The 67648-nt window shown below is 44.3% G+C and overlaps 4 protein-coding genes across 16 annotated transcripts; 3 read left to right on the top strand and 1 right to left on the bottom strand.

The window, feature by feature from the left end:
• Positions 1 to 5185: 5185 nt before the first annotated feature.
• Positions 5186 to 8474, top strand: LOC139559345 (phosphatidylinositol 4-phosphate 5-kinase type-1 gamma-like). The gene is made up of 4 exons (XM_071375272.1): positions 5186 to 5280; positions 7016 to 7201; positions 7886 to 8019; positions 8193 to 8474. Exons 2-4 carry the CDS (start codon positions 7039 to 7041, stop codon positions 8241 to 8243), a joined length of 348 nt encoding a protein of 115 aa, XP_071231373.1. The 5' UTR covers positions 5186 to 5280; positions 7016 to 7038; the 3' UTR covers positions 8244 to 8474.
• A 12651-nt stretch (positions 8475 to 21125) lies between these two features.
• Positions 21126 to 36268, top strand: LOC139558827 (26S proteasome non-ATPase regulatory subunit 4-like). 10 transcript variants are annotated; one of them, XM_071374313.1, is made up of 10 exons: positions 21126 to 21273; positions 22456 to 22598; positions 22830 to 22954; positions 23088 to 23174; positions 23431 to 23499; positions 34230 to 34439; positions 34600 to 34738; positions 34871 to 35005; positions 35310 to 35344; positions 35644 to 36268. In XM_071374313.1, exons 1-10 carry the CDS (start codon positions 21248 to 21250, stop codon positions 35815 to 35817), a joined length of 1143 nt encoding a protein of 380 aa, XP_071230414.1. In that variant the 5' UTR covers positions 21126 to 21247; the 3' UTR covers positions 35818 to 36268. The 10 variants fall into 10 exon arrangements, with proteins under 10 accessions (XP_071230414.1, XP_071230424.1, XP_071230422.1 ...); XM_071374321.1 differs by having other exon boundaries at positions 21127 to 21273; positions 22456 to 22596; positions 22840 to 22954; positions 34600 to 34696; XM_071374317.1 differs by having other exon boundaries at positions 21127 to 21273; positions 22456 to 22596; positions 22840 to 22954; positions 34600 to 34711.
• Positions 36269 to 36387: 119 nt separating this feature from the next.
• Positions 36388 to 47225, top strand: LOC139558826 (zinc finger protein 687b-like). Of its 4 annotated transcripts, none has more exons than XM_071374312.1 (10): positions 36388 to 36603; positions 37338 to 39677; positions 39943 to 40205; positions 40721 to 40905; positions 41329 to 41505; positions 41801 to 41963; positions 42143 to 42469; positions 43389 to 43501; positions 45394 to 45490; positions 45665 to 47225. In XM_071374312.1, the coding sequence occupies exons 2-10, from the start codon at positions 37352 to 37354 to the stop codon at positions 46238 to 46240; spliced, it is 4227 nt and encodes a 1408-aa protein (XP_071230413.1). In that variant the 5' UTR covers positions 36388 to 36603; positions 37338 to 37351; the 3' UTR covers positions 46241 to 47225. The 4 variants fall into 4 exon arrangements, with proteins under 4 accessions (XP_071230413.1, XP_071230410.1, XP_071230412.1 ...); XM_071374309.1 differs by having other exon boundaries at positions 39904 to 40205; XM_071374311.1 differs by lacking the exon at positions 36388 to 36603 and adding an exon at positions 36622 to 36855 and having other exon boundaries at positions 39904 to 40205.
• A 7594-nt stretch (positions 47226 to 54819) lies between these two features.
• On the bottom strand, positions 54820 to 57783 carry aqp10b (aquaporin 10b). The gene is made up of 6 exons (XM_071374325.1): positions 57570 to 57783; positions 56541 to 56667; positions 56286 to 56423; positions 55994 to 56112; positions 55564 to 55781; positions 54820 to 55362 (listed from the first exon to the last, which is right to left on the bottom strand). Exons 1-6 carry the CDS (start codon positions 57654 to 57656, stop codon positions 55143 to 55145), a joined length of 909 nt encoding a protein of 302 aa, XP_071230426.1. The 5' UTR covers positions 57657 to 57783; the 3' UTR covers positions 54820 to 55142.
• Between the last annotated feature and the right edge of the window lie 9865 nt (positions 57784 to 67648).

The following is a 67648-nucleotide window of genomic DNA, read 5'->3' as shown; positions in this document are numbered from 1 at the left end:
TACAGATAATTGTAAGGTCCCTCAGTCGAGCAGTGAATTTTAAACACAGATTCAGCCAAAGTCCAGGGAGGTTTTCCAATGCCTTGCAAAGAAGGGCACCCATTGTTAGATGGGTAAAAAAAGCAGACTTTGAATATCCCTTTTAGCATGTTGAAGTTATTACACTTTGGATGGTGTATCAATACACCCAGTCACTACTAAGATACAGATGTCCTTCCTAACTTAGCTGCCGGAGAGGAAGGAAACAGCTCATGAATTTCACCATTAAGCCAATGGTGACTCAACAGCATTGTAGTTACTCCACAATATTAAGCTAATTGACAGAGAGAAAAGAAGAAAGCCTGTACAGAACAAAAATATTCCAAAACACGCATCCGGTTTGCAACAAGGCACTGAAGTAATACTGCAAAAATTGTGGCATAGCATTTTACCTTTTGTCCTGAATACAAAGTGTTATGTTTGGGGCAAATCCAATACGACGCATTACTGAGTACTACTCTCCATATTTTCCAGCATTGTGGTGGCTTCATCATGTTATGAATTCACCTTTCAGCAGGACAATAACCTAAAACACAAGGCCAAATCTACACCGGAGTGGCTTACCAAGAAGACAGTGAATGTGGCCAAGTTAGTTTTGACTTAAATCTACATCTAGCAATGATCAACAACCAATTTGAAAAGAATAATGGGCAAATGTTCCACAATCCTGGTGTGGAAAACTCTTAGAGACTTACCCAGAAAGACCGACAGCTGTAATCGCTGCCAAAGGTGATCTACAAAGTATTGACTCAGATGTGTGAATACTAACGTAAATTAGATATTTCTGTATTTAATTTAATACATTTGCAAAACTTTCTGAAAACATGCTTTCACTTTGTCATTATGGGGTATTGTGTGTATGTAGGTGGGAGAGGATTCAAAAATCCATTTTGAATTCAGGCTGTAACACAACAAAATGTGGAATAAGTCAAGGGGTATGAATACTTTCTGAATGCACTGTATGAGTGATACAGCAGGGTCACATTTCATTTGCTCTTTTAAACCTACCCTTTGGAGTGACTTTAGTAGCATAAGTCGATCTATTTCGTTTTTAAGTGGAGATCTCTCAACAATCATTGTCACGATAGCACATTGGTAATAGTCAGTGACAAACATAAGTAGGGCTGGGCATGGTTAAAACCAGGTTATGCAGAAAAGAAAGATGTGAAACCTAGCCCTACATAGTATGTCACCCTATATTTTTTGATGATGTCACACCAAATTAACATCCTGAAGTATAATCTATGTGGCTTTCAGTTGAGCAGAAATAGGAAGAAGAAAATGGAGACACTTTTTTTTAAAGCCAAGGCAGATATTATTTTTTAACAAGAATTCTGCCTGAAAGATCTAACAAACATTGACCAAGTTTAAAACGTAGGCTATGAGTAAAAGGAACGTCTGTGGTGGAACTTTTATGCGTAGGGTATAAGGTCGTTATAGAAGGTGATCTTAATACTGTAACACATGGGAGTCAAACTCATTCCACGGAGGGCCGAGTGTCTACGGGTTTTGGTTTTTCGTTTCAAATAAGACCAAAAAGTAATAAATAAATAATCAAACAAATATTTTAAAAATTAATAAAGACCTAGACAACAAAGTGAGGGAAGTTCCTTACTAATTAGGGACCTTAATTCAATCAATCAAGTACAAGGGTGGAGCGAAAACCCACAGACACTCGGCCCTCCGTGGAATGAGTTTAACACGTTTTGGAACAGAAGCAAATGACCGGAAGGCAAGTTCGAATCAATTCTCAATCTTTGTTGTATTATGAAATGCAAATGTGATGCATTGATGTTAATCACCTCTTTTCATCCCAAAAACAAGGTAAATAAACAAAATAAATCATCTAAAGCCTATTGAGTATGAAATAAAAACACACAAAAGCAACAAAACAAGATATGATGCAAAATGACTCTCTCGTGAAAGAGAAAAAGAATCAGAGAGCTATGGTTTTAAAGCTGATCTTGTAAAAAAAATAGAAGGTTAGCTGTAGATAGATCAATTCTCCAGTTGGTGCTGCCCAGCCTATTATTATTTTCTCATTTGCTGCCCCGCCTACTGTTATTTTCTCATTGTGGATTTGTGGATATAACGTTGAAAACCTGATGTTTTAAAAAGTACAAATTCAACATATTTTATACAGATTTGTCTATGTTTAAATTTGGTTACCATAATAATGATATAATCCTGTGGTTTAAATTTTGCCCTCAAAACAACAGTTTGGCTTTTTTCAAATGCAATCTATTTCCCACGTCACAATACGTTGACAAATTACGTTGAAACAATGTTGAGTCAACCAGTTTGTGACCAGCTGAAAGGCACTCTGAGAAATCATATTGGAGGCGTGGCTTAGTTTCAGTTAGTTATTTTTGTCCACCCGTGAGTGGAAGTGTTGTATCAGTTGAAGTGGTCTATGGTAGAGGTACATTTTTAAACTTTCGAGAAGCAAAAGGCTTTGTCACTGTGGTGGTTCCTATAAAGGCAAAATGTACCTTTCTAAAAGCATGATTTGTACCTGTGGACTATATGTAAGAAAGGTACTGAGGTACACACTGGGGTACAATTATGTACCTATAACTAAAAGGTACAAAGGATGTATCTTACAGTGCACCACCCCAGTGACAAGCATTTGTACCCCTTTAGGAACAAATCTAAAAGAGTGTAGTCCCTAAAGTCCAACAAGTATGAATGATAGGCTAACTGGCTAAATATGGCAAAAGGCCTACATGTCAAGCCCAAAGAAGTGGATATATGACTCGATGGATTTGATTTTATTAGGATCTCTTTGGGTCCTCATTTGGACTAATCCTCCAAGAGGCCTTAAACATTCAAATACAATCACATTTTCACATATAAACACACTGTTACAAATGGAGGAAAGGTTAACAAAGCAAACAATTGCAATGTAATCCAAGATTTTGAAGAAAGACCGAGCAGTACTCATTTCGGCTATGAAAAGCCAACTGACTTTTATTCCTGATTATTATTTGTCATTTATGAACATTTTGAAAATCTTGGCTCTCTCTAATTCTCTCCTTCTCTCTTTCTCTCTCTCGGAGGACCGGAGCCCTAGGACCATACGTCAGGACTACCGGGCATGATGACTCCTTGCTGTCCCCAGTCCGCCTGGCCCTGCTGCTATTCCAGTTTCAGCTGTTCTGCCTGCGGTTATGGAACCGCCACCTGTCCCGGACCTGCTATTTTCGACTCTTGATGATCGGCTATGAAAAGCCAACTGAAAATTATTCATGATTATTATTTGACCATGCTTGTCACTTATGAACATTTTGAACATCTTGGCATAGTTCTGTCACAATCTCCACCCAGCACAGCCAGAAGAGGACTGGCCACCCCTCATAGCCTGGTTCCTCTCTAGGTTTCTTCCTAGGTTTTGGCCTTTCTAGGGAGTTTTTCCTAGCCACCGTGCTTCTACACCTGCATTGCTTGCTGTTTGGGGTTTTAGGCTGGGTGTCTGTACAGCACTTCGAGATATTAGCTGATGTACGAAGGGCTATATAAAATAAACTTGATTTGATTTGATTTGATTACTGGTACTAATCTGTGACGTACGCAGTTTCCTTTTCCAGTATCTACACCCTGCTCGCATCATTTCACATTCATGAGAGTGGCACGCCCCGGGACTCACTCCCCCTACCATCTGTTGGATAAAAGCAGGTTGAAGATGAGGACAGTACAGCTTGGACAAACTTGAAGGAAAGCAGAAGACTTCTATCTCCCACGCAGAACTTCACAGAAGAGGAGAACTGAGTTTTTTTTTCTAACAACAACAAACAAAACATGATTTCGGCTGGATTTTTTGCACATTCTTGGTTACTTGCACTACTGACTCTTCATTGTGCAAAACTTGGAGGTATTGTATAATGTTTCTATACATTTAACATTTTGAAAGGGATTACACTCAAATCTATTATTTGTCTGCTATGAAACAGATTGTCTGAAATTATCATGTTTTTTCAAGCTCCCTCATTTTCTTCACACTTTTGCTCTGTCTCTTCTATTCACAGGTACCCAGAATTTTGGCTCTCTGCAGGAGCCTGACGTCCCTTTCCCTCCTGCATGCCCAACCCTACAGAATCTTGCTGCCATATGTCAGTATGGACAGAGTCGCCCCCGGTATCCACCTAGCTTCTTTCCTCGCTCTGGTGTCAGTTTTTTCCGGCGCTGTGGAAAAGCCATCAATCGTTTGGAGTCTTGGTACGGCACGTGCTGCAGTGGAGAAGTCGCCCAGCAAAATGTCCAGATCCTGTGCTGCGCTCAGCAAGCTGTGAGTCGTGTGTGTGTATTTATTTTATATGAATATATTGCATATTGGAATAATTTATTTAAAGATATTCTATACTTTTCTCTATGTTTCTGTCCTTGCAGTGGCAGAATGCACTCTCCATGTTCTGTGTTGAAGAGTTTGCCGTAATGACCAGGGCATACCCGTGCTGCAGGAAGAGTGGAGAGGCCAGGTGGAGCTGCTTTAACGATGAACTCCCAAACCCCTTTTACGAGCCCACTGCAGGCTACATGGCCCCCGAGATGCCTCATGAACCAGGGTTCACCTGGAAGCCAAACACATGTTAGAGGCCACATGACTACAATATTTTGTATCACCTGAGCTTTTGTCTAAAAACACTTCATGTTTAATCTAATGATTGATTACCATTTCTGGACCGATTTTATTTGGATGGTATATTAAAGGGTTGTGGTTAGAGATAGTAAGTGTGTTGATAATTAGTTGAACTGTACACCTAGGGAGACTATGCTATCCAAATTAGTTACCTTTTCTGTGTAATTTTTCATGTTTGCACTGCTTCTTTTCTTGCCACTGAAAAATAAAAATATTATGCAAAACTTTTTGCAACCCTCTTTATTATTGTCATGATAATTAATTGCACATATCTACTACTACCGCCAAGTGTCGCTGTTGTTCCAACAAACTGACAGAATTTTATGTATTTTTGGTATAGTTACCTGCGGGCCGGATTGTATGGGTACAAATTCCTGATAGTTCTTAAGGAATTTATAGTTTACTTTCAGACATGTTATGTAGCACTATATTGGGATCACTTCAATATGGTGTTCTTCCACGCGGCAGGATACATTCCGAGTAAGAATTTCAGATTAGTCCAGTGTACCGGGTAGTGCTGCAGCTGACCAACCACCTTAAATATCTGCAGCTGCACTATTTCCACCTTTTCCTTTTTTCGACTCCTTCCAGGGAGGATTCGCTTGGTAAGAGCGCTATGTTAGAGTGTATAAGCGCAGAAGTATACCCGCAGCTATTCAATAGCTTGGAGCAGCTAGCTAGCCTCTCCATCAGGGTCCTTTGCTGTCCTCCCACTCGGTTTTGCTTGTGCCATCTCTTTTGGGTTTCGTCCTTGTGACAGTGTACCAACGTGTGCGATACTCGGTTTGGTCTACCACTATTGCGGCACTGAGGGTTTGTCTTAGTTGTGTGTGACATGTCTGTAGACCGGAACCCTCCCGGTTATAGTCTTTGGGTTCAGGGACCGCAGCTACCCCGCAAGATCGGGAGGCTGTGCAACTTTCACTGGCAGGCTAGCAGTTCTTCCCTAACATGCTGACCACACCGTTCGCATTTCGTCCGCGAGCGTTACAACAACAAAAAAAGTACACATGTTATTCAATCATTGCACCCACAATACTCGCACGCCTCTGCGTGGCCAGCCGCTAAAATAGAAATAAGTTATATTTGTGACGCTCAAAGCGCTGCAAGTCCTTCCTCTCCCATCTCCTCATTGGTTTTTAGGAGCATATACAGTTGAAGTCGGAAGTTTATATACACCTTAGCCAAATACATTTAAACTCAGTTTTCACAATTCCATTTAATCCTAGTAAAAATTCCCTGTCTTTTTTACTTTATCTTTCTCTAGGCAAGCCAGTTAGAACAAACTCTTATTTTCCAGTGGGTGGGCCCATGCCCAGTCATGTGAAATCCATAGATTAGGGCCTAATGAATTTATTTCAATTGTCTGCTTTCCTTATATGAACTGTAACTCTGTAAAAATGTTGAATGTTGCATTTATATTTTGATTGAGTAAGATTTGAGGTTGATTTCCAAAAAGATGAGGGCTGTAGCTTTCAAATGACATGTCACTTTCTATTTTCTGACAGAAATAGGGGGGAACCCACCCCGAACTCGCCAGACCCTGTACAGCATGGCTATCAAACTCATTCCATGGAGGGCAGTGTCTGCAGGTTTTTCTTTTTTTCTTTCAATTAAGTCCTAGGTAACCAGGTGAGGGGAGTTCCTTACTAATTAGTGACCTTAATTCATCAATCAAGTACAAGGGTGGAGAGAACCCGCAGACACTTGGCCCTCCGTGGAATGAGTTTGATACATACTGTACAGGGTCCAAAACAACCACTCAGAGTTTAACAGGATAACTTCTATAGGAAAACAGCCCTAATGTTGTTAACCAATATCATTGTCTTCATCCAGTCACATTGTATTATTTTCAAAGCGAAAGCTCACAATATTTGACATACAGCAGGTTTTTAAAGGACCAGACTTGTCGTTTCGTGTTTTCATTTTGGCCATGGAAAAAAATATTGCGATACTGGTATCGTCACAGCCTTTGTACATTTGTGGGATGAAAATGTTGCTGAGATGTGTCATATGTTTGTAATGATTATGTTAACATTGTTCTATCATGTATCATTTTGCATCTCAACATTGTAGCGAGGAACTGACTTCAACTTGGTCAGCAACTGTTATATATGCTATATCAAGCTACTGCATTTTTATCAACTTCACTGAGATACTCCATCTACACTTGACTGTTTATCCAGGGGCCATATGTATCAAGCGTCTCAGAGTAGGAGTGCAGATCTAGAATCAGGTCCCCCCCTGTCCATGTCATCTTATTTCTTGTAATCTAAAAGGCTAAACTAATCCTAAATTGGTGCTCGCCGTTTATCTCCTTTATCCCTTCGTCCCGTGTAGTTGCTGAGGAGCTTTTTGAGATCATGCACTACAGCAAACTTTTGGGGATCCACAACCTGGAGCAGGTGGCCCGGGAGCAGGCTGGAGAGGAGGCAGTGGGGGCGGCCGACCAGAGGCCCCCACCATCACAGGGCCAGAAGTCCCTCTACTGCACCGCCATAGAGGCCATCCGAGGAGAAGCGCATGGCAAGGAAGCACTGGACACTGAGAACAAGTTTGCATTATGCATTTTCTTTTGTTGTAGGAGTTTAACCCTTGGCCTATAATGGTCAATCTCAATCCACTGATATTGCCCTTCCACATCGGTCTTCTCACGAAAACGTCTGTAGCGTGCGTCCAAAAGGTTTGGGCTACACACTAATATGACCCCTCTGTGGAAAGCTGAGACTATGACGAACACAATGGTGTTCTCCGTTTTGAATGGAAGTATTGATGGAAGTGTGCACTCCCTGTCATGTATTTAAAAGGAATATGGTGGAAACTCCTTCCAGCCATGCTTGCGCCAATACAATGCTTTTAAATGCATAATGGGGTGTGAACGAGTGCACACTTCTTGAGAAGGGTACAGAATTGGAGCGCAGGGAGGCCAACACCGCAGGCTCCGGACCCTCTCCGTTCCCCCAACCCTGCAGTGGCAGCTGCCTAGGAGTCCCACAATCCCAAAGCACACAGACCGAGACAGCGGTGATCGATGTTAGGTGGGAGGGTTTAGGAAAGGGAGGGGAGTCTTGGGAAGAGATGTGGATGATGAGAAATGGTGTCTGGTTTGTTATTAAGCATATTGTGGTCATTGGAAGTTGCAGTTGAGAGCACATACCAGTGGTTGACGCCTTGTACAAAACAAATTATTAATGTTTCCCATACACTCAGGCGTGCGGTCAGAACGCCCTGACCTACTCCCCAAGACCCCCACACACAATGATGTCACCAGTAACTCTGGTGAAACAACCCTCCAACTCATCGTTGGGAAACTCGGGGCTCACTACCACGGCTCCTCCCATCAGGTTTGTGTCTGTGAACGAGTGTCTTTCGCCAAGCTGTCCTGTTATATAATTGTTATATATAATTATAACTTATAATTTCCCATTGTCTCGTCACTACATCACATCTGTGTCATGTTAAAACGGTTGTATAATGCTTTAATTAATAATGCTTTCATTCATTCGTCCTCTCACAGGTCAGTGGGAAAGGAGGAGCACAAGGCAGCCAGCACAGAGCAGGACGCTAGCACCCCCAAGAGGTGAGGAACAGAAATGCATTCTAAGCTCTAAGTTTCACACAGACACAACTTCTCTCTTGTCCTCAGGTGTTGAAGCACTGACATCAGTGTCATCAGTTGACGAGTGTTTCTGTGGAGATAACGGCATAGTTCCTCAGACATACTTGCATAACAGCTGCATTCGATACCTCAACACTGCAACCTATTAGTACCTAACAATAAAAGTATTTAACACCTTAACCCAGCGGTGTCAAACTAATTCCATGGAGGGCCTAGTGTCTGCTGGATTTTGTTTTTTCCTTTCAAGTAAGCCCTAGACAACCAGATAGGTCTGGGCGGTATACCGTATTTTACTATATATACACACACACACACCGGTATTGATGCACGGACCGGTTTGTGTTTTTACTTTACCTTCTATAACGGTATTTCAATGTTTGGTTTGTTAAATGTGATACGCAACTCAGTTCTTATAGTTTACTCAGTTTGCTACTTGAGTAGTCTTTCTCCCCCTCCTCCTTCTGCATGCCGCTGACCACACCAAGCCTGCCCCATCACTCAAGGAGAGCGCAGATGTTGGACCACCGAGTCACAAGCACTTTATTGCGCTTCACTCTGCATAGTCAGATAGATGCAGAAACATGCTGCTTTCTACAAGTGTTCTATAACTACACTATTAATGTGTCTTACTATCTGCAAACTACTGTCTGATAGTTTGTCTTTTCTTAGCAAGTTCTAGCTAAAATGAATTGTTAGCCACCAATTCTAAATCACTAGTTAGGTAGCTTTCTAAAAATGTACTAAGAGTCAGAGCAAACAAAGTTAGCCAATACAGTGTCAGTGCTGGTGTAGGCCTAGATAAGCATGTTTGTGCAACGGTATCTTCTAAATCGGAGAGGAATAGGCGAAGCATGAATATGCTAGCTTGCTACATGAGGTAAGAAAACATGTAATGTAACATCTAATTAGGGTCCCCTGGAAACACTGTCCAACACTGTCAATTCCTCCCTGGCATATTCATTTGTTGTCATGTCAAACAATATATTCAAGATGCTGCCCACGGTAGTGCTGGAATCATGGAAATATAATGATTACTCTAATTCTGTAGTTGGGATACAGTGAAATTCCATCTACAGAATTAGATTCATTATTCTATTTCCATTACGCCAACAGTTCACCAAATAAGTAGGCCTAGATTTTTTGCCCATATCATGCAGCTCTGCATGGCACAATTTGGAAATGTAAAAGGGTAGGGAATTGAAAAATTGCTTAAAATGCAGATTTGTTGTTGTTTGAAGTTGGATTGAACAGTATAAAACAATCAGAATGGAGAAAGACCCACCCTAAAGGTCATGAACTACTCAAACATATTCAGAACTTAAAGATGGTGCGGAAGATAATGGCTGATGTTTTACATTTACAACCAATTGTGCAATTTTGTTTTTGCATTTTGTGTAACTTATTTTGTGTACATAATGTTGCTGCTACCGTTTCTTATGACCGAAAATAACTTCTGGACATCAGAAAAGCGATTAATCACCGTGGACTGAAAGAAACTTTTTTCTTTAACGAGTCCTACGAGAAGGATATCCTGCTTTCACTGGAACAGGCTCAGATCCACGCCTTTTGGGTGAAGAAAAGACGCCGGAAAAGAAGATGCAGATCGGGGATCCTTCTGATAATCCGGCGGCCAGCGAGCAGACTCCCAATGCCTTCCATTCTCCTTGCTAATGTACAATCATTGGAAAATAAAAATGAATGACCAACTAAACTCAGCAAAAAAAGAAATGTCCACTCACTGTCAACTGCGTTTATTTTCAGCAAGCTTAACATGTGTAAATATTTGTATGAACATAAGATTCAACTGAGACAAACTGAACAAGTTCCACCGGCATGTGACTAACAGAAATTGAATAATGTGTCCCTGAACAAAAGGGGGGGTCAAAATCAAAAGTAACATTCAGTATCTGGTGTGGCCACCAGCTGCATTAAGTACTGCAGTGCATCTCCTCCTCATGGACTGCACCAGATTTGCCAGTTCTTGCTGTGAGATGTTACCCCACTCTTCCACCAAGGCACCTGCAAGTTCCCAGAGATTTCTGTGGGGAATGGCCCTAGCCCTCACCCTCCGATCCAACAGGTTCCAGACGTGCTCAATGGAATTGAGATCCGGGCTCTTCGCTGGCCATGGCAGAACACTGACATTCCTGTCTTGCAGGAAATCACGCACAGAACGGCTGGTGGATTGTCATGCTGGAGGGTCATGTCAGGAAGAGCCGGCAGGAAGGGTACCACATGAGGGAGGAGGATGTCTTCCCTGTAACACACAGCGTTGAGATTTCCTGCAATGACAACCAGCTCAGTCTGATGATGCTGTGACACACCGCCCCAGAAATTGATCCCGCTCCAGAGTACAGGCCTCGGTGTAACGCTCATTCCTTCGACGATAAACGCGAATCCGACCATCACCCCTGGTGAGACAAAACCGCGACACGTCAGTGAAGAGCACTTTTTGCCAGTCCTGTCTGGTCCAGCTACGATGGGTTTGTGCCCATAGACAATGTTGTTGCCTGTAATGTCTGGTGAGGACCTGCCTTACAACAGGCCTACAAGCCCTCAGTCCAGCCTCTCGCAGCCTATTGCAGACAATCTGAGCACTGATGGAGGGATTGTACGTTCCTGGTGTAACTCGGGAAGTTGTTGTTGCCATCCTGTACCTGTCCCGCAGGTGTGCTGTTCGGATGTACCGATCCTGTGCAGGAATTGTTACACGTGGTCTGCCACTGTGAGGACGATCAGCTGTCCGTCCTGTCTCCCTGTAGCACTGTCTTAGGCGTCTCACAGTACGGACATTGCAATTTATTGCCCTGGCCACATCTGCAGTCCTCGTGCCTCCTTGCAGCGTGCCTAAGGCACGTTCACGCAGAAGAGCAGGGACCCTGGGCATCTTCCTTTTGGTGTTTTTCAGAGTTAGTAGAAAGGCCTCTTTAGTGTCCTACGTTTTCATAACTGTGACCTTAATTGCCTACCGTCTGTAAGCTGTTAGTGTCTTAACGACCGTTCCACAGGGGCATGTTCATTAATTGTTTATGGATCATTGAACAAGCATGGGAAACAGTGTTTAAACTCTTTACAATTAAGATCTGTGAAGTTATTTGGATTTTTACTAATTACCTTTGAAAGACAGGGTCCTGAAAAAGGGACATTTCTTTTTTTGCTGAGTTTATTAAGATTATCCTAACCGGTATTAAGATTATCCTACCGGACATTAAAAAAACTAACATCTTGTGTTTCACCGAGACGTGGCTGAACGAAGAAACGGACAATATAGAGCTGGCGGGATTTTCCATGCACCGGCAGAACAGAGACGCTACTTCTGGTAAGACGAGGGGTGAGGCTGTGTGTCTTTTTGTCAATAACAGCAGGTGCGCACTGTCTAATATTAAAAGAAGTCTCGAGGTATTGCTCGCCTGAGGTAGAGTACCTTATGATAAGCTGTCGACCACACTATCTACCAAGATAGTTTTCATTTGTATTATTCGTAGCCGTCTATTTACCACCACAAAGCGAAGCAGGCACTAAGACCGCTCTCAACCAACTCTATAAGGACATAAGCAAACAATAAAATTATTTTAGCCTACTTGGTAAATATTTTCTTCTTCTTGAACTGCACTGTTGTTTAAGGGCTTGTAAGTAAGCATTTCACGGTAAAGTCTGCTTGTTGTAAGTTTGTATTCGGCGCATGTGGCAAATAAAGTTCGATTCGATTTTTATTATAAAAATGTAAAATCATACCATAATTTTTTTTATTTTTATATTGTGATATGATATTATGGCCATATCGTCCAGCCCTACAACCAGGAGAGGGGAGTTCCTTACTAATTAGTGACATTAATTCATCAATCAAGTACAAGGGAAGAGCGAAAACCCACAAACCCTCAGCCCTCCGTGGAATGAGTTGACGTGACATTTTATTTTTATTTAACTAGGCAAGTCAGTTAAGAACAAATTCTTATTTACAATGACGACCTAGGAACAGTGGGTTAACTGCCTTGTTCAGGGGCAGAACGACAGATTTTTACCTTGTCAGCTCGGGGATTTGATCTAGCAATATTTTGGTTCCTGGCCCAACGCTCTAACCACTAGGCTACCTGCCACCCCTAACCTAACAACACCCAACCTTGAAAGTATAGTACTCAACACTTCAACCTCTTGTTACAAAACCTATTAACTAGCCTACTAATATTGTTGCACTCGCTAAGTCTAGGGGCCTAGTTAACCGTCTGTAACCTGATTTTGAGATGTGCATCTATACTGAACAAAAATATAAAACGCAACATGTCAAGTGTTGGTCCCATGTTCCATGAGCTGAAATAAAAGAACACAAAAATGTTCCATACGGACATGAAGCTTATTTCTCTCCAATTTTGTGCACACATTTGTTTACATCCCTATTAGTGAGCATTTCTCCTTTGCCATGATAATCCATCCACGTAATAGGTGTGGCATATCAAGAAGTTGATTAAACAGCATGGCCATTACATAGGTGCACCTTGTGCTGGGGACTCTAAAATGTGCAGTTCTCACAACACAACGCCACAGATGTCTGAAGTTGAGGGAGCGTGCAATTGGCATGCTGACTGCAGGAATGTCCACCAGAGCCGTTTCCAGAAAATGTAATGTTAATTTCTCTACCATAAGCCGCCTCCAACATCATTTTAGAAAATGTGGCAGTACGTCCACCTGGCCTCACAACCGCAGACCTCGTGTAACCATGCCAGTGGTGGACCCCCACATCTGGCTTCTTCACCTGCGGAATCATCTGTGACCAGCCACCCGGACAGCTGATGAAACTGAGTATTTCTGTCTGTTATAAAGAAAAACTCATCCTGATAGTCCCACCCACTTGGGAGCCAGGCCCACCCATGGCTGCATCCCTGACCAGTCATGTGAAATCCATAAATTAGGGCCTAATTTATTTCAATTGACTGATTTCCTTATATGAACCTTATCTCAGTAAAATCTTTGATAATGTTGCATGTTACTTTTATATTTTTGTTCAATATATGTGAGAAATCCGCTTATGAGGAACCAGAATTTTGACTTTGATGACATGTTTAGTATCATGATACTCTATACCATTACGATACTTGATGCCAAAACGATAACACGCCAAAAAAAAGGCGTATTAGCCACGGTCATAGAATGGCACTTGATCCAGACATATCTTTTGAGTTCAATATAATTACATTTTTTATTTGAATATATGCATTAATGAATCAATTATACATTACATTTTACTTTGATAAAAAAAACTAACATCAACGTAATAATTTATTTGAAAGGTAAATCTCTATTGATGAACTGGGTAAACTAAGATGTAGCCAAGGCCTTTTCACAATACAAGTGAATGCATTTTCAATAGGAGTCTGTGCATGCATTGAGTTATTGAACTTGTTTTGGCTGATTTAATGACGCTACAGATGAAAAACAATCTGTTTACCTTCCATTTGGGACTATTTATTGTACTGATCGAAGGTCACGTATGTAACAATGGTTATGTGAGCTATTTGGATCACTCCAGTATATTGGTACCACTCCGCGGCGGAGGGATACATCCGAGGTGAGGATTTCAAATCAAATCAAAGTTTATTTGTCACATGCGCTGAATACAACAGGTGTAGACCTTGCAGTGAAATGCTTACTTACAGGCTCTAAACAATAGTGTAAAAAAGGTATTAGGTGAACAATAGGTAGGTAAAGAAATAAAACTGTAAAAAGACAGGCTATATACAGTAGCAAGGCAAAAAAGTAGCGAGGCTACATACAGACACCGGTTAGTCAGGCTGATTGAGGTAATATGTACGTATAGATATGGTTAAAGTGACTATGCATATATGATGAACAGAGAGTAGTAGTAGCGTAAAAGAGAGGTTGGTGGGTGGTGGGTGGCGGGAAACAAAGCAGATAGCCCGGTTAGCCAATGTGCGGGAGCACTGGTTGGTCGGCCCAATTGAGGTAGTATATACATAGTTAAAGTGACTATGCATATATGATAAACAGAGAGTAGCATCAGCATAAGAGTGGTTGGGTCGGGGGGGGATGTAGATGAGAATGGGGGCGTGCTCGGTCCTCCTTTTCCCGTAGTCCACAATCTCCTTAGTCTTGGTTACTTTGAGGGATAGGTTGTGGCACCATATGGCCAGGTCTCTGACCTCCTCCCTATAGGCTGTCTCGTCGCTGATCAGGCCTACCACTGTTGTGTCGTCTGCAAACTTGATGGTGTTGGAGTCATGCCTGGCCATGCAGTCGTGGGTGAACAGGGTGTACAGGAGGGGACTGAGCAAGCACCCCTGGGGAGCTCCAGTGTTGAGGATCAGCGTGGCAGATGTATTGCTACCTACCCTCACCACCTGGGGGCGGTGGATCCAGTTGCAGGATCCAGTCCAGAATCCAGTTGCAGAGGGAGGTGTTTAGTCCCAGGATCCTTAGCTTAGTGATGAGCTTTGAGGGTACTATGGTGTTGAACGCTGAGCTGTAGTCAATGAATAGCATTCTCACGTAAGTGTTCCTTTTATCCAGGTGGGAAAAGGCAGTGTGGAGTGCAATAGAGATTGCATCATCTGTGGATCTGTTTGGGCGGTATGCAAATTGGAGTGGGTCTAAGGTTTCTGGGATAATGGTGTTGATGTGAGCCATTACCAACCTTTCAAAGCACTTCCTGGCTACGGACGTGAGTGCTACGGGTCTGTAGTCATTTAGGCAGGTTGCCTTTGTGGTCTTGGGCACCGGGACTATGGTGGTCTGCTTGAAACATGTTGGTATTACAGACTCAGTCAGGGACATGTTGAAAATGTCAGTGAAGACACCTGCCAGTTGGTCAGCACATGCCCGGAGCACACGTCCTGGTAATCCGTCTGGCCCCGCAGCCTTGTACATGTTGACCTGCTTTAAGGTCTTACTCACTTTGGTTACGGAGAGCGTGATCACACAGTCGTCCGGAACAGCTGATGCTCTCATGCATGCCTCGGTGTTGCTTGCCTCGAAGTGAGCATAGAAGTGATTTAGCTCGTCTGGTAGGCTCGTGTCACTGGGCAGCTCGCGGCTGTGTTTCCCTTTGAAGTATGTAATAGTTTGCAAGCCCTGCCACATAAGACGAGCGTCGGAGCCGGTGTAGTATGATTCAATCTTAGCCCTGTATTGACGCTTTGCCTGTTTGATGGTTCGTCGCAGGGCATAGCAGGATTTCTTGTAAGCTTCCTGGTTAGAGTCCCGCACCTTGAAAGCGGCAGCTCTACCCTTTAGCTCAGTGCGAATGTTGCCTGTAATCCATGGCTTTGGTTGGGGTATGTATGTAAAGTCACTGTGGGGACGACGTCCTCGATGCACTTATTGATATAGCCAGTGACTGATGTGGTGTACTCCTCAATGCAATCGGAAGAATCCCGGAACATGTTCCAGTCTGTGATAGCAAAACAGTCCTGTAGTTTAGCATCTGCTTCATCTGACCACTTCTTTATAGACCGAGTCACTGGTGCTTCCTGCTTTCATTTTTGCTTGTAAGCAAGAATCAGGAGGATAGAGTTGTGGTCGGATTTACCAAATAGAGGATGAGGGAGAGCTTTGTACACGTCTCTGTGTGCGGAGTACAGGTGATCTAGAATTTCTTTCCCTCTGGTTGCACATTTAACATGTTGATAGAAATTTGGTAGAACTGATTTAAGTTTCCCTGCATTAAAGTCTCCGGCCACTAGTAGCACTGCCTCTGGGTGAGTGGTTTCCTGTTTGCTTATACAGCTGACTGAGTGCGGTCTTAGTGCCAGCATCTGTCTCTGGTGGTAAATAAACAGCCACGAAAAGTATAGCTGAAAACTCTCTAGGCAAGTAGTGGCCTGCAATTTATCACAATATACTCTACTTCAGGCGAGCAAAATCTAGAGACTTTCTTAGATTTCGTGCACCAGCTGTTTACAAATATGCACAGACCGCCTCCCCTCGTCTTACCGGAGTGTGCTGTTCTATCTTGCCGGTGCAGTGTATATTCCGCTAGCTGAATATCCATGTCGTCATTCAGCCATGATTACGTGAAACATAGGATATTACAGTTTTTGATATTCGTGATCGTACCTCATCTAATTTATTTTCCAATGATTGCACGTTGGCGAGTAGTATTGACGTTAACGGCAGCTTTCACAGTCGCCTTCTCCGGGTCGTGACCAGCCATCCGGCTCGTGACAGGCATCCGGCTCGTTGTCCTCTGTACCTGCGTCGCTTCCTCTTGAAAATAACGGGGATGTCGGCCCTGTGGGGTATTTGGAGAATGTCCTGTGCGTCCTCCTTGTTGTAGAAAAGATCTTTGTCTAATCCGAGGTGAGTGATCGCTGTCCTGATATCAGAAGCTCTTTTTTGCCATAAGATACAGTTGCAGAAACATTATGTACAAAATATGTTACAAATAACGCGAAAAACCCCACATAATAGCACAATTGGTTGGGCACCCGTAAAACTGCTGCCATTTCATTCATTTATGTATCCTGGCATCCTTTCACTCCCTCCTCTCTACATTCTCCTCTTCTGTCTCTGCTGCTAAAGCCAATTTCTACCACTCTAAATTCCAAGCATCTGCCTCTAACCCTAGGAAGCTCTTTGCCACCTTCTCCTCCCTCCTGAATCCTCCTCCCCCTCCTCCCCCCTCCTCCCTCTCTGCTGATGACTTCGTCAACCATTTTGAAAAGAAGATCGACGACATCCGATCCTCGTTTGCTAAGTCAAACGACACCGCTGGTTCTGCTCACACTGCCCTACCCTGTGCTTTGACCTCTTTCTCCCCTCTCTCTCCAGATGAAATCTCGCGTCTTGTGACGGCCGGCCGCCCAACAACCTGCCCGCTTGACCCTATCCCCTCCTCTCTTCTCCAGACCATTTCCGGAGACCTTCTCCCTTACCTCACCTCGCTCATCAACTCATCCTTGACCGCTGGCTACGTCCCTTCCGTCTTCAAGAGAGCGAGAGTTGCACCCCTTCTGAAAAAACCTACACTCGATCCCTCCAATGTCAACAACTACAGACCAGTATCCCTTCTTTCTTTTCTCTCCAAAACTCTTGAACGTGCCGTCCTTGGCCAGCTCTCCTGCTATCTCTCTCAGAATGACCTTCTTGATCCAAATCAGTCAGGTTTCAAGACTAGTCATTCAACTGAGACTGCTCTTCTCTGTGTCACGGAGGCGCTCCGCACTGCTAAAGCTAACTCTCTCTCCTCTGCTCTCATCCTTCTAGACCTATCGGCTGCCTTTGATACTGTGAACCATCAGATCCTCCTCTCCACCCTCTCCGAGCTGGGCATCTCCGGCGCGGCCCACGCTTGGATTGCGTCCTACCTGACAGGTCGCTCCTACCAGGTGGCGTGGCGAGAATCTGTCTCCGCACCACGTGCTCTCACCACTGGTGTCCCCCAGGGCTCTGTTCTAGGCCCTCTCCTATTCTCGCTATACACCAAGTCACTTGGCTCTGTCATATCCTCACATGGTCTCTCCTATCATTGCTATGCAGACGACACACAATTAATCTTCTCCTTTCCCCCCTCTGATAACCAGGTGGTGAATCGCATCTCTGCATGTCTGGCAGACATATCAGTGTGGATGACGGATCACCACCTCAAGCTGAACCTCGGCAAGACGGAGCTGCTCTTCCTCCCGGGGAAGGACTGCCCGTTCCATGATCTCGCCATCACGGTTGACAACTCCATTGTGTCCTCCTCCCAGAGTGCTAAGAACCTTGGCGTGATCCTGGACAACACCCTGTCGTTCTCAACTAACATCAAGGCGGTGACCCGTTCCTGTAGGTTCATGCTCTACAACATTCGCAGAGCACGACCCTGCCTCACGCAGGAAGCGGCGCAGGTCCTAATCCAGGCACTTGTCATCTCCCGTCTGGATTACTGCAACTCGCTGTTGGCTGGGCTCCCTGCCTGTGCCATTAAACCCCTACAACTCATCCAGAACGTCGCAGCCCGTCTGGTGTTCAACTTTCCCAAGTTCTCTCACGTCACCCCGCTCCTCCGCTCTCTCCACTGGCTTCCAGTTGAAGCTCGCATCCGCTACAAGACCATGGTGCTTGCCTACGGAGCTGTGAGGGGAACGGCACCTCCGTACCTTCAGGCTCTGATCAGGCCCTACACCCAAACAAGGGCACTGCGTTCATCCACCTCTGGCCTGCTCGCCTCCCTACCTCTGAGGAAGTACAGTTCCCGCTCAGCCCAGTCAAAACTGTTCGCTGCTCTGGCACCCCAATGGTGGAACAAACTCCCTCACGACGCCAGGTCAGCGGAGTCAATCACCACCTTCCGGAGACACCTGAAACCCCACCTCTTTAAGGAATACCTAGGATAGGATAAAGTAATCCTTCTAACCCACCCCCCCCCCTTAAAAGAGTTAGATGCACTATTGTAAAGTGGTTGTTCCACTGGATATCATAAGGTGAATGCACCAATTTGTAAGTCGCTCTGGATAAGAGCGTCTGCTAAATGACTTAAATGTAAATGTAATGTAAATGTAAATTTACAGATTTACTCCCGTGTACACCTGTGTCACAGCTGGGGTCCGCCCCTATATATAGACCCCATGGCCTCGACACACGTTCTCTACATCACTGAGGAGCCTCTTGCACCGTAGAGGATTGGAGTGATCCAAATAGCTCACATAAACGTGGTTACATACGTAACCTTCGTTATGTTTCACTATACTGGATCACTCCAATATTTTGGTATACCCGTACCATCTGCCAAAACCACATCACAGCTCGCCATTGAGCGGGTCCTAGCTGGATGCAGGCGACGAACCCCCTTCATAAACCTGGACACCAAGGGACGGCGCCCCACTGGCCTGTCCATCCACCCTACATGGCAGGCAGATTTAGCGGCCAAATACCCTCTCAGTGTAAAGGCTGTCAAGCCCTCATCAAAGCGAGACTGCAAGTATTGGAGGACATACTGCACCCCGCATGACTCGGGCACAACCTCAATACCAGTGCACCAAGAGCAGAACAAGCACCAGTGCAGTTGTAGCCGGCGCCCTTGCGTGCTGCATGGTGTTCATTACACCCTCCTGTAGTCCTAACATAGACCATTGGTGCCGTTCAATGGCCAAGCCCACAGACTGAGGCGGTGCGGCCTTGGATGACACAGAGTTCCCCCGGCCTGAGACAGCAGGTCCGGTCTCAGGGGAAGTTGTCAAGGGGTCCCAGACAACAGCGACAGGAGAAGGCTGAACCAGGGTCATCAGGGCCAGTATGGGGCCACCAGAAGCAGACGATGCTCTGCCAACCTGGTCTTGTCCAGCACAGCCTGGATCAGGGGAAAAGCGTAACGCTCCAGCCCTGGCCAATCGTGAGCCTGGGCATCCAAGCCCAGAGGTAGCCCCTTCATGGTGGTGAACAGTGCCAGCATCGTCCCCCAGGAACAGCCTATCACTGGCCAACAGGGAACAGCTGTCGTCCCCATCGAAGCTATCAACCTCCTGACGCAGGGCATGCGCCCTCCATTCAAGGTGGTCCCAGCGGTCTGACTCCTGCCCCCGTCCAGGACTAGCAGCAGATGGGCTCTGCCTGCAGTGGCTCCGGGCACGCTTCCTGGGAGGGGTACTGTGCCCAGTAGAGTGACTAACAGCTTGCTGGCGCACCACTCCTGAAGGAGGGAGCTCGTCCCCAGCCTGAGCCCGAGCCTGGCCGACCCACTCGCGCATGGTCTCCAATCACACCAGGCGATGGCGTTCTGAGAACACCACAAAACAGGCGTCCTGTAGGGCGCTCCACCGCCCTCTCCGCGTGGCTCAAACCCAGGCAGTGCATACACGAGGTATACGGCTCTCCAGGGGGGGTGCCACCATCATACCTGTCAAAAAGGGAAGCCAGCAAGGCCACGGAAGGCCACGGAGCCAAGCCAGCAAGGCCACGGAGCCAAGCCAGCAAGGCCACGGAGCCAAGCCAGCAAGGCCACGGAGCCAAGCCAGCAACGCCCTGGGAGAGTTTGTCATGACCCACTTGGAAGAATAGGAACCCGGTGAGGGATAAATTACCCAGTATTTCTGCAAAAACAGGGAAGACCCGTGTAGGAAATACAGGCAGGCAAAAAACAGCAAACAGGTAATCGATTTGAATTATGTGTTTTCATTTTTTTACACCAACTGCAATATTAATACATTCCCTGAATTCATTAAAGAGAAATAATGTAATTTCATAGTTTTGATCTATTCAATATTATTCTACAATTTAGAAAGAATAACCCTCGAATTAGTAGGTGTGTCCAAACTTTTGACTGGTACTGCATATTGGAATCACAGAAATGCCTTTTCATATGTTGTCAATTGCACATTTTTATTTCTGTTCTTGGAGAACTGGCATGTTTTCATACTGTATTGCTCCCTGAATTTATTAAAGAGAAATAATGCAATCATTCTGTCTTGAAAGATATGATGTAGGGAAAATATTTTTACATAATTGACATGATGTGCTGTTTATATTATTTAACATGTTATTATAAATATGCTTGGAGGAATGATTACACATTTGGGTATCAGAAAAAAAAGCAAGGGTCTTTGATATGAGGTGCCATAGATGGGTTGGTTGTTTCGTAACAAAACCGACGTGTGCGCAACTATGGGGCAAAACAGACTTGGCTTAGATTGTTGACAACATGTAAACTATATTACAGTTGTTGGTTATGTAGCTAGTTCATTTTAGCCATATGAGCAATGACATGAAATCAGTCAAAACAAGACATGGTATCAAGAACAAGAATGAAACTAACTGAAACAAATCACTTACTCATGCATGGCAGTTTCTTGTCATTGTTGGTAGCTATTTGGCCATCCAGAATCAAAAGAACTCACTGACTTCTGCACATTTTAGCTGCACATTGTCAGCTAAAACATCTATTAGCCAATCACATTTGTTGTTTCTTCTCTCCAATAGACAGTGACGTTCTTACATTGTTAGAGAGCGACCAGAAAGTTTTCAAAATGGGACTCGAAAGTACTATGGTGTGGTAAGAATAACACACATCTTGTTTGATTTATATCTGTTTCATAAATGATTTATTTATACGTTACAATGAAGGGAAGGAAACGCCGACGCAATTGTATACTTCTTGGGGTAAAATTGTTTATGCTAGCTAAACCAGTGAAATAGGGGGATTACTGATACTGACTGACTGGCCTGGCTGAGTCGTTATCTATCGGTGTCAGGGAACATCAAGGCACAAAATTCGTCAACACTTTTCATTATCATATACGTTACTTGTCACTTTGAACAAATGGATAACAAACCAATGGCACCTGTTTGCCTACTAGCATAATGTTAATGTTAATAACTAGCTTTGCCTGCCATTTAGCTAAACGTTAGCTTAGCTTGTATGCTAATCACAAGAGGTTGTCTAACGTTAATTGCTAGCTAGCTGGCTAAGTTAGACAGACATTAACTGTAGCTAACAGTTTGTCTTTGCTTGCAATTTATTCAGCCTAGTTCTTCATATTTCCGGGTGTATATCAATTGGCTTCTTTACATATGTAATATTTCTGGGTGCTCTAGCTACTTGGCTAGAGTCCCCTGGCCCTGTGAATATTTATTAATGGGGGCGGGTGTTGCTCATTCCTATCCTACATGACCAGTTTATCTTGAATGTTTCAACTGTCATCCAAACTATTCTAGTCTCCAGAGTCCAGAAAGGCATAAGAATGGCATTTGTTGATTTTTATCTAGCTGTTTACATTATCTTTCATTAGCTACCCTTTTACATTTTGCAGTGTCACCATTCTGAAAGCAGGTGTTTATAGAGCTGTGCAATATGGACAAAAATCCATATCGCTATACATTGCCTGAATTGATGTGATGATGATAAATGGGACGATAAGTCAGAAGCATTCATGTGCATTTCTTTAAATTAGCATTTAAACTGCTATTAACGGTAGTTTGATTGTAGTAGCCATCAATTGGCCCATTAACGATCACCCATATTAGCACACTTGTTTAATTTCAAACTTCACATTTCTCTAGTATAGGCTACTTATCATAATGAACGTTGTCAGCAAAAGGCCTGCGATAAATGATTTGTATGATCCGTGTCGATCATTTTCAGTTTATCGTCCCAGCTCTGCATAGCAGCATTAACCATTCTGAAAGTCCTATTGTTCTCCAGTCCGACTAATTTATGTCCCTCTCTCATCTCCAGTGTGGACAATAGTGAGTATATGCGCAATGGAGACTTCCTGCCCACTAGACTACAAGCCCAGCAAGATGCCGTCAACATCGTCTGTCACTCCAAAACTCGGGCAAACCCCGAGAACAATGTTGGCTTAATCTCGATGGCTAAGTAAGCTTGTGTTTTTTTGTGTGTTCAAAATATGAGTTGTCTGACGGAGAACAAACAACTATTCTGAAACTAGTGTTTCATATGAACATGTGAGTCTGAGACAAATTGAACCGTGTGGCCTGTAAAATAAAATGCAGGCCTCTGATATCAGATAGTGGTGTTTAGGTGGAAAACTGATGCCTTGACTGACAGACATTCCCAGTTTTAATGCTGTTTGGTTGGATTTTTTATGTTTGACTGCAGTAACTGTGAGGTCTTGACCACACTGACCCCAGACACTGGCCGCATCCTGTCCAAACTGCACGCTATCCAGCCCAAAGGCAAGATATGCTTCTGCACTGGCATCCGGGTGGCCCATGTGAGTGTCATTGCCTCTACAGAAAATATCATATAAGCCAAATCATTATTTTACACTGAGTTACAAAGATTGCAATTGAGCAGGCTAGTGTTGTGTGTTCATGCATAATGTGTTTTTCTCCGTGTCTATGTAGCTGGCTCTAAAGCACAGACAGGGGAAGAACCACAAGATGAAGATAATTGCCTTTGTGGGCAGCCCTGTGGAAGACAGTGACAAGGATGTGAGTTTGCCACCTACCAGTGTCTTATCTGAACATATCTTACTTTGATGATATAGCAACTAGCCTAAGTATTATGTAATTTTTCTCACAATGGTACTATTCTCTGGCACATACAATTTCTGTATAAAATGAATGTACATTATAGCTGGTCCCACAGAAGGTGTGTTTTCAACAATAGACATGCAGCTTGTCACCATGGTTACTGGTCTTTCTCTCACCCTCTGCTTCCGTTCCTCCCAATCTATGGCCCCCACAGCTTGTTAAAATGGCCAAGCGCTTAAAGAAAGAGAAGGTCAATGTGGATATTATAAATTTTGGGGAAGAGGTAAGACTTATTTCCTTGTGCCAGTATTTTTAATTAGCCCTATTATTTTTATGTATACAGTTGAAGTCGGAAGTTTACATACACTTAGGTTGGAGTCATTAAAACTTGTTTTTCAACTTCTCCACAAATTTCTTGTTAACAAACTATAGTTTTGGCAAGTCGGTTAGCACATCTACTTTGTGCACGACACAAGTAATTTTTCCAACAATTGTTTACAGACAGATTATTTCACTTATAATTCACTGTATTACAATTCCGGTGTGTCAGAAGTTTACATACGCTAAGTTGACTGACTTTAAATAGCTTGGAAACTTCCAGAAAATGATGTAATGGATTTAGAAGCTTCTGATAGGCTAATTGACATCATTTGAGTCAATTGGAGGTGTACCTGTGGATGTATTTCAAGGCCTACCTTCAAACTCAGTGCCTCTTTGCTTGACATCGAAATAAAAATAAATCAGCCAAGAACTCAGAACAAAATTGTAGACCTCCACAAGTCTGGTTCATCCTTGGGAGCAATTTCCAAGCGCCTGAAGGTACCACGTTCATCTGTACAAACAATAGTACACAACTATAAACACCATGGGACCACGCAGCCATCATACCGCTCAGGAAGGAGACGCGTTCTGTCTCCAAGAGATGAATGTACTTTGGTGCAAAAAAATCCCAGAACAACAGCAAAGGACCTTGTGAAGATGCTGGAGGAAACGGGTACAAAAGTATCTATATTCACAGTAAAACGAGTCCTATGTTGACATAACCTGAAAGGCCGCTCAGCAAGGAAGAAGCTACTGCTCCAAAACCTCTATTAAAAAAGCCAGACTACGTTTGCAACTGCACATGGGGACAAAGATCGTACTTTTTGGAGAAATGTCCTCTGGTCTGATGAAACAACAATAGAACTGTTTGGCCATAATGACCATTGTTATGTTTGGATGAAAAAGGGGGAGGCTTGCAAGCCAAAGAACACCATCCCAACCGTGAAGCACGGAGCATCATGTTGTGGGAGTGCTTTGCTACAGGAGGGACCAGTGCACTTCACAAAATAGATGGCATCATGAGGGGAAAATTGTGGATATGTTGAAGCAACATCTCAAGACATCAGTAAGGAAGTTAAAGCTTGGTCGCAAATGGGTCTTCCAAATGGATAATGACCCCAAGCATACTTCCAAAGTTGTGGCAAAATGGCTTAAGGACAACAAAGTCAAGGTATTGGAGTGGCCATCACAAAGCTCTGACCTCAATCCTATAGAAAATTTGTGGGCAGAAATGAAAATGCCTGTGCGAGCAAGGAGGCCTACATACCTGACTCCGTTGCACCAGCTCTGTCAGGAGGAATGGGCCAACATTCACCCAACTTATTGTGGGAAGCTTGTGGAAGGCTACCCGAAACGTTTGACCCAAGTGAAACAATTTAAAGGCAATGCTACCAAATACCTATTGAGTGTATGTAAACTTCTGACCCACTGGGAATGTGATGAAAGAAATAAAAGCTGAAATAAATAATTCTCTCTACTATTATTCAGACATTTCACATTCTTAAAATAGTGGTGATCCTAACTGACCTAAGACAGGACATTTTTACTAGGATTAAACGTCAGGAATTGTGTAAAACTGAGTTTAAATGTATTTGACTAAGGTGTATGTAAACTTCCGACTTCAACTGTACGTACATACATACAGTGAGCACCATAATTCATTGGACAGTGACCATTTTTTGGTTATTTTGGTTCTGTACTCTAGCACTTTGAGTTTGAAAGGATACAATGTCAATGAGGGTGAAGTGCAGACTGTCAGCTTTAATTTGAGGGTATTTCTATACATATCGGATGAACCGTTTAGAAATGACAGCACCTTTTGTACATGGTCCCCCCCCCCCCCATTTTAAGGTACTACAAGTATTTGTTGAATTGGCTTCACAGATGTGTGTCGTTAGGCAGGTGTATTCATTTGTGTCGTTAGTGAATGCAGGAGAGCTGTTGATGAATGTATTGATTCTAGACTGCTATTGCCTATGGAGGTTGTTGTTGGGGTGTGACAACACGAGGAAGACAGCAGTGTCGATGCAAATGTAGCTGGCTGTCATAAGGCTCATAAAATCAATCAATCAGGAACATTGCAAAAACCCTGGGCATGCCCAAGTCAACAGTTTGGTTCATCATTAACAAGAAAAAAAACAACCGGTGAACTCAATTATGTCAAAAGACCCGGTAGACTGAGGAAGACCACTGTAGTGGTCAACAAAGACCTGTTGTTTTTCAACTCTTGATGATCGGCTATGAAAAGCCAACTGAAAATTATTCATGATTATTATTTGACCATGCTTGTCACTTATGAACATTTTTGAACATCTTGGCATAGTTCTGTTATAATCTCCACCCGGCACAGCCAGAAGAGGACTGGCCACCCCTCATATCACGTCACCCCGCTCCTCCGCTCTCTCCACTGGCTTCCAGTTGAAGCTCGCATCCGCTACAAGACCATGGTGCTTGCCTACGGAGCTGTGAGGGGAACGGCACCTCCGTACCTTCAGGCTCTGATCAGGCCCTACACCCAAACAAGGGCACTGCGTTCATCCACCTCTGGCCTGCTCGCCTCCCTACCTCTGAGGAAGTACAGTTCCCGCTCGGCCCAGTCAAAACTGTTCGCTGCTCTGGCACCCCAATGGTGGAACAAACTCCCTCACGACGCCAGGTCAGCGGAGTCAATCACCACCTTCCGGAGACACCTGAAACCCCACCTCTTTAAGGAATACCTAGGATAGGATAAAGTAATCCTTCTAACCCCCCCCCCCCCCTTAAAAGAGTTAGATGCACTATTGTAAAGTGGTTGTTCCACTGGATATCATAAGGTGAATGCACCAATTTGTAAGTCGCTCTGGATAAGAGCGTCTGCTAAATGACTTAAATGTAAATGTAATAGCCTGGTTCCTCTCTAGGTTTCTTCCTAGGTTTTGGCCTTTCTAGGGAGTTTTTCCTAGCCACCGTGCTTCTACACCTGCATTACTAGCTGTTTGGGGTTTTAGGCTGGGTGTCTGTACAGCACTTCGAGATATTAGCTGATGTACGAAGGGCTATATAAAATAAAATTGATTGATTGATTGTAGTGGATGACCGGAGAATACTCTCTATGGTGAAGAAAACCCCCCTGACAACAGCCCAACAGATCAAACACACTCTCTTGGATGCAGGTGTAGATGTCAAAGTCTACCATACGTGGAAGACTACACCAGCAGGACTACAGAGGGTACACTACAAGATGCAAACCACTGATAAGCCTGAAGAACAGAAAGGCGAGATTACAGTTTGCTCTAAAGCACCTAAAAGAGCCACAAGAGTTCTGGATTTTTTTTTATTGTGGACAGATGAGGCAAAGACTAACATGTACCAGAGTGATGGAAAGAGAAAAGTGTGGAGAAAAAAAAAAAAGACATGCCCATGATCCAAAGCATACCACCTCATCAATGAAACATGGTGGAGGGGGTGTTATGGCTTGGGCCTGTATGGCTGCCAGTGGAACAGGCTCACTTGTCTTTATCGATGATGTGACTGCAGACAGAAGTAGAACAATGAATTCTGAAGTCTACAGAAATATTTTATCTGCTCAAATAAAACCAAATGCCTTCCAACTCATTGAACGGCACTTCATCATGCAACAAGACAATGACCCTAAACATACTGCTAGAGCAACGAAGAGGTTTTTGATGGCCAAAAAGTGGAAAATCCTTGACTGGCCGAGTCAATCACCGGATCTGAATCCAATTGAACATGCATTTTACATGCTGAAGAGGAGACTGAATCAAATCAAATGTATTTATATAGCCCTTCTTACATCAGCTGATATCTCAAAGTGCTGTACAGAAACCCAGCCTAAAACTCCAAACAGCAAGCAATGCAGGTGTAGAAGCACGGTGGCTAGGAAAAACTCCCTAGAAAGGCCAAAACCTAGGAAGAAACCTAGAGGGGACCCGGGCTATGAGGGGTGGCCAGTCCTCTTCTGGCTGTGCCGGGTGAAGATGTTCAAATGTTCATAAATGACCAGCATGGTCAAATAATAATAATCACAGTAGTTGTCGAGGGAGCAACAAGTAAGCACCTCATTAATAAATGTCAGTTGGCTTTTCATAGCCGATCATTGAGAGTATCTCTACCGCTCCTGCTGTCTCTAGAGAGTTGAAAACAGCAGGTCTGGGACAGGTAGCACGTCCGGTGAACAGGTCAGGGTTCCCATAGCCACAGGCAGAGCAGTTGAAACTGGAGCAGCAGCATGACCAGGTGGACTGGGGACAGCAAGGAGTCATCATGCCAGGTAGTCCTGAGGCATGGCTTTAGGGCTCAGGTCCCCCGAGAGAGAGAGAAAGAGAGAATTAGAGAGAGCATACTTAAATTCACACAGGACACCGGATAAGACAGGAGAAATACTCCAGATATAACAGACTGACCCTAGCCCCCCGACACATAAACTGCAGCATAAATACTGGAGGCTGAGACAGGAGGGGTCAGGAGACACTGTGGCCCCATCCGATGATACCCCCGGACAGGGCAGTAGTCCCCAAATCAAGCAGGAACTGAAGATGGCTACAGTACAGGCCTGGCAGAGCATCACCAGGGAAGATACCCAGCGTCTGGTGATGTCGATGCATCGCAGACTTCAAGCAGTCATTGCATGCAAAGGATATGCGACCAAATATTAACAATGATTACTTTATTCTACATTATGTTAAACTGTCCAATGTTTTTTGATGCCCGAAAATGGGGGGGACTATGTACAAAAGCTTCTATAATTTGTAAACGGTTCATCCGATATGTATGAAAATACCCTCAAATTAAAGCTGACAGCTGACAGTGCACTTCACCCTCATTGTCATTGTATCCTTTCAAACTCAAAGTGCTAGAGTACAGAACCAAAATAACTTAACAAAATGTCACTGTCCAATTATGGTGCTCACTGTACATGCATGCATACATACATACATACATACATACACCAGTCAAAAGTTTGGACACACCTAGGGTTTTTCTTTATTTTTTACTATTTTCTACATTGTAGAATAATAGAGAAGACAGCAAATGAAATATCACATGGAATCATGTGGTAACCAAAAAAGTTTTATAGTTTTATATATCTATTTTATATTGAGATTCTTCAAAGTATCCAACCTTTGCTTTGATGACAGCTTTGTACACTCTTGGCATTCTCTCAACCAGCTTCATGAGGTAGTCACCTGGAATGCATTTCAATTAACAGGTGTGCCTTGTTAAAAGATAATTTGTAGAATTTATTTCCTTATTGCATTTGAGCCAATCATTTGTGTTGTGACAAGGTAGGGGTGGTATACAGAACATAGCCTTCTTTGGTAAAATACCAATTCCATATTATGGCAAGAACAGCTCAAATAAGCAGAGAAATGACAGTCCATCATTACTTTGACTGACCTTCATGTCTTAATCTGGAAATTGTCAAGAACTTTGAAAGTTACTTCAAGTGCAGTCGCAAAACCCATCAAAGGCTATGATAAAATTGGCTCTCATGAGGACAGCCACAGGAATGGAAAACCCAGAGTTACCTCTGCTGCAGGGGGTGAAGGGCAGGGGTGTATGATTCATTATTAACTACTCTGATGTGATTGTGATAACATACAGGAACTCAAGTCCTTTTGTTCACCCGACCTAGAATATCTCGCAATCAAATGCCGACCGTATTACCTCCCAAGAAAATGATCTTCGGTTATAGTCACATCCGTGTATATTCTCCCTTAAGCCGATACCACGACGGCCCTCAAAGAACTTCATTGGACTTTATGCAAACTGAAAATCACATATCCTGAGGCTGCATTTATTGTATCTGAGGATTTTAGCAAAGAAAATTTGAGGAAAATGCTACCGAAGTTCTATCAACATATCGACTGTAGTACTCGCGCTGCTAAAACACTCGACCACTGTTACTCCAACTTCCGGGATGCCTATAAGGCCCTCCCTTCGTCAAATCTGATCACGACTCCATTTTGCTTCTGCTTTCCTATAGGCAGAAACTCAAACAGGAAGTACCCGTGCTAAGGACTATTCAATGCTGGTCTGACCAATCGGAATCCAGGCTTCAAGATTGTTTTGATCACGCAGACTGGGATATGTTGCGGGTAGCCTTTGAGAATAAGATTGACTGATACACTGTTACGGTGACCTAATTTATCAGGAAGTGTAAAGGAGAGGTTGTACACCCGGACTATTTAAACCTACCCTAACCAGAAACCGTAGATGGCAGCAGTCGCGCAAAACTGAAAGCGCGAACCACCGCATTTAAGGTGACTGGTAATATGGCCGACTACAAACAGTGTACTTATTCCCTCCGTAAGGCAATCAAACAGGCAAACGTCAGTATAAAGACAAAGTGGAGTCGCAATTCAACGGCTGACACGAGACGTATGTGGCAGGGTCTAAAGACAATCACGGACTACAAAGGGAAAACCAGCCACATCGCGGACACTGTCTTGCATCCGGACGAGCTAAACACCTTAACCCACTTTGAGGATAACACAGTGCCACCGACGCAGCCCGCTACCAAAGACTGTGGGTTCAAATTCTCAGTGGCCGACGTAAGTAATTTAAGCGTGTTAACCCTCGCAAGGCTGCTGGCCCAGAAGGGCATCCCTAGCCACGTCCTCTGAGCATGCGCAGACCAGCTGGCTGGAGTGTCCACCATTGTTCCTGTACCCAAGAAGGCAAAGGTAACTGAACTAAATTACTATCGCCCCGTAACACTCACTTCTGTCATCATGAAGTGCTTTGAGAGACTAGTCAAGGATCATATCACCTCACCTGACACCCTAGACCCACTTCAATTTGCTTACCTCCCCAAAAGATCTACAGACAATGCTATCTCACTGCACACCGCCCTGTCCCATCTGGACAAGAGGAATATCTATGTAAAAATGCTGTTCATTGACTTTAGCTCAGCATTCAACACCATAGTATCTTCCAAGCGTATCATGAAGCTTGAGGGCCCTGGCTCTGAACCCCGCCCTGTGCAACTTCCTGACAGGCCGTCCCCAGGTGGTAAAGGTAGAAAACAACACCTCCACTTCGCTGATCCTCAACACAGGGGCCCCACAAGGCTGTGTGCTCAGCCCTCTCTTGTACTCCCTGTTCACCCATGACTGCGTGGCCACGCACGCCTCCAACTCAGTCATCAAGTTTGCAGACGACAACAGTAGTAGGCATGATTTCCAACAATGACGAGACAGCCTACTGGAAGGAAGTGAGGGCCCTGGGAGTGTGGTGCCAGGAAAATAACCTCTCACTCAAAGTCAACAAAACACAGGAGCTGATCGTGGACTTCAGGAAACATCAGAGGGAGCACCCCCATATCCACATCGACAGGACCGCAGTGGATAAGGTGGAAAGCTTCAAGTTCTTTGGCATATCCATCACCGACAAACTGAAATGGTCCACCCACACAGACAGTGTGGTGAAGAAGGTGCAACAGTGCCTCAGGAGGCTGAAGAAATTTGGCTTGGCACCTAAAACCCTCAAACTTTTACAGATGCACAATTGAGAGCATCCTGTCGGGCTGTATCACCTCCTGGTATGGAAACTGTTCCGCCCACAACCGCAGGGCTCTCCAGAGAGTGGTGCAATCTGCCCAACGCATCGTCCGGGGCTACCTGCCCTCCAGGACACCTACAGCACCCGATGTCACAGGAAGGCCAAAAAGATCATCAAAGACAACAACCACCCGTGCCACGGCCTTCTGGATGATAACGGGGTGAACAAGCAAAGTCAGTACAGGTGCATCAAAGCTGGGACCGAGAGACTGAAAAACAGCTTCTATCTCAAGGCCATCAGACTTAAATAGCCATCACTAGCACATTAGAGGCTGCTGCCCCATATACATAGACTTGAAATCACAGGCCGCTTTAATAGTAGAACACTAGTCACTTTAATAATATTTACATATTTTGTATTACTCATCTCATATGTATATACTGTATTCTATTCTGCTGTGTCTTAGTCTATGCCGCTCTGACATTGCTCGTCCAAGTATTTATACATTCTTAATTCCATTCCTTTGCTTTAGATTTGTGTGTATTGTTAGATATTACTTGTTAGATATTACTGCACTGTTGGAGCTAGAAACACAAGCATTTCACTACACCCGCAGTAACATCTGCTGGACACGTATGTTGCCAATAAAATTTGATTTGATTTTCAGAGGATAAGTTCATTAGAGTTAACAGCCTCAGAAATTGCAGCCCAAATAAATGCTTCAGAGTTCAAGTAACCGACACATCTCAACATCGACTGTTCAGAGGAGACTGCGTGAATCAGGCCTTCATGGTCGAATTGCTGCAAAGAAACCACTCCTAAAGGACACCAATAAGAAGAAGAGACTTGCTTTGTCCAAGAAACAGGAACAATGGACATTAGACCGATGGAAATCTGTCCTTTTGGTCCAATGAGTCCAAATTTGAGATTTTTGGTTCCAACCACTGTCTCTTTGTGAGACGCAGAGTAGGTGAACAGATGATCTCTGCGTATGTGGTTCTCATTGTGAAGCATGGAGGAGGTAGTGTGGAGGTGATTTTCTGGTGACACTGTCGTTCACTTATTTAGAATTCAAGGCACACTTAACCAGCATGGCTACCACAGCATTCTGCAGCGATACGCCATCCCATTTGGTTTGCGTTTAGTTGGACTATCATTTGTTTTTCAACAAGACAATGACCCACACACCTCCAAGCTGTGTAAGGGCTATTTGAACAAAAAGGTGTGATGGAGTGCTGCATCAGATGACCTGGCCTCCACAATTACCCAACCTCAACTCCGCAGAGTGATGGAAAAGCATTCCAGGTGAAGCTGGTTGAGAGAATGCCAAGAGTGTGCAAAGCTGTCAATGCAAAGGATGCTACTTTTGAAGAATATAAAACATATTTTGATTTGTTTAACACTTTTTTGGTTACTACATGATTTCATATGTGTTATTCAATAGTTTTGATGTCTCAACTATTATTCTACAGTGTCGAAAATAGTCAACATAAAGAAAAACCCTGGAATGAGTAGGTGTGTCCAAACTTTTGACTGGTACTGTTTATATATACAGAAAGTATTCAGACCCCTTGACTTTTTCCACATTTTGTTAGGTTACAGCCTTATTTTTTAAAGTATTTATTTTTTTCACTCAAACTACACACAATACCCCATAATGATAAAGCAAAAACAGGTTTTTAAATGTTTTTGCTTATTTTTTTTACTCAGTACTTTGTTGAAGCACCTTTGGCAGCGATTACAGCCTCGAATCTTCTTGGGTGTGACGCTACAAGCGTGGCACACCACATCCTCTCAAGCTCTGTCAGGTTGGATGGGGAGCGTTGCTGTACAGCTATTTTCAGGTCTATCCACAGATGTTCGATCGAGGTCTAGACTCTTGCTGGGCCACTCAAGGACATTCAGAGACTTGCCCCGAAGCCACTCCTGTGTTGTCTTGGCTGTGTGCTTAGTGTTGTTGTCCTGTGGGAAGGTGAATCTTCGCCCCAGTCTGAGGTCATGAGCGCTCTGAAGCAGGTTTTCATCAAGGGTTTCTCTGTACTTTGCTCTGTTCATCTTTGCCTCGATCCTGACTGGTCTCCCAGTCTCTGCTGCTGAAAAACATCCCCACAGCACGATGCTGCCACCACAATGTTTCACTGTAGGGATTTTGCCAGGTTTCCTCAGATGTGACACTTGGCATTCAATGTTGGTTTCATCAGATAATTTTTCTCATGGTCTGAGTGTCCTTTAGGTGCCTTTTGTGAAACTCCAAGCAGGATGTCGTGCCTTTTTACTGAGGAGTGGCGTCTGTCTGGCCATTCTACTGTGAAGGCCTGATTTGGTGGAGGGCTGTAGAGATGGTTTTCCTTCTGGAAGGTTCTCCCATCTCCACAGAGGAAGTCTGGAGCTCTGTCAGAGTGACCATTGGGTTCTTGGTCACCTCCCTGCCCACGACCCTTCTCCCCCGATTTCCAAGAGCTGGCCGCCCGGCCAAACTGAGCAGAGTCTTGGTGGTTTCAAACTTCTTCCATTTAAGAATAATGGAGGCAACTCTGTTCTTGGGGACCTTCAATGTTGCAGACATTTTTTGGTACCCTTCCCCAGATCTGTGCCTTGACACAATCCTTTTTCGGAGCTCTACGGACAATTCCCTTGACCTCATTGCTTGGTTTTTGCTCTGACATGCCTTGGGACCTTATATAGACAGGTGTGTGCCTTTCCAAATCATATCCAATCAATTGAATTTACCACAGGTGGACTCCCAAGTTGTGGAAACATCTCAAGGATGATCAATGGAAACAGGATGCACCTGAGCTCAATTTCGAGTCTCCTAGCAAAAGGTCTGAATACTTATGTAACTAAGGTATGTTTTTCATTTTTTTTTAAATATATTAGCAAAAATCAGTTTTTTTGCTTTGTCATTATGGGGGTGGGGGGGTGTGTGTGGATTGAGGGGGGGGGGGCAATTTTAATACATTTTAGAATAAGGCAGTAACCTAACAAAATGTGGGAAAAGTCAAGGGATCTGAATACTTTCCAAAGGCGTGTGTGTGTGATTAACACAATTCCTTGGTTTTAACTCCTGCTTGTTTCCATTTCAAGCTAAATACATTTATTTTATACATTTTCATAGATAACACAGTATTAACTCTTGAATTGTTCATTCTCTCTCTCCCCTTCTCCCATATTCTCTATTGCTTCCTCCAGGAGTTTAATACGGAAAAGCTGACTGCCTTCATCAACACTCTGAATGGGAAGGAGGGTACGGGTTCCCACCTGGTGACTGTACCCCCAGGGCCTAGCCTGGCTGACGCCCTGCTCTCCTCCCCCATCCTGGCTGGGGAAGGAGGCTCCATGATGGGCCTGGGCGCCAGCGACTTTGAGTTTGGCGTGGACGCCGACCCCGAGCTTGCTCTGGTAAAAATGCAATAGGGTCCCTTTTAAAGTGACATTTTTGCATTTACATTTTGGTCATTTAGCAGATGCTCTTATCCAGAGTGACCTTAATCAGTGAACCAGAGTTACCAGCATACAGTTTTTCTGGCATTTAACTAACTGTGTGTCCCTCTCTACTCAGGCTCTGCGTGTGTCCATGGAGGAGCAGAGACAAAGGCAGGAGGAGGAGGCTCGCCAGGTGGCTGTTGCTTCTGCAGCCGATGTCACCACAGCAGACAGTAAAGAAAGGGAGGGTAGGGATAGCTATGTGTGTATATGTAGTGAGTACGTTTTGTGTATCCCTTTTGTCTGCTGTATTATTTATGCATAACCCTTCTAATTTCTCACGTATGTTAGTTATAAAGGAGAATACAGATGTTTGTACTGTAATGGTTTAATTGACTCGCTCTCAGAATCCGAGGAGGCCCTGCTAAAGATGTCGGTGTCTCAGCCTGAGACGGGTGGTGCTGCAGTGCTGCCTGACTTCAGCAATATGACAGAGGAGGAGCAGATTGCATACGCAATGCAAATGTCTCTGGCTGGAGAGGGTGCGTTATAATCACCATCCACACTCATGCTTTCAGAATAGCATCCACTGACACACACACACTTTGCGGTGTGGATGATTAAAAATGGACCCTAGGTAGGTATTTTTTGTAACATTTCGTTTTAAAGCTTGGTACTTACCATTGATCTGGACTGTCGTAGTTACACTGACACACCGCAAACAAAAACAAAGGGACAGGTGCAGCCACTTGACATTTCCAGATACATAGAGTTTCCATATGATATACATTTGATTTGATTTTGACTCTCTCCCTCCATTCCCTACCAACCCGTCCCTGTGACTAGAGTATGGAGATCCTATGGACACTGAAACTGCCAAGGTAGGTAACTCGCATGATCAGTGAAATCAGAAACCTTATCGTTTGTTTTTCAATACAGTCGTGTGACGTCGGTCCGCTACAATTTCCCAGTTGCAGTTTATGAAACACGCCCTTCCTCGATTTAGTCACTGATGTTTTGTCTCATTCATGTGTAAGTTCTGCATCTCCCTTCCAATCAGGATCACCTCTATTTGCAAGTACATGTACCAGGAATTTGACCTGCTGAAATGGTGCTAACAAACAGAATATATAATCAGTGCGTGCCCTTATTAATGATGTGCGTTGTGGTTCTTCCTCAGGAGGAGGATGACTATGATGTGATGCAGGACCCAGAGTTCCTCCAAAGCGTCCTGCAGAACCTGCCAGGTGTCGATCCTAACAATGAGGCCATCCGAAACGCCATGGGCTCCCTGGCCTCCCAGACAGGCACACCCAAGCCTAACCGCAAGAAAGACGAGGATAAGAAGAAATGAGGCATGGGGACAGACAAATTGACGACACACATGGGTTGTGTCCGAAGTGGCACCCTTTTCCCTAAATAGTGCACTACTTTTGACATGGCTCTGGTAGGGTAGTTGACACCGACAGTATTATGCAAGGCTACAGACAGAAAGACAGTTGGACGGACACCAATGCATGATATGACAGACAGTCAACAACATTCACAAGAAACCCACAAGCACGCACAAACAGACCAGACAATAAGACCAAACCGGAATGCACCAGGATTGTCATACAATCTAAAAATGGAATATCTATCTTTTCCGGTTTCTCACTGATTTACCCCATCTTATTAACTGACTGACTCGCAGACTGACTGGCATTATACGTTGTATTTAATGACAGGTCCCCAAGCTTGTAAACTAAACAATATCCTCCTTTTATTTTTGTTATTTTTCCATTGCAATAAATAAGATGAATGAAGCTTGTTGGTATGTACATCTGTCTGATTGATTGCTTGCCCAGTCCCCACTCAACCCCATATAGCTAGAACAGGAACGATTCATTCGAGAGAGGTGTGTGAACTATTGTGGCAAGAATTAACATATCTGTTTTTGTGTCATCTTTTGTGTTCACATTTAGAATTAACAAATGACAATTGTCCGTATGTGGCACCATTCCCGTGACAATTTATTTTTGTAGCTTTGGCAATAAAAAATTGCATTAATACAATGATCTGATAGGACCTCTTCATCGTGTGGCAGGAAGTAAAGGCACGCCATCTGGAGCGAGCGACAATAGTGGAATCACAGATCCAGGTAAACTATAAAAATATGTGCAATTGAGAATCAAAATACCGGTACCATCAATTGTCCACAGTGACAACGATCTATGGTTATTTCCCAGTAACTCGTTATGAATGCATGGAATGGCCTCCACTAAAGGACCCCTCGCTCTGCTTGGGCTCAGCGCGGCCGGGCCATCTAGCCTGGCGGGGGAAGCCGAAATAAACTTACAGCTGCGAGACGTTTGCGGTTTTAAATGATTGATTAATTGTGAAGCCATTGCAGGTTAATCCATATGTAAAGTATATCGAATTTAACGTACACACTCAGTGAATTAATCTATTGAACAGATAAACAATTGGATGTATTTCTGAGCTAAATATGTTGTTGCTAGTCTGTCGTAGATGTTAGTTAGCGGTAGCTATTTGTTGACAATCGTAGCGAGACGGGCTGTGTGTCAAACTGCATTGTGCTCATGCTAGGTAATGGCAACACCCCTCTCGCAATGTTTACTGTATGCAATGTTTTGCTACGCTGACTAACAGTCGCTACAAATGCTCGGGTCAAATAAATCCTGTTCGGCTTCGATCGGTGTTAATAACTTGCTTAGCTACTAACTAGCTAGCTACCTTTACTGAACTGCAACCTATAAGGACAGCCAACTGGCTATCAATTTAGCAATTTCAATGAGAAATTAGAAACACAGGATGTCTTAAACTTGGAATCATATCACAAATTTACTGTCCTCTTGGTGTATCCTCTTGCAGGATTTGGTCCCGGCATGGGGGACATGAAGACCCCAGATTTCGATGACCTATTGGCAGCATTTGACATTCCTGACATCGATGCTAAAGAGGCCATCCAGTCTGCTGATGAGGCTGACGGGCCAGGCGGTGCACCTCTGGGAAAGCCGGAAGGTGGGGTTGGTGTAGGGCCTTCTCTGAGACCACCTAGCCCCACGGACACCCAGGCTGACACCCCTATTGTCAGTGTTATCGTAAAGAACTGTGTACGACCTGACATCGATGGAGGGGATGAGGACACAGACCAGAACACTATGGACAGCATTGCCGGGGTCGCTATGGGTCCACGGCTCGGTGTCTGTGCCCCAGGCATGGTGGAATCTGAACCACTCAATCACAATGGATTTGGGGCTGCTGGTATAACTACTCCCCTAACCCAGGCTCAGGCCCAATCTAATGGGGAGCCGTGGTCAGTGTCTACCCCCAAAACAGAGGGTGGAGGAGGCGGTGCTGGATCAACTAAATCGGTCAAGCAGGTTGGCAATATATTCAACAGACTGAAGCCTCTTATGGCGCAAGGGTCGGGAGACCCTGTAGGGAGGGCGAGGAAGATGCAGCTCCTACAGCAGCAGCACACACGGCAAGAGGCAGGCAAAGAAGCTTCGTTATCCTCTTCTTCATCTGTTGTGTCTGCTTCTCTTGTCCCAGGAGTGTCAGTAGGACTGTCCTCTCCTTTCTTCCCACCTTCCAAGCCTCTGCTCCCGTCCCCGCCATCCGCCCTCTCCTCACACCCGTTGCACTCATCTCCGCCGTTTAACGGGGCACCTAAAGCCAGCCCGGCATTGTGTCCCAGAGACTCAGAGGGGGATGATTCTGATCCGGACCTAGGGCCCCCGCTGCTGATCCAGGAACCCCCTGACTCCCCCTCCCGCACCCCTCCCAAACTGACCCGTCGTTTTAGGTCCTCTGCTGGCCGCACTGACTCCACCCATCCCATGGCCTCATTGGCAGCTCATCCCAAACCAGGGGACACTCCCTCGGGCTGTAGAGTGACCTCATCAACCGCCCAGTCAGGCTCCACCAAGAGTCTACCACAGGAAGACAAACACCCAGAGCATGTTATAGAAGAGCGAGACTCACCTGAAAGTCCTGAGCCAGAGATACCCAAATCGGCAGCACCAGTAACTGCCAAGAGGTGCTCCAGCCCTGCAGTAGCCTCCACACCACCCCCCTCAGACCTTCAGGAGCCTAAGGAGGAGGAGGAGGAGATGGAGGTGGGAAATGGAATAGAGAATGCTATGGATGGCAAGGAGGAAGAGGGTGCAATTGGAGAGGAAGAGGGTGCAAGAACAGGAGAGGAGAACATGGAGGTGGGTGATGGCAAGTCTACACCTCCAACCACTGAAGGTTGCACCTCAACTCCAGGAGGGCCTGCTGCTCCTGCCCGGCCCCTCAAAGTGCGGATAAAGACCATCAAAACCTCCACTGGTGGAATCACCAGAACTGTTACCAGGGTCGCACCCAAAGCAGGTGCTGCTGGAGCCAAGGGTTTGGAGCCCAGCAAAGCTCCACCAGTGGTGCGGAAGACCCCAGTCAACAGGGCCTGGAAACCTGACACTCCCTCTGGTCGTATGGCAGCCTCCCAGCCACAGAAAGCAAAGAGCCTCAACACACTACCCGTGTCTACACTAGCAGCCAGTAGTGCTATGCTAGCTGCTGCAACCAAGGCTCAGAACAAGATGGCTGCCTCCTCGGACAAGGCCAAGGTATCTGCCACTGCTGTTAGCATCACTAAATCTGCCGCCCTGCCTGCCACTCCCTCGGTTGCCTCCTCTCCGAAGTTCTCAGTAGCCACTGGTGGGATGAGCGTACGTCCTGTTGGTGCTAAAACTTCTAATGGAGGCAGCGCCAGCGTCCTAGCCGGCACTCACCAGCCAAACAAGCCTGCCTCCATTGTGAACAGCACGGGCGCCGTCATTTCCCGCAGCCAGTCTAGCCTGGTGGAGGCCTTCAACAAGATCCTCAACAGCAAGAACCTGCTGCCCAGTTATAAGCCTGACCTCTCGGCGGCTCCGCCCCCAGAGTGGGGGCTCCCTCTGCCTGCCATGGGCTACCGCTGTCTAGAATGTGGCGATGCCTTCGCCCTGGAGCGCAGCCTGGCCCGCCACTATGACAGACGCTCGCTGCGCATCGAGGTGACCTGCAACCACTGTGCCAAGCGGCTGGCCTTTTTCAACAAGTGCAGCCTGCTGCTCCACGCCAGGGAGCATAAGGAACGAGGGCTGATAATGCAGTGCTCTCACCTCGTCATGAGGCCCGTCACCGTGGAGCAGATGATTGGCCAGCAGGACACCACACTCATCGGTAAGGCGGGACTTTTGGAAGAGTTTCGTGAAAATGGCTTCGTCCCATAGACGCAGCAAAAAAGTTTACGCAATTTAGGACGCATGCAATGTGGCTATATAAACCAAGCTTTATTTCTGTCAGGGTGTGGTCCATGTTATTTTATGAAATACAAGAGAGATACCATCATGCAATTGACTTCCAACTTCTTTGTATTCTTGCTTCGCTTTCTTGCTTTGTTGACCAGGCATGTGTTCCCCTTCTTCAATCTCCTCTCCTCCTCCAGTCTCCTCCCCCTCCACCACGTCCGGAGCCCCCGCCGTGTCATCCAGCTCCAGCCCACTGAAGGACACACAGTCTCAATCTGCAGCCCAGCTGAGACCGGTCCGCCGTGCGCCCCAGATCCCCCAGGTGCTGATGCCCCTCCCCAGCAAGAAGGGAGAGGTGCTGCAGTACCACAACTTCAAGTGTCCCGAGTGCCAGGCCCAGTTCTCTGGCAAGGCCGAGCTGGTCGCCCACTTCCAGCAGATCAGAGCTACCCCCAACTCGGTGAGTCCTTTACAGAGCCTGAAGTATGGGTGTGCATTATTCACAGGCTAATGACGAACTACTAGTGTCAAGCTTAGTCATACGTAATGACTGAATGAGGCAGTTTCCCAGACACAGATAATGGACTGCTTTACTTTATGTATTAGTCAATACTATTACTCAATATTAGTGTTTTACTATGAAAACAAGGCATTTGTAATGCCTCAATATGACTTAATTAACTTTAAAACATGTTCTCTCTCTTCCTTGGCCAGACCTGTGGGTGTGCATTGATGACTGTCTTATTACACAGTACTAGTATTAGTTTTACAGTATTAGAAGTAGTAGTGTATTCATAGTGTTATGCCTTAGTCAACTTTTAAACATTTTCTCCCTCTCTCTCCTCCCTACCCAAACCTGTATGCTGTGCTCCCCTCCCATGATGCTGCCAATGTTTACTATGAAAACGAGTTATGATGAATTCCTCAATGTGTGTGCTGTATGTCAATTGTTAAACTTCTCATCTTCCTGCCCAGACCTGTATGCTGTGCGCCCCTCCCATGATGCTGCCTAACTGGTGCAGTGTGTCGGCTCACCAGAGGATTCATAAGCACCGGGCACCCCACGTCTGTCCAGAGTGTGGGGGCATCGCCCGGCAGGCCAGCTTCCAGACCCACCTGGAGGAGGCCTGTCTGCACTTCGCCCGCCGCATTGGATACAGGTGAAGAGATAGTGTCTGCACTTACAAATCGGCAACAAATGTAATAAGTCCACACGCAAAAGTATTTTCACTAGCTTAAACAGATGTTTCGGCTTAGCAACCTTATTCAGTGTGTAGGCCATCTGCACTGATAGACAATTGTGCTACAAATACATGCAAGTGTAAATACCACAAACTACTGCTTCGATGCAGTATTATTATGACACTCCATTGTCAGGTTGATGTATGAGAGGGATACATACAGTAATCAAATGCAAATACACGCCCTCTAACTCAAAGATATGTGAAAAGACATGTGGTTGAAGATCCTTTCCGTAGTTGCATCACAATCGAGCCACCCAATTGTCAACGGCCACTCTATAATTAGCATCAGTGACTAAACCTATGTGTTTAACATTTTGTTTTTGTTCATATGTTCCCCAGGTGCTCCAGTTGCCAGGTGGTCTTCGGCGGTCTGAACTCCATCAAGTCCCACATCCAGACGGCCCACTGCGAGGTGTTCCACAAGTGCCCCAGCTGCCCTATGGCCTTTAAGTCTGCCCCTAGTGCACAGGGACACATCAGCACCCAGCACCCCACCCTCACCGGGGGACAGGCCAAGTAAGTGCCCCACAGTCACTGAACCATGTTATGTCTCTAGGTTTAGAGCAGTGTTTTGCGATCCTGGTCCTGAGGACCCAGAGGGGTGCACGTTTTTGTCCTAGTGTTCTAGCACTAACACACTTAATTCATGTGTGTTAGAACAAAAATGTACACCTCTTTGGGTCCCCAGAATTGGGAAACACTGTTTTTTTGTGGATTGTAAAAGCATGTCTCTTGTCTGTTTTTGTCACAATTTGAGCCCTGAAAGAAAGCTTCATTCACTCTTAAATTCCCTCTGTCTCTGTATTTGCAGATTGATCTACAAGTGTGTGATGTGTGATACAGTTTTTACCCAGAAACCCTTACTGTACATGCATTTCGACACCCACCTGGCCAAGCAGAAAGTGCATGTGTTCAAGTGTCCTGACTGCACCAAACTCTACGCACAGAAAGGTTCCATGATGGAACACATAAAGGTTTGTTTAGTGAAATTCTAACTCACAGGTAAACATATGATTGTAATAAAGGAAAGTGATATGTTAGTTGATCAATCCCCTGGATGGTAAATAGTAATTTATAGGAGCTAATTTGTCAATATTGTCTTCCCTTTTCTCTTGTCTGATTGGTTATCCCTTTCTTACTTCCTCTTATCCAGACTGCTCACAGAAGGCTGTCAGTCAAACAGGAGGGCCAATCCAATGCCTCTGCCCCTGCCCCCACCAACCCCTCAGCCCCCTCCCTCCCAAAATCCAAGCCCTCTGCAAAAAAGGACAACTCAGATGGGGAGGACTGGGGCCGAGACCAAGAGGAGGAGGAGGAGGAAGAGGGGGGTGAGGACTATGAGGAACCTGAGAATCAGTCTAGTTCTATGGAGGTAGGCAGCCATCGTGGGACCATCTCAGAATGGAGCTGCCAGCAATGTCAGAAGACCTTCACACAGAGCGACGACTACATCTCTCACATGAAGACAGAGCACGGAAAGGTAAGGCCGTACAAATGTAATTATCTGTATAACCGATGCCCCACTTCACATAAAAAATAAAGATGTGAATCGATTATTTTTAACAAATCAAATGATTCGCTTTGCCATTGTAGTATTTGGGATTCGGTTAGATCGCGGTGAATTTAATCAAATAATAATTTGTGAATTGCAACAACAACAAAAAAAATGTAGCCTTCCGTTTGGATTATGTTGCTGTAAAACTTGTTTTGTAGAAGTTGATTTGGCCATTGCAACACAATAGATGCCAGTCAACTTGCAGAGAACACTTCGAAGGAAAAATAAATCTGACTAACCAAATTACTTTTTGCACATTTTGTTACGTTAGACTTATTCTAAAATTGATTAAATATATATTTTCTCATCAATCTACACACAATACCCCACAGTAGCCTAATAAACTGTATGGTTTCCCAAGTCGTTGTGGGAGGACCACACAAGATATCGCGTAACTCCAAGTTTACTTCGTTATGATATCAATATTTGCGCATTGAGACATTTCCACCGCAATTTCTCGCAGAATTAGTTTTACCATTACAAAAAGATCCCACCATGTCGAATTATTATATATTTTTTTGTCTGCATTTATAAAATATAACCGGCAAATCCTATTTTCATCAGCCCGGTCATTCCTTTTTTCATGCATCAGGTAATTCATCCTTAAATGGTTGGATGGAAACCTGGTTAGAGATGTTATCTGACACCAATGTAGTTATTTAGGAGGGTACCCTGACTGGGACTAAAACTCTGGTCCCTGTGACTGTCATTCCACAAAAGAAAATCTCTTGCTGAGGTCACTAGGTGTTGTACCAAGATTGTTTAGTATGTGTGTGTGTGTGTGTGTGTGTACACACGCACAGAGGACTCACCCTCTCTTTTCTCCTTGAATCTGCCTCTGTAGGCTATGAAGAAGTTCCCGTGTTGTGTGTGTGAGAGCTCCTTCTCCACCTCTTCCAGCCTGCGGCGCCATGTACGTGTCATCCACGAGGGCAACAAGAGAGTCTTCCACTGCCAGTGAGTGAACCCCATACTCATCTAAACATCCACAAAAGCACCATATTTTTTGTCCCCTGTAGCTCAATTGGTAGAGTGGGCTTGATTCCCAGGGCCACTCGTACGTAAAAACAAATGCTGTATGTATGACTAACTCACTTTGGGGGGAAAAGCGTCTGCTAAGTAGGATATATATATACACTGCTCAAAAAAATAAAGGGAACACTTATACAACACAACGTAACTCCAAGTCAATCACACTTCTGTGAAATCAAACTGTCCACTTAGGAAGCAACACTGATTGACAATAAATGTCACATGCTGTTGTGCAAATGGAATAGACAAAAGGTGGAAATTATAGGCAATTAGCAAGACACCCCCAAAAAAGGAGTGATTCTGCAGGGGGTGACCACAGACCACTTCTCAGTTCCTATGCTTCCTGGCTGATGTTTTGGTCACTTTTGAATGCTGGCGGTGCTCTCACTCTAGTGGTAGCATGAGACGGAGTCTACAACCCACACAAGTGGCTCAGGTAGTGCAGCTCATCCAGGATGGCACATCAATGCGAACTGTGGCAAGAAGGTTTGCTGTGTCTGTCAGCGTAGTGTCCAGAGCATGGAGGCGCTACCAGGAGACAGGCCAGTACATCAGGAGACGTGGAGGAGGCCGTAGGAGGGCAACAACCCAGCAGCAGGACCGCTACCTCCGCCTTTGTGCAAGGAGGAGCACTACCAGAGCCCTGCAAAATGACCTCCAGCAGGCCACAAATGTGCATGTGGCTGCTCAAACGGTCAGAAACAGACTCCATGAGGGTGGTATGAGGGCCCGACGTCCACAGGTGGGGGTTGTGCTTACAGGCCAACACCGTGCAGGACGTTTGGCATTTGCCAGAGAACACCAATATTGGCAAATTCGCCTTTGGCGCCCTGTGCTCTTCACAGATGAGAGCAGGTTCACACTGAGCACATGAGCACATGTGACAGACGTGACAGAGTCTGGAGACGCCGTGGAGAACGTTCTGCTGCCTGCACCATCCTCCAGCATGACCGGTTTGGCGGTGGGTGAGTCATGGTGTGGGGTGGCATTTCTTTGTGGGGCCGCACAGCCCTCCATGTGCTCGCCAGAGGTAGCCTGACTGCCATTAGGTACCGAGATGAGATCCTCAGAGCCCTTGTGAGACCATATGCTGACACCTGCACATTTGTGGCCTGCTGGAGGTCATTTTGCAGGGCTCTGGCAGTGCTCCTCCTGCTCAAAGGCGGAGGTAGCGGTCCTGCTGCTGGGTTGTTGCCCTCCTACGGCCTCCTCCACGTCTCCTGATGTACTGGCCTGTCTCCTGGTAGCGCCTCCATGCTCTGGACACTACGCTGACAGACACAGCAAACCTTCTTGCCACAGTTCGCATTGATGTGCCATCCTGGATGAGCTGCACTACCTGAGCCACTTGTGTGGGTTGTAGACTCCGTCTCATGCTACCACTAGAGTGAGAGCACCGCCAGCATTCAAAAGTGACCAAAACATCAGCCAGGAAGCATAGGAACTGAGAAGTGGTCTGTGGTCACCCCCTGCAGAATCACTCCTTTTTTGGGGGTGTCTTGCTAATTGCCTATAATTTCCACCTTTTGTCTATTCCATTTGCACAACAGCATGTGACATTTATTGTCAATCAGTGTTGCTTCCTAAGTGGACAGTTTGATTTCACAGAAGTGTGATTGACTTGGAGTTACGTTGTGTTGTATAAGTGTTCCCTTTATTTTTTTGAGCAGTGTATTATATATGAAAATGTCTGTAGAGTTGATATGACAAGACAATTAGCAGGGATATTTAGAATGTTAAGTTCAGTCGAATATCAGCCCACCTAGGAAAAGTGTGCAGCATCCTCAGAGCCTCTGTGTATACTTGTGTGTTTGCAGATATTGCACAGAGGGCAAGCGGACCTTCAGCAGTCGGCTCATACTAGAGAAGCATATCCAGGTCCATCATCACAGGGTCAGAGCCACTGACGGACAGGTCAGTTAGAATCCATTCTTCTTTCCATCACTTGGTGGGGGTCCATTTCAGTAATGTTACCCATGGTGTGGTGACTTGGATCTGAGTATGTTAAACCAAAAATCAATAATGCTTTTTGACGTTCTCTCTTTTTCCCCCCATCACCCCTCTGTCCCCATGCATGGCTCTCCGCAGACCAGGAAGCGTTCAGTCCCGGGTAAGGGCCCAGGCAGCTCATCTGAACTTGACGGGGAGGGGGGGCCACCAGGGGACGAGGAAGGGGGCGGCACGGACAGCAGAGAGGCCACAGAGGGGGGCGAGGAGGGCAGCATTCCCGTGAAGAAAACACGAGCGTTGGCGCTTCCCGAGCGCGAGGAGGACGACAACGTGTTCCGCTGCGTGCCGTGCGGCTTCGCCACGGAGGACGGCGCCGAGTTCCAGCGCCACATCCCGCAGCATCGCGCCGACGCCGCCTCCTTCCAGTGCCTGCAGTGTGGCGTGTGCTTCGCCTCGGCTGGCTCCCTGGGACGCCACCGTTTCATCACCCACCGTGTGAGAGACCCCCAGGGGGAGTCCAACCACAGACCACCCCGCACCCCCTCCTCCCCGGACAGCTTACCCTCATCCCCACAGGACGGAGAGGACGGTAAGGGGAAAATGAGCTGCAGGGTGTGCAGCCGGCGCTTCGACAGGGCCTCCGACCTTAACACCCACTTAAGGACCCACGGCATGGCCTTCATTACCGCCCACAAGACGGACAAGCCCCAGTAGGGTGAAGTTGCCCCTAGATGCTGATCCTGGGTCAGTTTTGCATTTCCCCCACTAATGGTTAGGATTGGGGGAGAAGAAGCAGATCCTAGATCTGTAACTCTGGGAAACTTCACTCCAGAGCCGGACAAGCCCCAGTATGGAAAGGAGGGGTGAGGCCTCGGAGTGACGGACAGGCCTGGGAGATGAGGGGTTTTGACTTGGAATCATTTTAGGGGAACTGAATGTGGATAGATGAGAGCTGACCTAGATGTACTTCTGAGCCACTTGAACTTGCCAGAGTGTTTCTTTGTCACACTCGCATGCTGATCATCATACTGAGCAGTGGACTGGACACGCATGAGGGTGGGAGTTCTGAGGGTCAAGACCACCTGATCATAGCATTGACATCAGCCATATGTGTCCAACTTTTCCATGATTGTGTACGTTTTTCTGCCATTAATATGGTTTGTCTATCTTAATGTGAACCATACTATCATTTCTACATGCACTTCCTTCTGTATTTTCTTACTAATTTCCTTTTCCGAGCTATGTGTCACGAAAGGTATTCTGTCTTGCATTACATCGTTAAACTTGCATCCACCCGACCCACTGTACAAAGAAAGCACTCTTGTTGGTCATAGATCAGTTTCTATGGGTCCACCTCTTTAGTGAGGGTTCGATAAAACTGTTCTCAAATCAGTGTCCAATTTTAAATTGGTATCTGAAGCAAAACATTGTATTGAGAGTAACACTGATTTTAAGTACTAATGACATTGTTCTATTTATTTATATGAAACACATTGTCGTCGTTGTTTGTGAGTCATTTGCAGCCAATCTTATAGCAAGATTCAATGGTAAAGGGAACTTGAAATGTATGACACAGACAGGTGAGATTTATTTCTCTATTTGATACGCTGAACAGAAATATGAACGCAACATATAAAGTGTTGGTCCCATGTGTCATGAACTGAAATAAAATATCCCAGAAATGTTCGATGCACAAAAAGCTTCTCTCAAATTTTGTGCACAAATTTGTTTATATCGCTTTTAGTGAGCATTGCTCCTTTGCCAAGATAATCCACCAAACAGGTGTGGCATATCAAGAAGCTAATTAAACAGCATACTCATTACACAGGTGCACCTTGTACTGGGGACAATAAAAGGCCACTAAAATGTGCAATTTTGTCACACACAATGCCAGATGTTTTGAGGGAGTGTGCAATTGGCATGCTGACTGCAGCAATGTTCAGCAGAGCTGTTGCCAGAGAATTTCATGTTAATTTCTCTACCATAAGCTGCCTCCGTCATTTTTGAGAATTTGTCAAGTACGGCCTCACAACCACGCCAGCCCAGGAGCTCAACACAAACTGTCAGAAACCATCGCAGGGAAGCTAATCTGCGTGCTCATCGTCTTCACCTGACTGCAGTTTGGTGTCAACAGTGTCAGTTGGCAAATGCTCACCTTCGATGGCCACTGGCACGCTGGAGAAGTTCTCTTCACGGATGAATCCCAGTTTAAACTATACTAGGCAGATGGTGTTGTGTGGATGAGCGATTTGCGGATGTCAACAGAGTGCCCCGTGGTGGTGGAGTTATGGTATGGGCAGGTATAAGCTACGAACAACGAACACAACATTTTATCAATGGCAATTTGAGCGCACAAAGATAGTGTTGCGATCCTGAGGCCCACCATCATGCCATTCATCCGCCGCCATCACCTCATGTTTCAGCATGATAAAGCAACACCCCATGTCTTAAGGATCTGCACACAATTCCTGGAAGCTCAATGTCCCAGTTCTTTCATGGCCTGCATTCTCCAGTCGCCCATTGAGCATGTTTGGGATCGACATGTACAAAAGCGTGCTCCAGTTGCCGCCAATATCGCACAGCCATTGAAGAGTGGGACAACATTCCACAGGCAACAAACAGCCTGATGTGTCACGCTGCATGAGGTCACACCAGATACTGACTGGTTTTCAGATCCACGGCCCTACCTTTTTATTAAGGTATGTAACCTACACATGCATATTGGTATTCCCAGTCATGAAATCCATAGATTAGGGCCAAATTTATTTATTTATATTGACCGATTGCCTTATATGAAGTGGAAAATCTTTAAAATTGTTGCGTTTATATATTAGTTCAGTGTAGATTATTGTAACCCGTCTTGTTTCAAGTGGTACATTGTCATCAATCTTCTAGCCAAGATAAGTGAGTTCCAAGATTTTACCAGTGGTGGACATGGGTATATGTTGCACGGAACATATACACGAAAAGAAAGCGTTCAGGTTTTGTTACGAAAATGTGAATTTAAGTATAGTATTTGTACTCAAATGTTTTGTTCTTCAACCAATTTGAAACAAAAAAAAAATGGATTTTTATGGGAGGTGGGCTAGCTATAGATTGTCACTCACAACTAAGCAGAGGGAGACTGCGAGGGGTTGTAATTGTGTTTTAATGTGTATGGACATTTCTCTGAATTGTTTTCTAACTGCAGAATCAGTGCTTGACCTATTTGTTTTTTTGTTTTCCTTTTTATTTTGTCACCTGCTATGAAACACTGTATATGTGTGTATATATATACCGTGCATTCGGAAAGTATTCAGACCCCTTCCCTTTTTCCACATTTTATGTTTAGCCTTATTCTAAAATGGATTAAATAAAACATTTTCCTCAATGTACACACAATATCCCATAATGACAAAGCGAAAACAGGTTTTTAGCAAATTTACTAAAAATAAAACATACCTTATTTACATAAGTATTTAGACGCTTTGCTATGAGACTCGAAATTGAGCTCAGGTGCATCCTGTTAATACAACTTGGAGTCCACCTGTGGTAAATTAAATTGATTGGACATGATTAGGAAAGGCACACCTGTGTATATAAGGTCCCACAGTTGACAGTGCATGTCAGAGCACAAACCAATAAGGTCGAATAAATTGTCCGTAGAGGTTCGAGACAAATTTGGGGAGGGGTAACAAAACATTTCTGCAGCATCTTAACCACCAAGACTCTTCCTAGAGCTGGCCGTCCGGCCAAACTGAGCAACCGCAGGAGAAGGGCTTTGGTCAGGGAGGTGACAAAGAACCTGATGGTCACTGACAAAAGATCCAGAGTTCCTCTGTGGAGATGGTAGGACAACCATCTCTGCAGCACTCAACCAATCAGGCCTTTATGGTAGAGCGGCCAGACGGAAGCCACTCCTCAGTAAAAAGCACATAACAGCCCGCTTGGAGTTTCCCTAAAGGCTCCTAATGGACTCTCAGACCATAAGAAACAACATTCTCTGGTCTGATGAAACCAAGATTGAACTCTTTGGCCTGAATGCCAAGCGTCAGGTCTGGAGGAAACCTGGCACCATCCCTATGGTGAAGCATGGTGGTGGCAGCATCATGCTGTGGGGTTGTTTTACAGTGGCACGGACTGGGAGACTAGTCAGGATCGAGGGAAAGATGTACAGAGGTCCTTGATGAAAACCTGCTGCGGAGTACTCAGGACCTCAGACTGGGGTGAAGGTTCCCCTTCCAACAGGACAATGACCCTAAGCACACAGCCGAGACAACACAGGAGGGGCTTCGGGACAAGTCTCAATGTCTAGGGTGGCCCTGTCAGAGCCCAGACTTGAACCCGATCGAACATCTCTGGAGAAACTTGAAAATGTGTGCAGCGAGGCTCCCCATCCAACCTGACAGCTCTTGATAGGATCTGCAGAGAAGAATGGGAAACTCCCCAAATACGGCAAGGGAGCCACTGGGAGTGGTGAGTTCGTCATCCTGTTTGCCCAAATACTGGTGTGCCAAGCTTGTAGCATCATACCCAAGAAGACACGAGGCTGTAATCACTGCCAAAGGTGCTTCAACAAAGTACTGAGTAACGGGTCTGAATACTTATGTCATTTAAGTTTATTTGTCATTATGGGGTATTGTGTGTAGATTTGAAGGGGGAAAAAACGATTACATTTTAGAATAAGGATGTAACGTAACAAAGTCAAGGGGACTGAATACTTTCCGAATGCACTGTATATACAGTACCAGTCAAGTTTTGGACACACCTACTCATTCCAGGGTTTTTCTTTTACTATTTTCTACATTGTAGAATAATAGTGAAGACAAACTATGAAATAACACATGGAATAATGTAGTAAACCAAAAAGTGTTAAACAAATCACAATATATTTGATTCTTCAAAGTAGCCACCCTTCGCCTTGATGACAGCTTTGCACCCTGTTGGTATTCTCTCAACCAGCTTCACCTGGAATGCTTTTCCAACAGTCTTGAAGGAGTTCCCACATAGGCTGAGCACTTGTTGGCTGTTTTTCCTTCACTCTGCGGTTCAACTCATCCCAAACCTTCTTATTGGGTCGAGGTCGGGTGATTGTGGAAGCCAGTTCAACTGATGCAGCACTCCCATCACTCTCCTTCTTGGCTAAATAGCCCTTACACATCCTGGAGGTGTGTTAGGTCATTGTCCTGTTGAAAAACAAATTATAGTCCCACTAAGCGCAAACCAGGTGGGATGGCGTATCGCTGCAGAATGCTGTGGTAGCCATGCTGGTTAAGTGTGCCTTGAATTCTAAATAAATCACAGTGTCACCAGCAAAGCACCCCCACACCAACTCCTCCATGCTTCACGGTGAGAACCACACATGCGGGGATCCTCCGTTCACCTACTCTGCATCACAAAGACACTGAGTTGGAACCAAAAATCTCAAATTTGGACTCATCCGACCAAAGGACAGATTTCCACCGGTCTAATGTCCATTGCTCGTGTTTCTTGACCCAAGCAAGTCTCTTCTTCTTATTGGTGTCCTTTAGTAGTGGTTTCTTTGCAGCAATTCGACCATGAAGGTCTGGTTCACCGAGTCTCCTCTGAACAGTTGATGTTGAGATGTGTCTGTTACTCTAATGAACTTACATTCAAATCAAATTTTATTGGTAACATACATGTTTAGCAGATGTTATTGCGGGTGTAGTGAAATCCTTGTTGCTAGCTCTAACAGTGTAGTAATACCTAACAAGTAATATCTAACTGAAGCATTTATTTGGGCTGTAATTTCTGAGGCTGGTAACTCTAATGAACTTATCCTCTGTGGCAGAGGTAACTCTGGGTCTTCCTTTCCTGTGCCGGTACTCATGAGCAAGTTTCATCATAGCGCTTGATGGTTTTTGCAACTGCACTTGAAGAAACTTTCAAATAAATTTTCCACATTGACTCTCCATGTCTTAAAGTAATGATGGACTGTCATTTCTCTTTGCTTATTTGAGCTGTTCTTGCCAATATGGACTTATCCCTATTTGGTAAAAGTCCATCTTCTGTATACCACCCCTACCTTGTCACAAATGCATTGAGGAAAGAAATTCCACAAATTAACTTTTAACACCTCCAGGTGACTACCTCATGAAGCTGGTTGAGAGAATGCCAAGAGTGTGCAAAGCTGTTATCAAGAAGAATCGCAAATATATTTTGATTTGTTTGACAGTTTTTGGGTTACTACATGATTCCATATGGGTTATTTCATACAGTAGTTTTGATATCTTCACTATTATTCTACAATGTAGAAAATAGTAGGTGTCAACTTTTGACTGGTACTGTATTCGTAAAGTATTCAGACCCCTTGATTTTTCTACATTTTGTTACGTTCTAGCCGTATTCTAAAATGTATTACATAGTTTTTTTCTTTATCAATCTACACACAATAACCCATAATGACAAATTATTATTATAATTTTTTTTATGTAAGCAAATGTATAAAAAAAGAACTCACATTTACTTAAGTATTCCAACCCTTTACTCGGTTCTTTGTTGAAGCACCTTTGGCAGTGATTACAGCCTCAAGTATTCTTGGCACACCTGTATTTAGCCCGGGTAGGCCGTCATTGTAAAATAAGAATTTGTTCTTAACTGACTTACCTAGTCAAATATAGGTTAAATAAAATATATATATATTTTAGCGAGTTTCTCCCATTCTTCTCTGCAGATCCTCAAGGTCTGTCGGGTTGGATGGGGATCGTCGCTGCACAGCTATTTCCAGGTCTCTCCAGAGATGTTCGATCGGGTTCAGTCCAGGCTCTGGCTGGGCCACTCAAGGACATTCAGAGACTTGTCCCGAAACCACTCCTGCATTGTCTTGGCTGTGTGCTTAGGGTTGTTGTCCTGTTGGAAGGTGAACCTCCAGGTTTTCATCAAGGATCTCTGTACTTTGCTCTGGTCATCTTTCCCATGATCCTGACTAGTCTCCTAGTCCCTGCCGCTAGAAAACGCCACCACCGTGCTTCACCGTAGGGATGGTTGCAGGTTTCCTTCAGATGTGACACTTGGCATTCAGACCGCAGAGTTCAATCTTGGTTTCATAACACCACAGCATTTTGTTTCTCATGGTCAGTACTTTAGGTTCCTTTTGGCAAACTCCAAGCCGGCTGTCATGTGCCTTTTACTGAGTCGCCGCTTCCATCTGGCTACTACCATAAAGCCCTGATTGGTGGGGTGCTGCAGAGATGTTTGTCCTTCTGGAAGGTTCTCCCATTTCCACAGAGGAACTCTGGAGCTCTGTCAGAGTGACCACCGGGTTCTTGGTCACCCCCCTGACCAAGGCTCTACGGACAATTCATTCGGCCTCATGGCTTGGTTTTTGCTCTGACATGCACTGTCAACTGTGGGACCTTTTATATAGACAGGTGTGTTCCTTTACAAATCACGTCCAATCAATTTAATTGGCCACAGGTGGACTCCAAGTTATAGAAACATCTCAAGGATGATCATTGGAAACAGGATGCACCTGAGCTCAATTTCGAGTAGCAAAGGGTCTGAATACTTATGTAACTAAGGTATGTTTATTTTATATATACAGTGGGGAGAACAAGTATTTGATACACTGCCGATTTTGCAGATTTTCCTACTTAAAAAGCATGTAGAGGTCTGTAATTTTTATCATAGGTACACTTCAACTGTGAGAGACGGAATCTAAAACAAAAATCCAGAAAATCACATTGTATGATTTTTAAGTAATTAATTTGCATTTTATTGCATGACATAAGTATTTGATCACCTACCAACCAGTAAGAATTCCGGGTCTCACAGACCTGTTAGTTTTTCTTTAAGAAGCCCTCCTGTTCTCCACTCATTACCTGTATTAACTGCACCTGTTTGAACTCGTTACCTGTATAAAAGACACCTGTCCACACACTCAATCAAACAGACTCCAACCTCTCCACAATGGCCAAGACCAGAGAGCTGTGTAAGGACATCAGGGATAAATTGTAGACCTGTACAAGGCTGGGATGGGCTACAGGACAATAGCCAAGCAGCTTGGTGAGAAGGCAACAACTGTTGGCACAATTATTAGAAAATGGAAGAAGTTCAAGATGACGGTCAATCACCCTCGGTCTGGGGCTCCATGCAAGATCTCACCTCGTGGGGCATCAATGATCATGAGGAATGTGAGGGATCAGCCCAGAACTACACGGCAGGACCTGGTCAATGACCTGAAGAGAGCTGGGACCACAGTCTCAAAGAAAACCATTAGTAACACACTACGCCGTCATGGATTAAAATCCTGCAGCGCACGCAAGGTCCCCCTGCTCAAGCCAGCGCATGTCCAGGCCCGTCTGAAGTTTGCCAATGACCATCTGGATGATCCAGAGGAGGAATGGGAGAAGGTCATGTGGTCTGATGAGACATAAATAGAGCTTTTTGCTCTAAACTCCACTCGCCGTGTTTGGAGGAATAGAAGGATGAGTACAACCCCAAGAACACCATCCCAACCGTGAAGCATGGAGGTGGAAACATCATTCTTTGGGGATGCTTTTCTGCAAAGGGGACAGGACGACTGCACCGTATTGAGGGGAGGATGGATGGGGCCATGTATCGCGAGATCTTGACCAACAACCTCCTTCCCTCAGTAAGAGCATTGAAGATGGGTCGTGGCTGGGTCTTCCAGCATGACAACGACCCGAAACACACAGCCAGGGCAACTAAGGAGTGGCTCCGTAAGAAGCATCTCAAGGTCCTGGAGTGGCCTAGCCAGTCTTCAGACCTGAACCCAATAGAAAATCTTTGGAGGGAGCCGAAAGTCCGTATTGCCCAGCGACAGCCCCGAAACCTGAAGGATCTGGAGAAGGTCTGTATGGAGGAGTGGGCCAAAATCCCTTATGCAGTGTGTGCAAACCTGGTCAAGAACTACAGGAAACGTATGATCTCTGTAATTGCAAACTAAGGTTTCTGTACCAAATATTCAGTTCTGCTTTTCTGATGTATCAAATACTTATGTCATGCAATAAAATGCAAATTAATTACTTAAAAATCATACAATGTGATTTTCTGGATTTTTGTTTTAGATTCCTATTCTCACAGTTGAAGTGTACCTATGATAAAAATTACAGACCTCTACATGCTTTGTAAGTAGGAAAACCTGCAAAATTGTCAGTGTATCAAATACTTGTTCTCCCCACTGTATTAGTAAAAATGTGTGTAGATCGAGGAATAGTTTTTATTTAATCCATTTTAGAATAAGGCTGTAACATAAAATGTGGAAAAAGGGAAGGGGTCTGAATACTTTCCGAAGGTACTATAGATAAATAATGATTCCGCTTTTATTTTTCATCTGTATTGTGGTCTGTGTGCTGAATTGCCATACATTTTATGTGCCGTTTCAAAATAAATGTTTGAGGGAGAACTTGCTTTATCAAGTCTTTACTTCTGTCCAGTCATTGAAGAAGCTTTATATAACTGTTTAGGGATAGTATTGTATGACATTTTTAATTTAGGCACATTTACATTATGTACAACTACAGTATTTTATACAGATAGATAATCATTCCTCTGTTTATAATTGTGACACATACACTAGTGTCTTGCAAAGAGTGTAATCCTATAGCCCTTTAGGATATAACCATTTCAAATCCCACTATTAGATTCTCCCATTTCACATGATGGTCCCATCAAGTCCATCCTTAGGGTCTTTTTTTTCTGGATTTAGCTCCACTGCCTGCCTGCTCTCAGTGGCTTGTCCTTGGGCTGAGGACTCCGAGATGAGCCCCTTCTCTGGATGGTGGACCTCAATGAGGAGCTCGTAGATCAGTGTGCCTACCAGAGCGCCGGCACAAGTGGCCACTAAAGGCACCCACCACCAACTATGTCCCGCCCTGAGAGGGAAAGAAACAGTAACACCTGCTATCTGTATCAGCGTGTACACAATGTCAAAGTACAATACTTTGCGTTCAGCTTAAGATCCTCATGTGAATTTCAAGATCCTCCCTAAAAATGCCTAACATATTAAAGCGCTTGTTTGGTTTACTTAAACAAGGGCATTAAGAGTGTCAAAATATGTAGCAGAACTGACTTACCTAAACACCTCATCCCCCCAGCCAGCAATGTATGTGAACAGTCTAGGCCCAATGTCTCTGGCTGGGTTAAGGGCATAGCCGCTGTTGGAGCCCATGGAGACTCCGATCACCAACACCACAGCCCCCACCAGCACCGGCTGCAGATCTGCAGGCGCCGGGCTGTTCCTGCTGTCCCCCAGAGCCAGGATACACACCATGAGAGCAGCCGTGCCCACCACCTGGAGATGGTGAGCCGGTTAACCACTACAGAGCAGTGACACCATGATAAAGACTAACTATGAAGGCTGAGGCACCATTCAACCTCCCAAATTATTGATAAGAAAACAGCCCTTAGTAAAAGACCTGATTGGGTCTTCCAGGTACAAATACATTTCCAATGTGTTTATGTTAGTTATCCTATATTCATGTAAACCAAAAAGGGGGTTCCGACCTGGTCCATGATGCCCCCCCACAGGCTCAGGTAGTCAGCAGGGTATGTGGAGAAGATGCCTGCTGTGGCTTTGGGACCGCTCACAGTCAGGTGACCACCACTGTATAACTGTATAGCATCTGTGAATGGAAACACGCACACTATCATGCTCCAGCCATAACTTTTGATTCTAGTATTCAATATTGATATTCTACATTTTCCCCTTACCATAGTACTGCAGGGTTACGGTGACAGCAGCCATAACTTTTGATTTTCTACTATTCAAGGTTGATATTCTACATTTTCCCCTTACCATAGTACTGCAGGGCTACGGTGGCAGCAGCCATAAAGGCCCCCAGAATCTGGAAGAAGACGTAGAAAGGCAGGCGTGTCCAAGGATGCCTGCCCAGAAAGCAGAGGCTGAGAGACACTGCAGGGTTCAGGTGAGCACCTTTGAGAGAACAAAACAACCATTATTTTGATAATGTATCAACTATTTTATCAAGATATGGCCTCTTTCGGTCCTCTCCCTCATCCACTTGTATAGATGTACACTCATAGACTTTACCTGACACCCCACGGGAAACATAGACTCCAAAGGTGGTTCCCAGAGCGAAACCCAGATTGATTGACAGGTAGTGACCTTTACTGTTTTCAGATGTCGTTACCTGGGCAACGGAGCCACATCCAAACAGCTGCAGTCACAACAAAACAAGGCCTGTATCAGAGTAGTTACATCCCTAATGCATCATATCCCCATTTTTTTTAACTACTGCTTGAATTGAGATGTCAAATAATCTCAGAATTTACTGTCATGGGCAATAAATCAGGTAACCAGGAAGGCCTATATCAAATGTCAGTTGAAAGTGGTTCCCCATTGTCGTCTACTCAAATAGTGGGGAAAGCTCAGAGTACCATTCAAGATTAGGCATGTTTGGCTGATAAACCAAGGACAGTCTTTACAGTCCTCTGTTCTGAGGAAGTGTATCGCTTTATGATTTTCTTGTGCCCTATAAGTTTTATTGACCCTGGCAAGAGCAACAAGGCATTCATCTCAAGGCTTGGGGCATGTTCAATAGGGCAGAACGTTTATAATATTGCAAACCGAAATGTACAAGCATTCTCTTTTCCAAATTACTCACTCTACTGATTTAGGAATTCCCATGCTCTCTTTCGCTCTCTCTCGGGGGTCAAAGTCCTTGGTTAGCCATTGTGATGATCCACCAATAGCACAAATGGGGTTTTGCAAGCACTTACAATTCAAAACAAGATCAGAGCGAGATAGCGTGTGGAAGGACTGGAGATTCAAATTAGAATAATAGAAACAAATGCCAAAGTTATCCTTAGTTGGATTGCACCTGCGCTGTCCCTTCCACCATTCACTGTACTTTGACAGACCGACCAATGGACAGATGTCTTAAGGGATAAGGCTCTGCCTAACCTGAAGGATACACACATATACAATCCTTGAAATACTACAATCATCTCCCTCTGCCTAACCTCAACCCTTACAACTGAGGTACAGAAGGACAAGTCTCTCCAACCATTCCTACAGAGCTGCATGTACTATTCTGCCCAGTATCAGAAAGGCACTCACAATCATGATGTAGACCCCCAGGCACTCTGCCAAACACTCTCTGGCAAGGCTACTCCTGATTCGAAATTTATTTAGCAGTCGGTCCATCCCTGTAGCATGTTTTGGACACCAAAAAGGAAGCTTCTATAATGTCCTCATCAGTAGTACTACGTGAATTGGACAGTGAACTCTTCCTCTCCGGCTGACTAGTTCACACAGACTGAGAAGGCTTGCACTCATGCCGCAATCCTCAACGTCACGTGTTTTATGGCATGACTGAGGCATGTAGAAAGGTTATCACTCTGTGGGTCGTTCCACGAATAGAGTCGTTTCTGTGTCCTTTTTAAGTCGGAATTGTGCACCAATATTACATTTGTTTGTTATATTAAATGAAGAGCCCTTTAATATAGAACACATGGAAAATTCAATACATCTTGATGTCCCTCGTCAAGTTGTTTCTAGGAAACAACTCCAATATTATTATTATATATTTTCTTTTGGGGGGGGGGGGGGGATCAGCTTTCATATTGCAACTAGATTGTGGCTTCCATCAATGTAATTGTCTGCATCATTTCCAATCCCCCATATTTATTGTATAAATATGTATATTTTTCCCTAACCCTACCGCTTTCCCCTAACATTCTATTGGTTGCAAGAATTTTGTATCGTAACTTAAGTAGAAAAACTCTACGTTTTGAATCCAGCGTTGTTTTGTGTATCAGTTCTTAAACCATGTGCCTTGGAATTGGTACATCGAAAATATTTTCCAGACTATTTTGCAATCTGTATGGCACAGCTGTAAATTTGTTGGTCTAGCTCCAACAGTGCAGTAATATCTAACAATACACACAACCTAAAAGTAAAATAATGGCACTAAGAAATATACAAATATTAGGATGAGCAATGTCAGAGTGGCATAAACTAAAATACAGTATATACATATGAGATGAGTAAAGCAAAAAATATGTAAACATTATTGGAATAACTAGTGTTCCATTAATAAAGTGGCCAGTGATTTCAAGTCTATGTATATGAGGCAGCAGCCTCTAAGGTGCAGGGTTATTTAACAGTCTGATGGCCTTGAGATGGAAGCTGTTTTTCAGTCTCTCGGTCCCAGCTTTGATGCACCTGTACTGACCTCTCCTTCTGGATGATAGCAGGGTGAACAGGCAGTGGCTCGGGTGGTTGTTGTCCTTGATTTATCTTTTTGGCCTTCTTGTGACATCGGATGCTGTAGGTGTCCTGGAGGGCAGGGAGTTTGCCCCGGGTGCTGCGTTGGGCAGTGTGATAGAAAAATGACATATTTACCTGATTTGTATGAGATTAATAGTCAACGATTATATACACTTAACTAATAGTAAGACATTTCTCTGCTTCATTCTGAGTGAACTGAGAGGAGTCTTTTGAAGCTTGGGCTTGCAACTGATTAAGTGATGGCCAGGTAAAAACCTGCAGCTGGCATTCCCAAGATAAGATGAGCTGGGTGTAACCGAGATAAAGAGAACCTGGGGGAGTAGAACATAATGCTTATTGTGTCTAATTATCCTTGCATCTGGGAGACAACACCAGAGGCAGATGACCACAAGATGAACCCAAAGAGGCTTATGGTGCCCCCCAATCTATATGGGAAGGGTGGAACCAACCATACTTGGTATCAGCTATATAAAAACTGTGCATTGTCTGTAAAGGCTGCTCAGCCCAACAGTCAAGACTGTTGAGTTGACCGGTTTCATTATTGCAATAATTAATTGATTTGAAATAAAGATGATTGTTTGAAGAAATGACAGTCTCAGTACTGAATTTCCACGACAGCAGACTGCACCACACTCTGAAGAGCCATGCGGTTGCGGGTGGTGCAGTTGCCATACCAGGCGGTGATACAGCCCGACAGGATGCTCTCAATTGTGCATCTGTAAAAGTTTGTGAGGGGTTTAGGTGCCAAGCCAAATTTCTTAAGCCTCCTGAGGCTTAAGAGGCGCTTTTGTACTTTCACCACACTGTCTGTGTGGGTGGACCATTTCAGATTGTCAGTGATATGTACACCGAGGAACTTGAAGCTTTCCACCTGCTCCTCTGCGGTCCCGTCGATGTGGATCCTCTGCTGTTTCCTTAAGTCCACGATCAGCTCCTTTGTTTTGTCGACATTGAGTGAGAGGTTATTTTCCTGGCACCACACTCCCAGGGCCCTCACCACCTCTACTGTAGGCGGTCTCGTCATTGTTGGTAATCAGGCCTACTACTGTTGTGTCTGCAAACTTGATTGAGTTGGAGGCGTGCGTGGCCATGCAGTAATAGGTGAACAGGGAGTACAGCAGGGGGCTGAGCTTAATGATGAGCTTGGAGGGTACTATGGTGTTGAATGCTGAGCTATAGTCAATGAACAGCATTTTTACATAGGTATTCCTCTTGTCCAGATGTGATAGGGGCAGTGTGCAGTGCGATTGCGTCGTCTGTAGATCTTTTGGGACGGTAAGCAAATTGAACTGGGTCTAGGGTGTCAGGTAAGGTAGAGGTATTATGATCCTTAACTAGCCTATCAAAGCACTTCATGATGACAGAAGTGAGTGCTTCGGGGCGATAGTCATTTAGTTCCGTTACCTTTGCTTTCTTGGGTACAGCAACAATGGTGGACATCTTGAAGCAGGTGGGGACAGCAGACTGGGATAGGGAGAGATTGAATATGTCCATAAACACACCAGCCAGCTGGTCTGCGCATGCTCTGAGACTGTTGCGAGGGCTAACATGCTTACATGTCTTACTCATGTTTGCCACAGAGAAGGAAAGCCCACAGTTCTTGGTAGCGGGCCAGGTATGTGACACTGTGTTATCCTCAAAGCCGGCGGAGGGGTTTAGCTTGTCAGGAAGCAAGACGTCGGTGTCCGCGACATGGCTGGTTTTCCCTTTGTAGCCTGTGATTGTCTGTATCCCCTGCCACATACGTGTCGGAGCCATTGAATTGCAACTCCACTTTGTCTCTATACTGACGTTTTGCCTGTTTGCTTGTCTTACGGAAGGAATAACTACACTTTGTATTCAGCCATATTCCCAGTCACCTTGCAGTGGTTCGCGCTTTCAGTTTTGTGCGAATGCTGCCATCTATCCACGAATTATGGTTAGGCTAGGTTTTAATAGTCAGAGTGGGTACAACATCTCCAATACACTTCCTGATAAACTCAGTCACCGTAACAGTGTATTCGTCAATGTTATTCTGAGGCTACCCAGAACATATCCCAGTCCATGTGATCAAAACAATATTGAAGCGTGCGATTGGTCAGATCAGCATTGAATAGTCCTTAACACGGTTACTTCCTGTTTGATTTTCTGCCAATAGGAAGAGAGGAGCAAAATGTAGTCGATCTGATATGCCGAAGGGAAGCAGTGGGAGGGCCTTGTAGGCATCCTGGAAGTTGGAGTTGCAGTGGCTGAGTGTTTTAGCAGCGTGAGTACTACAGTCAACGTGTTGATAAAACTTCGGTAACGTTTTCCTCAAATCCCCAGCTACAATAAATGCGGCCTCAGGATATGTGGTTTCCAGTTTGCATAAAGAAATTCTTTGAGGGCCGTCGTGGTATCGGCTTGAGGGGGAATATACACGGCTGTGACTATAACCGAAGAGAATTCTCTTGGGAGGTAATACGGTCGGCATTTGATTGTGAAGTATTCTAGGTTGGGTGAACAAAAGGACTTGAGTTTCTGTATGTTATCACGAAACATAAACCCCCACCTTTCTTCTTCACAGAGAGTTATTTTTTCCTGTCTGTGCGATATACTGAGAACCCAGCTGGCTGTATGGACAAAGACAGTGCCATGTTTCTGTGAAACAGTATGTTACATTTTTTACATTTACATTTTAGTCATTTAGCAGACGCTCTTATCCAGAGCGACTTACAGTAGAGTGCATACATTTTATTACATGTTTACATACTGAGACAAGGATATCCCTACCGGCCAAGAGCAGACGCTCTTATCCAGAGCGACTTACAGTAGAGTGCATACATTTTATTAAATTTTTACATACTGAGACAAGGATATCCCTACCGGCCAAACCCTCCCTACCGGCCAAACCCTCCCTAACCCGGACGACGCTATGCCAATTGTGCGTCGCCCCACGGATCTCCCGGTTGCGGCCGGCTGCGACAGAGCCTGGGCGCGAACCCAGCCCAGCCTCGGCGCGAACCCAGAGACTCTGGTGGCGCAGCTAGCACTGTTACAATCCCTGATGTCTCTCTGGAAGGGGATCCTCGCCCTGAGCTCGTCTACTTTATTATTCAGAGACTGAACATAAGCAAGTAATATACTCAGAAGCAGTGGATGGTGTGTGCGCCTCCTGAGTCGGACAAGAAGACCACTCCGAATACCTCTTCTCCGCTGGCGGTGTTTTGGATAAGCCTCTGGAATCAGTTCAATTGCCCCGGGGGGTACGAACAAAGGATCCAACTCATATTGCTGGTGAGTTACCGCCGCTCCGATATCCAAAAGTTCTTTCCGGCTTTATGTAATAACACAAAACTTTTCCTGGGCTAATAAAAAACAAAATACTGTAAAGTTGCTTAGGAGCTAGAAAGCAGAGCTGCCGTATCTGTCGGCGCCAAGTTTGCATTTATGTTGTCATATAAAGTTCTGTCTTTTCTGGTGGATTAAACAGAGATTGCAACCAACTTTCTATGGGTTGTTTTAAAAATAGCGATACTTTGGAGATTATTTAATTTTTAAATAACCGAAAGTCAGAGGTTGTAATCTGAATAAAGGGAAAAAGGCCATTCTTTACTGATCTGCTAGAGAACCAGTTTGGATTTAAGTAAAGCTTTTGTATGACTGAAGCCTTTAGTGAGGTCTAATGCTTTAGTATTTAATAATTTCTGCCCTCCGAATTCAAATTCATTATATAAATAGACCCGTTTAATTTTGTCAGGCTTGCAATTCCAAATAGAATTGAATACTTTTTGCTTATATAATTTTAAAAACAAGTCATTAGCTTATTGATTTTTCCATAAATAGACTGGCATTTTTGTTTCCATTGGATTACCTCTTGTCCTCATTAAAATGCGCAGCAGCCTTGACAAAAGTATTGGGTGTACACCTTATGAAATGTTAACAAGACGACCAATGAACACCCCAGGGGTGAGACCTATGACTGACCGACATAGTGTGACCATCTTGAGTACATGAAGGAACTAACTTCGGTTGTAAGTTTTCTCCACTCTCACACTAGGAAAGCAGCAGAACCAATCCCAGAGGTCCGGATGGCACCATCTCTCGCATTCCACGTTTCTCCCAGGTTGGCAACCATCCTGCTTTAGGACACAGAGGAGGAAAGAGGCTGAGATCCACCGATGAGGAGGGCCAGAGGAGAAAAGGGGAAGACCATAGCCAGAGGGCCAAGACCAAAGGCCAGAAGAACCAACAGGGGGTTCAGCCACAGAACCTGAGGGTTCAGCCACAGAGGGTTCAGCCACAGAACCTGAAGAGTCATCAGATGTCGAGGAAACCATCATACATACACACTATGGTTGTGAAACAAGAAAATCGCAACCATGGAAACACACATGCAGGATATTTATTGCTCTCCAAATCCTACCCGTTCCCTTTGTGGACGGGGATGTGGAGAATAATAAATGGGTGAAAGCAGTGACATACATAGGATTACAGGGGAAGGGGAACACATCTGGCACACGGGTAATGATTTTCCATAAACCCACCTCCACAGCCTTTCTATGGGAAACCCAGGTAGTACCAATTGGAAAGAATGATTTTGGATGTTAATTACTCAATTTTATGCAAAGGAACAATACCAGGGTTCGACAAAGAAACAGCAATTATACTATTCTGATGTTGGTCACTAGGGGGAAGGAAGCAGCATGGGAATGTGGATTATCCAATAAGACAATAGGTAATAGTTCAGATGCAGCTAAAGAATTTAAGGAGGGTGGGCCCATTGAGACTAAATGGCCAAGGTAGGAGAAGGTTCCTAGTGTACAACCAGGTAACAATTCCCTGCTGATTAAATGCATAGGACCTCCAAAAGTACAATGGGGAGAGTATCTGACTGGTAGTGTAAAGCCCCTAAATGATAAAGGAGATGTTGTGTTGGCAGGATTAAAACCCACAATAACTCCCCCTGTTTGTATCTGCAACTCAGGGAATGTGGATGTAGGAAACACTACTAATTGCCTGTCTTACACAGGCCTAAAAACAGATACCAGTAGATTTGATGTACTGGATGGGCAACAATTGATAACTAGGGTAAATATGTCAAAAATAGGCAAAGGCATTGGGACACCTCCGGATCATCTCTGGATCTGTGGGGGTAATGGCTACATGTTCCTCCCCATGGGATGGAGAGGGTGTTATTATCTGGGGGAAACTGAACTGACAGTAGCAACATTACTTGTTGCTGAACAGTTCTTTGCAAATTCGTTTCAGATCGAATGGCAGAGCTAAAAGAGCAGTGGCTCAAAATAATGAAGCTAATGGACATGTGCTGTCTCAGATAGAGATGGCAGCCCTAGTAATCTTTCCATGTGCAGGAGTTGTAGTAAAGGGTAAGGGGATTAACAATTTGACATACTCTATGCAGGCCCTTACTAGTTTGAAAGTACAGGGTTTTACTCAGTTGTCACTAAATGTGCAGAATTTGAAGGCAGTAGTGACCAGAGACGAAATGGCACATATTGGCTAAAGACAGAGGGGCCTACAGGTCCTTTGGAAGAGACGATGAGGATTACTGTGTCATGTTGCTTCCTGACTCTTCTGACAACATGACAGCTATTATAAATGACCTGGCTAAATTAGGAGGTACTCTGTGAAAAGTTGACAACACTATCTTTGACCAAATTGGACACTGGTTTACTGGTGTATTTGGAAACGTGATGGGTAAGGTAATGATGTTCTTGTCTGCCATGATTGTTCCACTTCTGGTAGGACTGCTGTGCTTTGCTGTTGCTTTATGTATAATAAAGTGCTTGGTTAAAAAGACTGTTGAACATTTGGGGATTATGGGACACATGTATGTTGGGGTGGTTACAAGAAGGGAGCAAACTTACCTAATGTGGCAAGAGGGAAGATATGGGAGATACTAGAGCTTGTCATGAATATGTGGGTCAACTGAGAGAAGAGTATAGTGATTGGAGAAACTATGCTAAAGGGGATTTTAGTGTGTTAGACTTACAGTAACAGGTGACAGGTGTAAACATTAACAGAATAGAGGAAGGCATGGGAGCACCTTTTGGATGGATGTGGGTATGCAGTGACAAGGGGTATCTCACTTGTTGTTATTTGGGGAGAACAGAAATGTACATGTTAAGAATTCCGGTCATGGATCTTTTCAATGAGACAGGTAAAAACAACTCTGGGGTACTGCAGCGTGCCAAACGACTCATCCCAGACAATCAGGAAGCCTATGGTCATGTCCTACACCTGGGTGAGATTTTTGGTATGTCAGTCATACCCTACTGGGGTGTGGCTGTCCTAGGAAAGTGGGTAAACAATTGAACCTACTCTTTACAGGCCCATATGAATTTAACGATCCAAGGATTTAGCCAACTCTCATTAGATGTCGAAAATCTGAAAGCAGTCGTCAGCCGCCATGAGTTGGCTTTAGATGATCTTTAGGCGAAGGAAGGAGGACACTGTAACATACTAGGTATTATTGATCCTGAAAATTGTGTTATGCTCCTCCTTGACTCCTCTGAGAATATGACTGCAATAATTGATAAAATTGCTGATCTTAGTAAAATCTGAAAAATCTGTTTTTGACAAAATTGGTGACTGGTTTAATGCTAAATTTGGAAATGTGATGGGAAAAGTTATGTTGACTTTGCTTTCATGGTTTACTCCTATGCTTGTAGGGGGTTTGGTGATTTTGGTTACTGTTTATATTTGTAAGAAAATGACTAACTGTTCTTGAACATGCTGGAATGATGGTGTTGGTGGAAGCTGATACAAATCGTGCTGAAGGTGATACTGGTGCATTTCTGGTTTCTCTTAATCCCATTGTTTTTTCACCTCGTGTGGTTCTTCCCAGGACTCAAGAGGAAATGGGAGTATAGCCAGACTCACCCCACCCCCCACCAGCATTCCAGGAACCTCAGGAGTTGTTTCTCCCGTTAGAAGGCCATCCCTGTGATCAAATGGATCCGGGGGATTTGCCAACTCTGTTTGATTTCAGAGGAGAATATTATGATTGAAGCTGTGAGACTAATTAGTCTCAAAGGGGGAAATGAAAGGGGTTCACCTAGGGGTCATGATAGGGGCTGTACCAAATGTTTTCTGTATTATAATAATTGATTATGCTTATGTTGTATTAATAGAAGGGGAGGGGTTACATGTATAGGGTCCTAGACTACAGATTAACAATATATATACATTATGAGGTTTAATATTGTTCCACAGTACTTTTCTAGTCTCTCTGCTTCTTAAGAAGAAACTGTCTGAGAAATGTGTGACTGAAGACAGAACTCTGCAGGGGAGTGTAAGCGATAAGAGATTAGTTAGACATTCCACTATAAATCAACTTGGACATTTACTGCTAAGCTTTTAGATAGCTATATAAACAAGAGTTTTAGTGTTGAGTAGGCATGATTTTGGTCTCATAAGTTGAAGATAATGATGTAAGCAGTGACATCACTAGGGCTGGACTTTGGGTTTAATAAAATAACATGGGACCTTTTCTTTGATGCAGAACTTACTCGGAAACATGAGTTATGTTCCTGTTGTCAACTTCTGTCTGCAATTGCATTAATTAAGGTTTTTGAATGATTTAATCAAAGATATTGTCATAATGCTAATTTCACCAATGAGCCAATGACTGACAAGGAACAAGGAAATGAACCCCAACACCATATCTATTTTTTCTAACTTTGTATAAAAATGTATTGTTGTGAGAATTTCTCTCTTTGGGATATGAATACCGAGTATGTCCACTTCGACGTCAGACAATTGTATTGGGAAAACTACACGGTAATGTAAAAGTTGTATTTTTTTAGTGATCCAATAGGTATTATGGTACACTTGTCATAATTTGCTTGTAATCCAGAGAGGTTATGAAAAAAATCTAGATCCTCTGAGGCTATGGAGGGATCCAAAAGAAAACATGTATCATCAGCATACAATGACACCTTTGTTTTTAAGCCCTGAATTTCTAGCCCCTTGATATTATAGATGGATATGATTTTAATAGCCAACATTTCAATGGCAATAATAAATAGATATGCCGATAGTGGAGAACATTGTTTTACTCCTCTTGACAGTTTAAAACTTTCTGAGAAGTAAACATTATTTACTATTTTACACCTAGGGTTACTATACAGTTGAAGTCAGAAGTTTACATACACCTCAGCCAAATACATTTAAACTCAGTTTTTCACAATTCCTGACATTTAATCCTTGTAAAAATTCCCTGTTTTAGGTCAGTTAGGATTACCACTTTATTTTAAGAATGTGAAATGTCAGAATAAGAGTAGAGAGAATTATATATTTCAGCAATTTATAAGTGAAATAATCTGTCTGTTAAGTAATTCTGTCAGTAATTTGTCACGCACAAAGTAGATGTCCAAACCGACTTGCCAAAACTATAGTTTGTTAACAAGAATTGTGTGGAGTGGTTGAAAAACTAGTTTTAATGACTCCAACCTAAGTGTATGTAAACTTCCGACTTCAACTGTGCATAACTTTAACCCATTGTATAACAGAGATTCTCCAAAATTGAAATATTCAAGGCATTTGTATATACACAACCGTTGAAAAGTTTGGGGTCACTTAGACATTTCCTTGTTTTTGAAAGAAAAGCACCTTTTTTGTCCATTAAAATAACATCAGATTGATCAGAAATACAGTGTAGACATTGTTAATGTTGTAAATGACTATTGTAGCTGGAAACGGCAGATTTGTTTTAATGGAATATCTACATAGGCGTACAGAGGTCCATTCTCAGCAACCATCAAATCAAATTGTATTAATCACATGCGTCGAATACAACAGGTGTATGTGTTCACCTTACAGTGAAATGCTTACTTACGAGCCCCTAACCATCAACGCAGTTTCAAAAAAATACAGATAAGAATAAGAGATAAAATTAACAAGTAATTAAACAGCTGTAAAAT

The sequence above is a fragment of the Salvelinus alpinus genome, chromosome 29 (genome assembly GCF_045679555.1).
Source record: "Salvelinus alpinus chromosome 29, SLU_Salpinus.1, whole genome shotgun sequence".
NCBI lineage: Eukaryota > Metazoa > Chordata > Actinopteri > Salmoniformes > Salmonidae > Salvelinus > Salvelinus alpinus.
Note: the sequence above shows the minus strand (reverse complement) of the source record. Positions and strands in the feature narration are given on the sequence as shown.

Excerpts from the sequence above, each read along its gene's own strand:
- LOC139558827 (XM_071374313.1), top strand. The coding sequence starts at position 21,248 with ATGGGACTCGAAAGTACTATGGTGTG. Across the intron at positions 21,274-22,455 it reads CTCGAAAGTACTATGGTGTG|TGTGGACAATAGTGAGTATA; the intron begins GTAAGAATAACA and ends TCTCATCTCCAG. Across the intron at positions 22,955-23,087 it reads CTGGCATCCGGGTGGCCCAT|CTGGCTCTAAAGCACAGACA; the intron begins GTGAGTGTCATT and ends GTGTCTATGTAG.
- LOC139559345 (XM_071375272.1), top strand. The coding sequence starts at position 7,039 with ATGCACTACAGCAAACTTTTGGGGATCCACAACCTGGAGCAGGTGGCC. Across the intron at positions 7,202-7,885 it reads CATCCGAGGAGAAGCGCATG|GCGTGCGGTCAGAACGCCCT; the intron begins GCAAGGAAGCAC and ends CCATACACTCAG. Across the intron at positions 8,020-8,192 it reads ACCACGGCTCCTCCCATCAG|GTCAGTGGGAAAGGAGGAGC; the intron begins GTTTGTGTCTGT and ends GTCCTCTCACAG.
- aqp10b (XM_071374325.1), bottom strand. The coding sequence starts at position 57,656 with ATGGACCGACTGCTAAATAAATTTCGAATCAGGAGTAGCCTTGCCAGA. Across the intron at positions 56,668-57,569 it reads TGGGGGTCTACATCATGATT|CTGTTTGGATGTGGCTCCGT; the intron begins GTGAGTGCCTTT and ends TTGTGACTGCAG. Across the intron at positions 55,363-55,563 it reads TGGGGGGATGAGGTGTTTAG|GGCGGGACATAGTTGGTGGT; the intron begins GTAAGTCAGTTC and ends TTTCCCTCTCAG.
- LOC139558826 (XM_071374309.1), top strand. The coding sequence starts at position 37,352 with ATGGGGGACATGAAGACCCCAGATTTCGATGACCTATTGGCAGCATTT. Across the intron at positions 39,678-39,903 it reads GCAGGACACCACACTCATCG|GCATGTGTTCCCCTTCTTCA; the intron begins GTAAGGCGGGAC and ends TTTGTTGACCAG. Across the intron at positions 40,206-40,720 it reads TCAGAGCTACCCCCAACTCG|ACCTGTATGCTGTGCGCCCC; the intron begins GTGAGTCCTTTA and ends CTTCCTGCCCAG.